Source organism: Zingiber officinale, chromosome 2B, assembly GCF_018446385.1.
Source record: "Zingiber officinale cultivar Zhangliang chromosome 2B, Zo_v1.1, whole genome shotgun sequence".
In the NCBI taxonomy this organism is placed as follows: Eukaryota; Viridiplantae; Streptophyta; class Magnoliopsida; order Zingiberales; family Zingiberaceae; genus Zingiber; species Zingiber officinale.
This window is the reverse complement of record NC_055989.1, coordinates 22,578,844-22,650,932: the sequence shown is the minus strand read 5'-3', so window position 1 is coordinate 22,650,932 and position 72,089 is coordinate 22,578,844. Positions and strand designations below refer to the sequence as shown.

The following is a 72,089-nucleotide window of genomic DNA, read 5'->3' as shown; positions in this document are numbered from 1 at the left end:
GAGTATGCAATGGAAAAATTGAAAATAGAACAATGCTAACACAAGTAATTTTTTACTTGGTTCGGAGCCTTCTTCGACTCCTACTCCAAGACCCGCACTCGTTGAGTGCTTTCGTTGGGTAATCCACTAGCAATTTGAAAGAGTAGTTACAGAATGAAAGTACAGGAATGCTAAAAGAAATGAAGTACCGACAATAATTAAGAAAAGAAAAAGACAACACGTTTGTCGGAGAAGCTTCAGCGTTGTAGGAGCACAGCACAGCAGAGCAAGCGTTGGAAGGCTTTGTTGTCAGTTGATTCTTTTCTCCAGGGCGCATCCTCCTTATATAGGAGGCTCCGGGCGCCCGGATCCCTTCCGAGCGCCTGGAGTGTGACGTAACCTAGCCAATCATGAAGCTCCACGTGGTGACGCGACGAGGGGATAAAGTTTGCATTCCGGGCGCCCGAACTCCTTCTGGGCACCCGGTGTAACACCCGCCCTCCCACTACTTAAGGAGGGATGGGGTTACTTACTTACATACGTACATACATATAAAATCATGACAGCGAAAACAGTTATTTAATTTTTTTTTTTCTACACTAATCATCATGCTTATCATACTGAACATGTGGACATACTAGTATTCATGCATACAACTTAATTAATACCAACTACTTGAAACGTGATTCATGATATCATAAGCATAATAGCATGAAACATGAAGAACATAAGTGCATAACTACCCATACTAGTTAAAGTACTATCAAAGTATAAAGACAACACATGGTTCATATGCAAACTTAGAACATAAAAACATATAGCAGTTTTCTTCCACCGTGCCACTGCCACACACACTCTTGCCCTTCCTGCTGCTCCTCTTAGTTTAGTGTAACGACCACCCTTCTTACTACTACTACACTCTAAGGATGACCGTTACTTGACTACTAACTCTACTTAACCGGTATGATAAAAAATCACATGGAAACCCTACCGAAAAATTTCGGCAGAGTCTCCCCTGTACCGGTGACCATATCCGTAAATACATACAGAGTATACTCAGCCACAGGCGGCTGGAACATATATTTTCACAACCACGCAGTTTAATAAATCAAAACATGCAGGTAATGAAAAGCGGAAACATAACTTCTTACTACAAAATTTTCTTATCAACTTAATAAGAAATTAAACTAAACAAATTCTTAAACTAAGTGAGTTCTTTAGCTAAGTCCAAAGGATCTCCATAGTCCACACATCACACACCGTCACAGCATCTCCTTGTCGCCTTCTTCCTTATACTTTAGCTTTTCCTTTATCTGCAGTAGGAGGAAAATAGTATCTATAAGCTAAAAGCTTAGTGAGCGTTATCCTACTCACAAAAACTAGATATGCATGTATATAAATAAAAATATGCTAAAACTGAATGCTAACATGTAAATCTACTCATGCTCATAAATAGCAAAGAAATCAACTAACTGAAAAGCTAACATGTATAGCTACTCATGCTCATAAATAGCAAAGGAATCATGCTAACTGAAATACTAAACATGTATAGCTAATCATGCTCATAAATAGCAATAAAGGAATCATACTAACTGAAATACTAAACATGTACAGCTAATCATAGAACTATCATGTGTATCAATAGGAAACTGAACTGATACATAAGCTGAACTAATTAATGCTAAACTGAGTCTAACTTGTATTCACATAACTAATTTGTGAAGTTTTGAAAACTATTTACATAATAGATCAAAATAGTAATCATGCTGCTGATGGGCCCGGCAACTGTACTTGCTGTGCGCGCATCCCTAACTAAACCCGGGATTGCAAGTTCCGAGTCTAGTAGGGTTTACTAGGTTATCTAAACCTAGGGACGACTGTGGGAGCACAACCCAATAGATATCTAATCCAATACAGTGCCACTGCTGAAAATAAAATACTGATTTCATAGCTAATTTTCTTACCTTGCTTTAACTAGGTTATCTGAACCTAGAACTAGGTTATCTGAACCTAGAGGCGACTGTGGGAGCCCACCCATTGGACCGTAGTCCCATATAAGCTGAAGCAAGACTAAATAAGTTATTTTAAATGCTTCTGCTATATTAACTGAGCTATTAAAATGCCTACCGTAGCATTATATTGAGCTAAGCATTTTATCAAGCACTTGGTGTGCACTAGAACACACCCTACGTGCTGAAAATCTGTATACAAAGCTTAACATAAATCTGCATGCAAAGCTTAACAAAAATCTGCATATTAAGCCTATCAAAATCTGCATACTTTACTTATAAAAATCTGCATGCTATAAAAAATAGAATTGCTCATGTTATTCCAATAGCAAATAGGAAACTAGAACAACTTAAGCATGCTGTAAAATAGGGCAAAAGAATGCAACTTAAAACTAGGAAATCTGTTCATGTTCATCTATTGCTACACAAACAAAAATGCAAATAAAGAAAGGTTGTTCTAGGCCCTAAAGGAAATTGTTCTTGCTTGCGAATATGCGATAAAAGAGAAACTGTTCTAAGCTCTAAACAGAGCTGTTCATGCTTGCAGAAATGCAATTAAAACTAGTATGCTAAGACTGAGATGCTAATTAAGGTAACAAAGAAGTCTAAGATTGATATGCTTAATTTCAAAGCTGTTCTTTTATCGCAGCAAGGAGAAAACCCAACAAGAGCTATAACTCTACAGCATTTCCTGCTCTAACAATTCAATAAAAGGTCTATAGCTAATATGGACCCAAAACATGTTTGTTCTTCTTGTTATGTTCCCCCGGCACAAACCAACCAGAAAGTACTGCTGTAACTAAAATCTTTGCAAACATGTTCACAACATAAAGCAGCAGAATTCTTTAAGTTTACTTCAAAACAACCCGGAACCATAGTCCAATTCCCTGTTTAGTGCCACGGTAGGAACCAATAAGAGTAAAACACCCCACTTACTTAATCCATAGATTAGCATGCTTAATATGTATGCTACAGAAATGAAAGGGAAACCCTAGCTTATAATTCTGTTCAACAGCAACCCAATCTTACTCCAAAGGAAAACCCTAGCATAGAAATCCGAAACCTATTGCCCTAACATGGCAAATTCGGCCTAGCACCCTTAGGACAGCAATTTAGCACAGAAAAATCGAAAACAAGGAACGAAAATCCCGTAGCTATCCTACTGCAGGTGAGTAGCAACTCACCTTCGTTTTCTTGGACTTACAACCGAGAAAGAGAGGTGCTAGGGTTTCGGGTGAGCTCCAAATCCGGCGTTTCCTCGCGTCCGCGTGCTCCCCTCAACAAGATGGCCACGAACGTGTGAGGATCTTGCGGGAACACCCCTTGGCCGGCGCCGGAGAAAGGAAACTTAGCTCCGCCGCCTCTTTCGCCCGAGCAGAAATCGCTTGGAGAAGGAACTCGGCGCCGTCGCGAGAGGAGAAGGAAATTTAGAGAGAAATTTTAGGTTTTCCGGAAAATAAAAAAACCTAATTTCTTTTCTTATACTCGGTTATAATCATAACTATGCTTTAAATCAATTGATTCCCATATCTGATTAACAAATCGAGCGCAGCTCAGTTGGTTGGGTCGGTTTTCCTTGGGTCCGGGGTCTTGGGTTCAAAACCCGGCTTCAACATATATATTTTTTTTATTATTTTTTTAAACTTCTTCCTCTTGGTAAAAATACCAAACGAACTCCAAAAATAACATATAAATACTCTAAAAAATTCTAAAAATCTCTAGAATTTTTCTAAATCATTTCTAGATTTTTATAAGGACTTTTAGAACTCTAAATCATGAAATTTGGGGTGTTACAATTCTCCCTCCCTTATAAAAAGTTCGTCCTCGAACTTAGAATAATTCTGGATATTTCTATCTCATACTATCCTCTCGCTCCTAAGTAACTTCCTCATGCTTCTGGTTCTAAATGACTTCCACTAATGACACTTCTTTGTTTCTTAGTCTCTTGTCTGCTCTGTCCACTATCTGTGTCTGCTCTTATAGCTAAGATCCTCTTGGATCTGCACTGTCTGAGGCTGAATCACTTGGCTAAGGTCGTGAATACACTTCTTTAGCATGGAGACATGAAACACATTGTGTATTGCTGACATATCTTGAGGTAAGTCTAGCTTGTAAGCTACCTTCCCAATTCTCTCTGTGATTGGGGTAGGGTCCTACATATCGAGGACTTAACTTGCTCTTTTTCTCTTGGGTTCTCCGATGTACTCAAACTGTGCTTTTGCTTCAGGTTGGAATACGACTTTCTGTTTACGGCACTCTATGGAGGCACCGTATCTGATCAGGAAGTTTATTCCAAATATGACATCGTAGTCAGTCATGTCTAGCACTATCAGATCACAAAAGAGTTCTCTGTCTGCTATCATGACTGGCACTGTTCTGAACCAGTGCGTGGATGCCATAACTTCTTCCGAAGATAATGTTGTCAGAAACTGACTACTGAGTACCTCTGGGGATATTGCTAACTTTTCGGCGAATGCCCTGGCTATATAAGAATGGGTTGCCCCAGTATCAAATAGAACAGTAGCACTATACTGAAAAATACTAATCTGACCTGTGACAACTGTCGAGGCGTTGGCTACGTCCTCTCTGGTGAGTGAGTAGATCCTCGCATTCGCCATAGCTGGAGGGACTTCTAATCTGCCCTGGCTGATAAGTGGACCTTCTAGAGCGGACTGCATCTGATATAACTGAGCTGGCTGGCCTGCATACTGAATCTGCTGTGGCTGAGGAAGACCGGTCTTGTTCGGGCACTACTTGGCCATGTGCCCTTCTTGTCCACATTCAAAGCATCCTCGTGTGCCCTTGCAACAAACCTGGGAATTTCCCAAATTTACTTTAGGATAATTCTATGATTCTTCTGGGTAATTCTCTGGTTTGCGCTTGTTGCCGGAGTTCCCTTTCCAGTTAGAGCTGTGGCCTTGAGATTTCGAGTATCCGAACTTCCTTGGCCTTTGGAATCTGAGGAGGTTTGCTTCTGCTGCTTGCTGGTAGTGCTCGGTGATCGAGCACTACTCACTAGTTCTTCCGTGGTTTGTGGCCTATGGATGCCACCGCCACATTCATCGCTATTTTCGGCCTCAACATTCGAGCATCACCGAACTCGTTTCTGTGCGACTAATTCGGGACATAGACGAGCCATCTGTGAATTTCTTCACGGCTTCCTCAACCGCTAGGTTGCCCTGACGAAACTCCGTGAACTCGTCAGAGTGGCGGTTTGTGACCCGCATGTAAAGAACTCAAGAATTCTTTCTCAAGTCGCCCCATGTCATCTGGTTCACCGGGCTTGCTCCTAACTCTCTCCCACCACATACGCGGCTCGTCAGGCATAAGGAGGCACACTTCACCTTCTCTCGTTCCGCCAGTCCAGAAGCTCCATGTTGGTTTGAACCAGGCTTGAGCATCCCATGGTTCGCCGGTGCCCGAGAAGTTCTCGCTTGATTCACGCCACCGGATCGTAAGTCTCTCTCTTGCTTCCTGGAGCTACTCGTGCTGTTGGATGGTGGAACTCTATAAATGCCGGGGTCAGGTTAGGTTCCGGGTGACTGTGGGAGTATTCTCAGATTAGCTTTTAAGGTGGCTATCTCCTGTCGCTCAGCCTGCAGAATCGAGCCACTAATGTAGAGAGGGGAGGCACCGAACCGCCCGCCTCTTGGGGCTCGAGTGGTGCTCGCTTATCAGGCGCCTCGTGCCATTTCTAAAGACATGAGGATGTACATAACTAATCTAATCACGTTTAACTAGCTACTATAAACATGTTAGAGGCTATCACACATAAGCATGCTATAATTATTCCTAAACATGAAAGCAAGAAACATAAATAGAGTAGAGGTATTCTTACTTGGAACACGGCAAGGCTGATGCTGATGTGTGTGATGCTGGAGAATGGGAACTGCTCTGATACCAACTGTAACGACCACCCTTCTTACTAGGAAAACTCTACCGAAAAATTTCGACAAAGTCTCCCCTGTACCGGTGACCATATCCATAATACATCATAATATACTCAGCCACAGGCGGTTGGAAATATATTTTAATCAACCACGCAGTTTAATAAAAAATGAAAACTAACCACAACCACGCAGTTTAATAAATCAAAACATACAGGTAATGAAAAGCGGAAACATAACTTCTTACTACAAAATTTTCTTATCAACTTAATAAGAAATTAAACTAAACAAATTCTTAAACTAAGTGAGTTCTTTAGCTAAGTCCAAAGGATCTCCATAGTCCACACATCACACACCGTCACAACATCTCCTTGTCGCCTTCTTCCTTATACTTTAGCTTTTCCTTTATCTGCAGTAGGAGGAAAATAGTATCTATAAGCTAAAAGCTTAGTGAGCGCTATCCTACTCACAAAAACTCGATATGCATGTATATAAATAAAAACATGCTAAAACTGAATGCTAACATGTAAATCTACTCATGCTCATAAATAGCAAAGAAATCAACTAACTGAAAAGCTAACATGTATAGCTACTCATGCTCATAAATAGCAAAGGAATCATGCTAACTGAAATACTAAACATGTATAGCTAATCATGCTCATAAATATCAATAAAGGAATCATACTAACTGAAATACTAAATATGTATAGCTAATTATGCTCATAAATAGCAATAAAGGAATCATACTAACTGAAATACTAAACATGTACAGCTAATCATAGAACTATCATGTGTATCAATAGGAAACTGAACTGATACATAAGCTGAACTAATTAATGCTAAACTGAGTCTAACTTGTATTCACATAACTAATTTGTGAAGTTTTGAAAACTATTTACATAATAGATCAAAATAGTAATCATGCTGCTGATGGGCCCAGCAACTGTACTTGCTGTGCGCGCATCCCTAACTAAACCCGGGATTGCAAGTTCCGAGTCTAGTAGGGTTTACTAGGTTATCTAAACCTAGGGACGACTGTGGGAGCCCAACCCAATGGATATCTAATCCAGTACAGTGCCACTGCTGAAAATAAAATACTGATTTCATAGCTAATTTTCTTACCTTGCTTTAACTAGGTTATCTGAACCTAGAACTAGGTTATCTGAACCTAGAGGCGACTGTGGGAGCCCACCCATTGGACCGTAGTCCCATATAAGCTGAAGCAAGACTAAATAAGTTATTTTAAATGCTTCTGCTATATTAACTGAGCTATTAAAATGCCTACCGTAGCATTATATTGAGCTAAGCATTTTATCAAGCACTTGGTGTGCACTAGAACACACCCTACGTGCTGAAAATCTGTATACAAAGCTTAACATAAATCTGCATGCAAAGCTTAACAAAAATCTGCATATTAAGCCTATCAAAATCTGCATACTTTACTTATAAAAATCTGCATGCTATAAAAAATAGAATTGCTCATGTTATTCCAATAGCAAATAGGAAACTAGAACAACTTAAGCATGCTGTAAAATAGGGCAAAAGAATGCAACTTAAAACTAGGAAATCTGTTCATGTTCATCTATTGCTACACAAACAAAAATGCAAATAAAGAAAGGTTGTTCTAGGCCCTAAAGGAAATTGTTCTTGCTTGCGAATATGCGATAAAAGAGAAACTGTTCTAAGCTCTAAACAGAGCTGTTCATGCTTGCAGAAATGCAATTAAAACTAGTATGCTAAGACTGAGATGCTAATTAAGGTAACAAAGAAGTCTAAGATTGATATGCTTAATTTCAAAGCTGTTCTTTTATCGCAGCAAGGAGAAAACCCAACAAGAGCTATAACTCTACAACATTTCCTGCTCTAACAATTCAATAAAAGGTCTATAGCTAATATGGACCCAAAACATGCTTGTTCTTCTTGTTATGTTCCCCCGGCACAAACCAACCAGAAAGTACTGCTGTAACTAAAATCTTTGCAAACATGTTCACAACATAAAGCAGCAGAATTCTTTAAGTTTACTTCAAAACAACCCGGAACCATAGTCCAATTCCCTGTTTAGTGCCACGGTAGGAACCAATAAGAGTAAAACACCCCACTTACTTAATCCATAGATTAGCATGCTTAATATGTATGCTACAGAAATGAAAGGGAAACCCTAGCTTATAATTCTGTTCAACAGCAACCCAATCTTACTCCAAAGGAAAACCCTAGCATAGAAATCCGAAACCTATTGCCCTAACATGGCAAATTCAGCCTAGCACCCTTAGGACAGCAATTTAGCACAGAAAAATCGAAAACAAGGAACGAAAATCCCGTAGCTATCCTACTGCAGGTGAGTAGCAACTCACCTTCGTTTTCTTGGACTTACAACCGAGAAAGAGAGGTGCTAGGGTTTCGGGTGAGCTCCAAATCCGGCGTTTCCTCGCGTCCGCGTGCTCCCCTCAACGAGATGGCCACGAACGTGTGAGGATCTTGCGAGAACACCCCTTGGCCGGCGCCGGAGAAAGGAAACTTAGCTCCGCCGCCTCTTTCGCCCGAGCAGAAATCGCTTGGAGAAGGAACTCGGCGCCGTCGCGAGAGGAGAAGGAAATTTAGAAAGAAATTTTAGGTTTTCCGGAAAATAAAAAAAACCTAATTTCTTTTCTTATACTCGGTTATAATCATAACTATGCTTTAAATCAATTGATTCCCATATCTGATTAACAAATCGAGCGCAACTCGGTTGGTTGGGCCGATTTTCCTTGGGTCCGGGGTCTTGGGTTCAAAACCCGGCTTCAACATATATATTTTTTTTAATTTTTTTTTAAACTTCTTCCTCTTGGTAAAAATACCAAACAGACTCCAAAAATAACATAAAAATACTTTAAAAATTTCTAAAAATCTCTAGAATTTTTCTAAAGCATTTCTAGATTTTTATAAGGACTTTTAGAACTCTAAATCATGAAATTTGGGGTGTTACATTTAGTCATTCCTTTCCTTTTTCTGCAGTACAAGGAAACATAAAAACTATAAGTCATAGGCTTAGTAAGTCCCTTTCCTACTCACAAAAACCATGATTCATGCACGAACATAAAGTGATAACATGTTTGATCCTGTCCGAATCGCCGAACCAAAGGACGCTGGGAACGTGTCGCTCTCCTAATCGATGGCGTAGGCCTCCAAAGCTCCGACGAACCTTCGGCGAAGTGTGAGGACCCTTATATAGGGCTACGGGAGCTTGGTGCATACAAACCGAGGTGCACACGTGTCCTATACCATACCGCAGCATGGGCTTGTCAGAAGAGCATGTCTAACGCCATACTGCTACAGTCTGAGCGTCTCTTTGATGGGACAGCCGAATCCTTTGTCGTACGATACGGAGTATGGCCTAGTCCTCGAACATGCCTATTGTCAGCAACAGGAGTTACTAAGATGACGTCCCTACTGTCCCATGCCTTTTGACTTCCTCTTCCCGGATCAACCATCAAGCCGCTCAGCCAGAACATTCGCCTTTGATCTGGCGTAGGTGTTCGCCCATCCGGGAAGGTTCAGGGTCGTCGCGTGCTTGGCTCTCATAGCCTGACATCCTGGCCGAGCGGGCAAACTGCTCAGCATGCTTCCGTTCGGCCGTTCGGCTCAGCATGCTTCCGTTCGGCTCGGCATGCTTCCGTCCGGCTCGGCATGCTTCCGTTCGGCTCAGCATGCTTCCGTTCGGCCCTGCATGCTTCCGTTCGGCTCGGCATGCTTCCGTTCGGCTCAGCATGCTTCCGTTCGGCTCGGCATGCTTCCGTCCGGCTCGACATGCTTCCGTTCGGCTCAGCATGCTTCCGTTCAGCTCGGCATGCTTCCGTCCGGCTCGGCATGCTTCCGTTCGGCTCAGCATGCTTCCGTTCGGCTCAGCAAGCTTCCATTCGGCCCGGCATGCTTCCGTTCGGCTCGGCATGCTTCCGTTCGGCTCAGCCGGCCCGGCATGCTTCCGTTCGGCTCAGCATGCTTCTGTTCGGCGCGAACTTGGGGTTGAACTTCACGTGCCTTTGACCCTCCGCCCATGAGGGTCCCCCGTCCTTACCACCGGATCAATGTTCATTTGGTAAATCATAACATAACATGTGAGAGCATAACATAAAGTCATATCATATCATGTGAGGGCATAAACAATAAGTCATATCATATCATGTGAGAGCATAAAATCATATCATAACATGTGAGAGCATAACATAAAGTCATATCATATCATGTGAGAGCATAAACAATAAGTCATATCATATCATGTGAGAGCATAAACAATAAGTCATATCATATCATGTGAGAGCATAAAATCATATCATAACATGTAAGAGCATAACATGATCATATAAGCATCATAGACATATTTCAAGAGCATCTTAAAGAAGCATAAAGGAAACCATATAACATGAACTTGTAGATGCAAGATGTTCTTTTGAAAACATGTATCATGAAATGAGTATATGCAAGATGTCCTTTTGAAAAACATATATCATATACATACTTAAACATAATCTCAACATGAGGGTCCGGCTTATACCACATACATACATAAATGCGCGCATCCTAAATAGATCCAAGGTAGCTAATCTTAAACCTACTAGGAACTAGGCCCGTTTCATAGACCATCGACCTAGGGACAACTTAGGAGTCCATCCCTTTTACTAGGCCCGTTTCATAGACCATCGACCTAGGGGCGCTTGTGGAGCCCACCCTTGGTACAAGCCATACAAAGTAAAATAGCATGTCATATCATGTCATATCATAACATATCATGTTCTTGTCATATCATAACATTTCATGTTCTTGTCATATCATGAAGAGTGCTCTTGATCCCGACTTAAGGGAAGCATCTCTTAGGCTTTTCATCTTACATAAGCCTTGCATAAACATAACATGATGGCACCAAGTGCACATAACATATAGCATATCATAAAAACATAACATGATAACATGAAGTGCACATATCAATTAACATGGTGACATAAAAATTCATATCATATCATAAGAGTCAACATCATGCATAATTAAGGTTTTTGAAACTTCTTACAAGCCCTAAATCATGCTTGGCCGAAACATATAAACATACATCATAGATTTTCAAACAACATGGAGACATGAAATCAACTACCTAAGTCCTCATAATCATTAATCATAACATGTAAGACCTTAGGAACCCTAGGTAGCTTCTTAACCTCATTCTTCTTATCTTGGCCGAAACATGAAGGCATGTTTTAAATTTTTCCTTTAATCAATTTAAAACATGAAACTTTTGCAACCTACATAGCATAGCAAGTGAGTCCTTTGGTAACCATAAGTGAGGTTCTAACTCTAATATTCAACCTTGGCCGAAACCTCAAGGTGGTATTTCTAGGTTTTTCATGCAACATAAGCCATGGAAATTTAACCTAACATTGCATAGGAAATCATACATCATGAGGAAGCATAAAACAAGTATAGTTTAGGTCTACAACTTTCTCTAAGCCTCTAATTCAACCTTGGCCAAAACCTAAAGGTAAGGTTTCTAGGTTTTTTTTTCATGCAACTTAAGACATGGAAATTCAATCTAACATTATATAGAAAATCATACATCATGAGGAAACATAAAACAAGTATAGTTTAGGTCCACAACTTTCTCTAAGCCTCTAATTCAACCTTGGCCAAAACCTAAAGGTAAGGTTTCTAGGTTTTTCATGCAACTTAAGACATGGAAATTCAATCTAACATTGTATAGAAAATCATACATCGTGAGGAAGCATAAAACACGTATAGTTTAGGTCTTCAACTTTCTCTAAGCTTCTAATTCAATCTTGGCCGAAACCTAAAGGTAAGGTTTCTAGGTTTTTCATGCAACTTAAGACATGGAAATTCAATCTAACATTGTATAGAAAATCATACATCATGAGGAAGCATAAAACAAGTATAGTTTAGGTCTTCAACTTTCTCTAAGCTTCTAATTCAATCTTGGTCGAAACCTAAAGGTAAGGTTTCTAGGTTTTTCATGCAACTTAAGACATGGAAATTCAATCTAACATTGTTTAGAAAATCATACATCATGAGGAAGCATAAACAAGCATGGTTAGATCTCAAAACCTTGCCCTAGACCTTGTGTTCATCCTTGGCCGAAACCTATGGTAAGACTCTAGGTTTTGTTTATACATCATGTAGCATGAAAACTTAACTAACAACATGTAATAGATCATGTGTCATGAAGGAGCATAAACAAGCATGTTTAGATTTCAAAACCTTGCTCTAAACCTTATGTTCATCCTTGGCCGAAACCTAAGGTAAGGTTCTAGGTTTTGTTTACACAACATGTAGCATGAAAACTTAACTAACAACATGTAATAGATCATGTATCATGAAGGAGCATAAACAAGCATGTTTAGATTTCAAAATCTTGCTCTAAACCTTATGTTCATCCTTGGCCGAAACCTAAGGTAAGGTTCTAGGTTTTGTTTACACAACATGTAGCATGAAAACTTAACTAACAACATGTAGTAGATCATGTATCATGAAGGAGCATAAACAAGCATGTTTAGATTTCAAAATTTTACTCTAAGCCTTGTATTCCATCTTGGTCGAAACCTCAAGAGTGAGGTTCTAGACTTTTTGTTACAACATGAAGCATAAATTGTAAACTTGACAACCATAAGCGACCACAACTCCTTATCTTGGCCGAAACTTGCAAAGAAATCCCTAAGTTTTTCAAACAACTTTTAAACAATAAGCGTACGAGAACTATTGTACTGCAGGTGAGGGAATACTTACATCTCTCGCTTAATTCTCTAAGAGAAGTAACCTTGGTTGTGAAGCTTTTCCTAGAGAGAAAACCTTTTTGCTTGGTTCGGCAATGGTGAGGAAGAAGGAGCTTGGTTTCGGTGGAGAGGAGGAGGGAGGAGGAAGAGAAGAAAATGAAATTTTCTCTTTCCTTTTCTCCTTTTATTCCAAATGCAAGGAAGAAGGAAAAATGAACTTTTCCTTCCCTTTTCTTTTACTCATCCTAAATGAAGGGAGGAAGTAAAACTTTCTTTTCATCGTAAGAAGAGGAAGAAAACTTGGACTTCTCCTTCTTAGTGAAGAGAGCCTTCACTTTCCTTACCTTTAACCATAATTTCCCTCTTTTCATATCAGCACACCCCTGCTGGGGCTACTAGTTATAACATGGAACCACTTACTAAGAGGTCCAAGGTTCAATCCTTGGGAATGCCTCTTTTTGGTTCTTTTTATTATATATATTTTTTAAAGAAGAATCCACATAAAACCTATTTAATCATGCATAAATTCATGTAAAATTTCTAGGGATCCTATGAGTGTTACACCCGGATCCCTTCTAGGCGCCCGAACCCTTTCCGAGTGCCCGGACCTCTGTTTTCCAACAACCTACAAGAAAATGTTAGTCCGAGGTAAAATGCAAAACTACCCTGCAAAACAAAGTGTTAGCATAGTACAGTTATAATAATAATAAAAAACAATAATTAGATTCTGTCTCACCGAGACCGGAATGTAGTCAAGATCTCAACTTAGAGTTCCGAAATGGTTCTAAGTTGGATCGGCGCCTAAGTTGCCTTCCCGGGAACGCATCCTCATAGTCACTCCCCTCCAGTGACTTACCTTAACTTACCTGCCAGACGTCCGATCAGCTCTTTGACCCATCTGGACTTCGTGTCAAACATCCGGTCAGCCCTTCGACCAGTCTGGACTTCGGACAGCTATCCGGTGGGCCCGTCGACCTAGCTAGGCTTCATGCCAGACATTCGGTCAGCCTGTCAACCTGTTTGGACTTTGTACCAGCTATCCGGTAAGCCCGTCAACATAGCTGGTATAGTGCCCGACCTTCCTCATTACTCAAACCTAAGTCACGGGAGTTACACTTTTCATACCTTCTAAAGACTTCGTTATATGCACACTGCTCAGTTCAAAGATCTACTCTGAACTTGGTTCTACTATTGAGTCATGGTTTGGAGACATGCAGAGCTGAGATGAAGTCTAGAGCTGCTAGAGGGTCTGGGTCGTGTGACCCTGACCGTCCGTGTAGCCTCACCCGAGAAGGAGATAGTCATGGTCGTGTGGTGATAACCGACCGTGTGACCTTACCCTGCCCGAGTCTGGGCACGGCCGTGTGTGCCACACGACCGTGTAAGGCCTTCACTGCTGGAGTAGGGCACGACCGTGTGAAGCCACACGGCCGTGTCACTCTGGCCGACAGGAAGAGGTGCACGACCGTGTGAAACCACACGGCCGTGCCACCTTAGCCGAGAGCAGGAGGTGCACGACCATGTAAATTCACACGGCCGTGCCACCTTGGCCGAAAGGGAGAGGACAGTGGTTGTGTGAATCCACACGGCCGTGTCATAGGTCGTGTGGGGGTCACACCCAGCCCTACAAAAGGAGTTGTTCTCCCCTTTGTACTCCTCTTTGGACTACCCTTCTATCCCTTTACTTGAGGAAGAGTCTTTGACACACTAATTGCTAGCAAACTGTAAATTCATCATAAACAACTCTTAACGGTATTTCATGCATAACCAAAAAGTAGGAAATTACACTACACCCAGTTTTAACACATTCCCTGCACTAGTAAGTTCCAGGATCCTTTCCACGGTTCCGTCACACACACACCCACCAAGCACTGCTCCTGCTTCCTCCTCTTACTCGTGCTTTCCTTTACCTTTTATCTGCAGTATAAAGAAATACAAATCTATAAGCAAATGCTTAGTAAGTATCATCTACTCACAAAATGATACATTAAAAGAGGACATGCTTTTTAGAACTACTTGGGAAAACGCAAAACATGCACTTGACTGTAATTCACGCTAAAACCATACTTCAAAAATATGTACATGACATGTATTTTTAAACCAGTTTATCATGTAAACCATCAACTTAAAAACCTTGCTAGTAATGTAAGGAACACAGGAATTTTGGGATTTTATAGTGTTCATCAAGGCTACCCAATATGACTCAAATTCTCTACTTAGGAAACTTCCACTAAAACAAACCATGAAGTTTGAAAACTTTATATTACATAATTAGTGAAAATAATAATCAACTTGCTTTGGGCCCGACATTGTACCACTTTGCGCGCATCCTTAATAAGATCCAAGGTAGCTAATCCCGAACCTATCAAGGTACTACTAGGCGATCTAGGGGCCTAGGGGCGATCTAGGAGCCCACCCATGGACCTTGTGTCCAGTACATGCCTTTCTAAAGTAAAATACTTTCTTTTAAATATTATTTTCTTATACTTGCACTTACTTGTCATTTTAACAAGCACCTTATGTGCGCTTAGTCTCTCACACTTATAGGGAAGCACTTTAGGACACTTGATTATGCTTCTTAGTCCCAAAACTTAATGGGAAGCAAATCAAGATACTCTAACATTGCTCTTAATCCCAAACTTGGAGGGCATCTTATATATCATAGCATCTATCTTTTCTTAACATGCAATAAACATCTCATAACATGCATCTTCCTTTACATGCATAAAACGTATCAATATATGTAACATCGAAGCAACTTATACTATAGGTGAGAGATACTTACTTCCTTTCGCTATTTCTTACAATTATACCACTAGAGTTTTGGGAAAATAAGCCTCCCTTGTATGCTTGGCCTCCGGATTTCTCTTCACCCGCATACTAATCCCCAAAAGAAAACCCTCCTCTTAGATTCTCCTCTTGAAAAGTTTCAAAGGATGGAACCCTAAGGTTCTTGGCCGAAATTTGAAGGGAGGAGGAAGAAATTTCGACTAAAGGAGAAGAGGAAATGAAAAGATTTTAGGTTTTGGTCTCTTCCATTCTCTTTTATACTAAGTGGAAGTTAAAGTATCTCTTCCCATATACCTACATATAAGGAATTGTTTCCTATTGCTAATGTGATGCTTTACCACCACCTAATGGCTACTTAAACAAATCTCAAGTAAGAGGTCTAGGGTTTAATCTTAGCCCGGGCCATTTATGAATATATTTTTATTTCTTTTCTCTTCTTCTATTTCTTTTTGCTCTTTTATAATAGAAAATTTATGGGTGTTACAATCCCCATAGCTTATAAAAAGTTCATCCTCGAACTTAAAACAAGTGTGCATACTTCTGTCTCATATCATCCTCGTGTTGCCATGTTGCCTCTTCATATCGTTGACTTTGCCACAACACTTTTACTAACGGTATCTCCTTGTTCCTCTACTTCTTAGCTTCTCGATCTATTATCTGAATAGGTCGACTTTCATAACTGAGATCCTCTTGAACTTGTACCTTCTATGGCTCAATCACTTGGTTTACTTCGCGAACATGCTTCTTCAACATTGAGACATGGAATACATTATGGATAACTGACATTTCCTGAGGTAGTTCCAACTCATAAGCTACCTTGCCCACCCTTCTGGTGATCAGGTATGGTACCACATAACATGGACTCAACTTTTCTTTCTTTCCAAACCACGTTACTCCTTTCATAGGAGCTACTTTGAGGAACACTGAGTTCCCAACTTCAAATTCCAGCGATCTTCAGCGCACATCTGCATAGCTCTTCTGCCGACTCTGAGCAGTTTCTATTCTCTGGCGAATGTTCTGAATGGCTTTGGTGGTGTCCTCGATAAGGTCTGTCTGGAATCTCATTTCTTTCTTTTCACCACCTTCATACCAACAGATAGGAGATCTATATCTCCTCCCATATGAAGCCTCGTAGGGTGTCATTCCAATAGTAGCTTGATAAATGTTGTTGTATGCGAATTCTGCTAAGCATAGGTATCGACACCAGCTCCCTTTGAAATCTAAGGCACAAGCTCATAACATATCCTCTAAAACTTAGTTCACTCGTTCTATTTGCCCGTCAGTTTGAGGATGAAATGCAGTGCTAAACCGCAGCTTAGTGCCAAGAGCTCTCTGAACACACTCCCAGAAATGTGAAGTAAAACGACCATCTCTATAAGAAATTATGGTTTTGGGAACTCCATGCAATCTGATTACCTCTTTAACGTACAATTGCGCTAGCTGTTCAATAGAGTAGGATATTCTGATAGTTAGAAAATGAGCAAGACTTAGTCAATCTGTCCACTATTACCCAGATAGTGTCATAACCATTCATGGTTCTGGGTAACCCTACTATAAAATCCATAGATATATCCTCCCACTTCCACTCTGGGATCTGGATATGTTATCTACAATATAAATTAATTGAACAACTATACTTAACATATAAATATAGACATTTGACCAATGTGATTCTTTATTTCAAAATAAATGTTTACTAAAAGCTAGGATTTTAGTATACACTCTAACAATCTCCCACTTATACTAAAAAACTATGCTGCCATAAATGCTGCCATGTATCTGATTCCTATTCCTTCATCATGTCCATCAAAAGCTCTTGCCTTAAGGGTCTTAGTGAAAGGATCTTTCAGTTATCATCTGATACAATCTAGGCGACAACAACTTCTCCTCGTTATACGATGTCTCGTATTGGGTGGTACTTGCGCTCTATGTGTTTACTTGTCTTATGGGCTCTGTTGGTGCAATATCCCTAGGTCAAGGTTGACCTGGTTGACTGAGCTTGAATTGAGTCAAGCTCAAGTCTTGATGTTTGACTTTCGATGTTTGATAATACATATAGACAACACATGAAGATTGTAGGTGTAATGGTTCATATGGGAAGATTATGAAGGAGAGTCAAGTAGGTCAAGGTTGACTGGATACTTGACTGGGAAATCCTGGTGAGTAAAGCCAGGTGAAAGTCCTAGTGAGTGAAGCTAGGCAAAAAGGAAGTCCTAGTGAGTGAAACTAGGCAGAAGGGAAGTCCTGGTGAGTGAAGCCAGGCACAGGAAATCCAGATGGATCAAGGCTGATCGGACATCTGGTAATTGAGAAGTCTAAGTAGGTCAAAGGAATTGACTGGATACCTGGCACGAGAAAATCCAGATGGGTCAAGGTTGACCAGACATCTGGTGGAAGTCCAAGTGGGTCAAAGGGATTGACCGAACACTTGGTAAGGGAGTCCTAGCAGGTCAAGGGTGACCGGATGCTAGGTTTTACGTACCAACAAGTCATGGTTGACTGGATGTTGGTTTAGGGGGCTTTGGACTTGATTTTGGGCAAAATCATGAGCTGGATCGATCAGTCGATCGATTGGTTCATGCCCAATCGATCAGCTGATCGATCGGGCGAGTTTTCGCGACAAGCCTCCTCCCAATCGATCAGTGGATCAATTGGGACAAGTATGCGATCGCACAGAACAGCGCTGGATCGATCGGTCGATCGATCCAGAGCCCCCAATTGATCAGTGGATCGATTGGGAGCTGCGATTTCACGCGATAAGCCCTGGATCGATCGGTCGATCGATCCAGGCAATTCCCGAGAGTACAGAGGCGCTCTGGATCGATCAACCGATCGATCCAAAGCCTCCCCGATCAATTGGGAGCAATTCAATCGATCGGGATTCGATCGTTGGCATCATATTTAGTTGCAGGCGTTCGATTCCTTCGGTAGGACTCTTGGCTTTCATCTCAAATCTTCACAGCATCTCCACAGCTTCTCCACAAAGTTCAGATCGCCAGTTCTTGAAGGTTTTCCAAGTCAAGAGGCGGATCTACAGCTGAAGAAGAAAGCTAGGGTTAGGGTTTTCTTGTAAGCTTATATTATATTTTGTTCCCTTTCCTTTCTTCTTGTAGTGTGAACTTGTAGGGCTTCTCCGCCTTTGGTAGTTACCATAAAGGAGTGTTTTTCATAGTGGAAGGTGCGTGAGTGTGTGGATCCTTGGATTAGTCACCTTTCCTTGAGGTGGATACCAAGTAAATCCTTAGTGTTAGCGTTGTGTTTGTTTTCTTTGTATTTTTCGCTGCATATCTTTGAAGAAACAAGCAACGAAGAGCACGACGAGCTCACCGAGCTATTCACCCCCCCTCTAGTTACATAATCGGTCCCAACAAGTGGTATCAGAGCAAGGTTGCTCTTCACCGGAATCATCACTGGAAAGGGAAAAGAGCTAAAGGGCAAAGAAGTAAGAGCAAAATTCTTCAAGTCAAAGATTTTATCAAGCTCAACTTCGATGGAATTCCAAGACGGACTTGGATTCGATACAAGGGTGCCTCCATCATTTACTTCAACAAGCTTCGATCTTTGGAAATCAAAGATCGAGAATTTCTTGATGATGGAGATAGAGCAATGGTTTGCTCTCATGGAAGGTTTTGAAGCTCCAACAAACTCCAAGGGCAAGCCTCTCAAGAAAAGCAAATGAAGTCAAGAGCAGGTTCAAAGGAGCAAGGCAAATGATAAAGTGACCAAGCTTTTGGTCAATTTATTGTCAAGTAATATTTTGGCTCAAGTTGGAGAATTCAAGGATGCCAAGGAGCTATGGGGCAAGTTGGCAAAGATTCATGAGATCCCCTCCACTGTACCAATTCAAGAAGAATCCAAAGAGGGTGACTCATTGGATCAAGACCAAGAGGAGGAGAATTCCGAAGTTGAGAGATGCTCAACTTCCGAAGAAGAAGAAGAAGAAGAACAAGAAGCATCATCTTCAAAGGAATGCAATGAAGAGGGCAAGGAGAGGGCATACTCCTTGTTCCATGTACAAGATGAAGATGAAGAAGTCTCCACCTCTAGGATTGAGGGGGAGCGACCTTCGGTGACACCGGATCAAGAAGAAGGAGAAGTCTCCACATCCGGGTCAAGAGAAGAAGAAGATGAAGAAGCTTCCACCTCCACAAGTCGAGTCGAATATATTGGAGGAGCATCATTATCAGATCAAGAGGAAGCCTCTACCTCCGGATCAAAAGGAGAAAATGTCATCCCTACACAGGAAGGTATAAATGTTTCAAATAAAAATAAAAATCATATCATATGTTTTGAGTGTAGGGAACATGGGCACTACAAGATCAAGTGCCCCAAATTGGCCAAGAAAAAGGGTCAAGTGGCACTAAAGGGCAAGGTGAAGCCCAAGGAGACCGTTCCCGCAACAAAGAAGAGCAAGGAGCACATTGTGTGCTTCTCTTGCAATCAAAAGAGACATTATAGGAGTCAATGTCCCAAGGGGAAGAAAGCGGTCAAGGCTCATGGAGAGAGCACAACTCAAGGGGGAGCCTCCAAGGTAAAAAGAGAGGTATCATTTATTGAGCCTACTCCCTTGAATAATGGTAAAAAGCATGCTAGTTCTAATTTTTTATCATTTTAATGCTATTTACCATAAGAATAGAAAGCATGAGAGCTTTAGAGAAAAACATGTGGCTCTACATGCTAAAACTACCACACCTAGGTTTAGAAAGGTAGGTAAAAATCTAGACAAGGAAACTAAGAATTTTAGTTATAGGTCTAGAAATAAATTTGCTCATGGATTCATTGAAAAACCAAAACCTAAGGATTTAATGATAGAAAATCAAGTCTTGAGGTCAAGGCTTAATAAAATGAAAAAGACCCTAAAAAGGATGGAAAATATCCTAAAAGGGCAAAATGAGCAAAATCTAGATTTAGGACAACAAGGGTCATCCAAGGATAATAGAGGTTTGGGATACAAACCTAAAATCAAAAAGGATGTGCCTTCTTACCATAGGGTTCCATATAGCTATGGAACTAACCCTAGGCCTAGTGGTCAAGTAAAAAATACTAGGAAGGTTATTCCTAAAAGTATTTTTGCAACAAAAGTGACTAAGACTTCTAAGAAGTCCAAGAAAGTCACTAACAAGGTCACTAGGAAGGTATCTAGAGAAGTTATCCCTAATGAATACCTAGAGCATCCAAGGAGCACCAATAGGTGTTGGGCTCCTAGGAGCATTTTCTCTACCCCCATAGATGGGTTAGAGAGTGTCAACTCTGATTAGAAGGGTAGTTAACCCAACTTTGATGAAGTTGACACTCGGGGAGTATTTTCAAGGTTATTGTTAACCTTTGAAAATGAAAAGAATTTTTATTTACTCTTATAAGAGTAAAATGTGTCACAATTTGATAAATTGGATGATATTTTAAGTGACACAAATTTGGAAAATCATAAGAACTACCAAGTTGGGATTTTGGTATGTTCTTAGGAAATTAAAGGCAATGTATGCCTTAATTCAAGTGGTTACTCTTAAAGAAGAGTAGACTGTGCCAAAATTTGAGGAATATAGTTAATTTCAATCGGCACAAATTAGGAAAAGCAAAAGAAATGTCAAAATTAGATTATTGGCATTTTCTTGGGAAATAGTGGGCAATTTAGGTTTTAAATCCTAATTTAGCTAAGGTCTTAAGATACTTAGATAGGTAATCTAGGTATATTTTATTTATGCTAAAACTTGTCATACTTTGTTTGCCCATCATATGCCATGACATCATATTTGTTTTTGCATTCATGCTTTATTATGAAAAACACAAAAATACCATGTCATGCTATACATACATCATGTAGTTATAGAAATTTTCTTTTGAAAATTATTTCTTGTTGATGTATGTCATAACATGATCATGCATTATTTTATTTCCTTGTAAATTAAGGACTAATGATATTTATTAACAAGTAACATTCTTGGTGGATGTTTACAACTCAAAATGCCTAGATAGATATGCATGATCCCTAGATTAGGGCAAAACCAAAGTTTCCATCTCACTAAAGAACTATAAGGTGACTTGTATGTGTTTTAGTACACATTAGATACAAGTGAGATGTTAGAATGATGAACAAAATTCAAGATGTTGATTTAGTGCATTCTTTTGAGTTTTAGGTTCATCAAAACACATAGTTATGTATTTTCCAATCATTGGGAAAGCTAATGTACAAGTCATGTGCATTAAGCCCAAGGAACATGGTTGGATATGGGTTTTGAAACACATTTTAAAATATTTTTGGAAAACCTTGGCGAAGGCTATCTCTTAATAGTAATCATCATTGAATAGTTGAGCACAAACTTGAAGAAAATACTAAAGTTTTTACAAGTTTTCAAGTTTGTGTCAATCTTTGAAAATATGAAGTATTTTCTTAGAAAACTATTTTTCCATGATACTATATGCCCTAAATAATGTCTCGATCTTGATTTTTTTTCACTGTCTTTGAGTTTTAGATTCGAGGGAGCTTTGAGATTTGAGTCTTCTATCTAAGTGAGCACATAGTTGTGTTGGTACTGAGCGATGGATAGGATTCCAGGGCCCGCCCACATCGAGCACTACACACAAAGGGCCACCGATGGCGATTTCCTCATCACGGAAGGTGCACCACCGCCACCGTCGATCTTTTGGAGTTAGCGATTTCTACCTCCAAACTCGAACCGAATAATTTGAAATAATCAATTTATTTTTAAAAAATTAAAATTTTAAAATAACCTAACAAAATTTTTTAATTCAATCCATTTATTTAATTCAATTAAACTTTTGATTCACCTCCTCTACATCCCTTAAAACTTGATATGCACTCCGGTTATAGTGCAACGGTAGAACATTTAGAATATCATCATCTCTATCTATGATAAATTTATAGAAATTTTTCCTCTAAATGTGACACACAATCAAAAGATGCTGACTTCTTAATCGTCGTTGCGAGCACTTACTGATTGATGTGCAACTAAAAGATGTTAGACATCTTGATCACCCATCATGAGTATTTCGATCAATAGGAAAATTTTATAGTACAAGATTGATCATCCTTGGTTGAGTTTATCATATTTTTTTTTTTCTTGGAACTTGATATGCGAATCTTACACTATTATTCTGTCGTAGACACCCGATTGAATAATAATTTTCAATAACTTTTTATATTATTATTATTATTTTATTTATTTATTATTATTATTATTATTATTATTATTATTATTATTATTATTATTATTTCGGAGTTTTGCTTGTTATTTCTTCCCACCGTCAATTTCTTGCAGAAAATGAGGAGAGGAATGGAGGAGATGTATCGGCTTCTCTTCCTCTTGGGCATATGAATGCATTTGCACGGGCAATCGGGGCTAGTTTTTGCAGGGGCGGGAGAAGGCAATGGCGGTGTTGGAAACTTTGGACGCGTTCTTGGCCTCGGCGAGCAGGGCATGCTGTAGCCCCCTTGCCGTTTTCATCCAGATCCAGGTAAGCGCATTCCAACTGTTCTCGATGCCAGTTCCTCCATTTTTTTTTTTTTTTTTTTTTGCACTGCGCTTCTCAGCGTGCGATTCTGGAGACCGCTAACGCCTTAACTTCGGTCGGAATTACGATGCTTTGTTCTTCTTCGATGTCCTTCCGATGTAGGCTGGTAGAGTGGAAGGAAGCATAGCCTAAAAGGAAGTGTTTTCTTTTCTTGAAAGAGTTCTGATTTCAATGTCCATTCAGTGCCCGGATCGGGTGATTGAACAAGATGTTTTTTTTCCCCTTACAAGTTATCCTCTTATATCTCGCTTTTGGTCTCTTTGAGATAAAGAGGTTTCTATTTGATCAAAAGGTTGTGAGTTTACGATGTAAAGATTTCACTTTCCATCAAAAACAAATGGGATAAGCACCAGTTCAAACTTCAAAGTCTATATAAGCGGCAGGAATATTATGACTTAAGCAGATTAGCAAAAGAATCAAGAACTTTTGGGTTAAGTCATCGACATTGAGGCATAACGCACTTGTTGATGCAACAATAGGAGAATTAACTAGATGACCTTTAGCTTTTCCTTTTAAATGATATATCCTCTTTATTTTGGCATTTGGGATGAATGATGGCAAAATATGTAGGATAATACTAAGAGACAACAAGTTTAGTTATGTGATCCATTTCTATTCTCTGCAACTAAAAGCTAGCTCAAGTAGTTTGCAGCTTAAAATTTTAATTTTGTTCCTAACTTCAAGCCTGGAAAATGTAGATCATAGCTATGTGGAATTGTAGATTTATCTAAGATGTGAAAGTGAATATCAAAACTAACTATTCCTTCGTAAGAACTAAATTGAAAGAAGAACCAATATTAACTGGTTCTGCTAATTTGTTTCTTTGTTTTTTCCACTTCTTAAACTGTCATTTAATCAGATGTTATCTACAATGTGGCTTAAATTTAATCACTGAAAATTATTGCCTTTAATTGTAATCTTACACCTTGTAAAATTATTTTTTAAAATATATAATTATTTTTATGTTTTCTCATATAGTTTTTTCAAATGATATGACCCATTTATGACACAATTAATACGACATACATGACATGTATTTCCACCCCTATGTCAATGGAGTTATACAATCTGAAGTTTCAACCTTACTCTTTTTACAGGTTCCACAAAACTAATTATCACCCTTATATGTCTCAGAAAAATTAGCAACAATATCAACTTGTTATTTTTTTCAAAGGAGATATCCAATGACAAGTTATGGTTATTGCCTTTCCTTTTCAACTCGCTAAAGGATTAAATTATGATATAAAAGTTTTTTAAAAAAAATGAATTATCTTCATAAAGGGCTCAATTCATGTCAAACTCATATATATTTTAAGGTTATTTCTTGTTTGTGTTTCTGGTTCGGTTGAGCACTGATCTAACCTTTATCCAAGTCTTCAGTCTGTGATCAACAAATTGGCAATGAGGGCAAGTGAAGATTCTATAAACGTAATGATTGTTTCTAGTTATCCTTTATAATATAACATGTACTTTCTAAGCTCCAACTTTGTTTCTGCATTCTCAATGACCAAATAAAGACAGCTTGTTACTTCATTAAAAGCACACTAAATTATTTTATGTATTTCTATATGAGTCATGCCTATTGATGTTAGTGTTTCCATGGTGAGAATCCTTCAACCAATTCTTCAAATCCTTGAGCAATATCTATAACATTTTGAGATTATCTTTGAAAATGAGTGATACTGGTTGGTAAGATTGGAGCACTGATTCAAGTAGAGGATACTTAGTGTGGTTTGTCTCCATGAAGCAATTATATGAGTGCCAATACTTTATGCACAACCTATTCTTCTCTGATATCATTTCCACCTTTAGTTCCAAGACCAACTATACACGCTACTTGACCCTTGCTCCCTAATAGAGGAATGAGTTACTCAACTCCTCCACATTGCGAGATGAGGGGCCCCACCACACACTATAACATCCTCATGACAATCAATCCACTTTCTTTTGTCCAGATTCCCTTACTAACTCCATCCTACAATGTAGTAAGCAAACCTCCTCTTTATCATAGGACCTCTGAGTCATTTTCCTTGCATATACATGTACGTACTTGCTCTGTTGGTCTCAACAGGGTGATTAACAATGTCAATCTTCCATTTCAAAGTCACTTGCTGATTACTCGTAAATCTCTTCACTGAGTCACTACAAAGGTTGAGCTTCTTGCTTACCTTGAGTTGAGAGGCAATCAACTATGGGTTATTATCATGGAGATTGTGGGTCTAGTACCCATCTTGATTGCACTTGTAAGCAAGTAACCTCCAACATGATGATCTTCATTTCCCTTCCACATTCCTTCCCTAGTACTCAAAACCAGTCTTGTTCTTTCTACTGGGCTTGATGGGCATTCATACATTTCTGGACTAATTTAATTTGGAACATATAATGATTTTATAGTGGCAATACTATAAAATACAAAACAAATAATTGATGTTCTCTTGCTAGTGCTTGAAAGGCAAGGGGAGTGATGTTATGTACCCTTGTTCAAGCTTAACCACCATCTTGATTGCACATGTAAGCAAGCAACCTCCAACATGATGATCTTCATTTCCCTTCCACATTCCTTCGCTAGTACTCAAAACCAGTCTTGTTCTTTCTACTGGGCTCGATGGACATTCATACATTTCTGGACTAATTTAATTTGGAACATATAATGATTTTATAGTGGCAATACTATAAAATGCAAAACAAATAATTGATGTTCTCTTGCTAGTGCTTGAAAGGCAAGGGGAGTGATGTTATGTACAGTTGTTCAAGCTTAACCACCTTCAAGTTATGAAATCCTTGCTTTGGTTTCAAGTAATTGCTTGGGGTTTATATTCAAATGAGTGTGCTTGTTTCAATCAAGGTTGTTATGGATGTCATAAATAAACAAATCTCATATATTTTTGATAACAAGGATGCATATTATGTTTCATAAAAATTTCATATTATTAAGCAATAATAAATAATAAACTATAGAATTTATGTAACTTGATTAATAGTAGGTAATATAATATCATAATATCACAGTATTGTGTTGATGTTGATATTTTATTGTTATTATTGTTGTTACTATTTTTATTACCATCATAATCATCATTATCAGAGTTATAAAATCACATCATTGTTACTATTTGTTAAAATTATATTTTTGAAATATTAAATTAAATTAGATTATTAAAATACATGTTACATGTATTAGACTACTAATAAATAGTAAATATATTTAAGTAAAGATTAATAAATAATAAAAAATGATTATGCTAAAAATAGAATCAGATTTTTTAATACAAATAAGCTAAATTATAAAAGACTACTAATATTATTTAATAAAATTAGATCAAATTCTTTAATGTTTAATATATAATTTAGTTGTGACTCAATCAAATGTAAATCATATTTATATGAATGGGGGGTTTTTGCTCATGTTGTTTAAGAGAGGTCATGCATTCCATGCATTGAAATACCGAGTCTTCGGGTCCATCTCTAGCCCGATGACAATCCGTGAGTTCGAAACTCCACATGACTTCATGCTTGATACATTAAGTTCATTATCTAAGCTTGATAATCTCAATCTTCAAAATCACATGAGAAATCATGCACCCTTAGGTAGATATATAAATTCCCAACTTAAAATGCATTGCCAAACCATAAAAAAGTGGGAAGACCTAACTATAATAGAGGAACCAATGTTTCAATACTACCCTCCTCAACATTCGTGCCTTTAGCACTTGTCTTGGCATTCCAATACAACAGTGAGACAATATTTCTTTGGTAAGGTATTGATTCAAAATGAGATTTTTATACCTTGGTTAAGAACTTAAGATAGTGTCTGAAGATAACAAGTATGTTTTATGACCAAGTGAATTGGTTGAAGCTTGAAGATACAAACAGAGACTAAAGAAAGGTTAGTTAAAGTGATTAAAACTAATTTAAGATATATTAGTAATACTAGTAATATAGCCTTACATCAAGTTCAATCAAAGAATAAAATTCGTGCCGTCGACTCAAATACTTGGGACTAACAATGGCTTGATGATGATGATCATGACATCTGGTGAACTATCTAGCTGCTTGATTTTTCCAAATTTGAGATGCATATTGTAGGGGCTTTTTTGTTGTCCATGTAGACTATTCCATTTCACTTTTGAATAATTCTATGCCCTTATTATAGAAATTTATATATATATATATAATCTGATCCTCTGAAGGAAACAGCTAAAAACTTTTTTTTTTATTTGATTGTAGGGTTGTGTAATATGTTTAACTCTTGCTATTGGATGGGCCCTTGCTGCTTATGTCAGGTATTATGATTATTTCTTAGCAATAAATGCAGCTAGAGATACTTCTTATTTATTGTTGATTGTAATTGAAGCATATGAACATAGTAAATATACCGTTTTCTTCTATCAGGAGTAGGACTATACATCATATAAAGTGTAATATCAGAAAAGGCAACAGTTTTGCATTTATCTGTGGAGATATTAATGATCTTGAGCACTCTGCTCAGATGAATTTGCCTGGAGTGTCAGTTATAATGCCTTTGAAAGGATTTGGGGAACACAACTTGCAAAATTGGAGAACCCAAGTGAGTTATCTGCATTTAAATTGTATTGGTAGAACTGTTGATATAATTAGAGGAAATAAGTCTACCAACTTGTTCTTCTTAAAAGGAAAAAGACCCGTCAACTTTGGTGCTATTTGCAACTTATATAAACCTTTGAATGGATTCCTTGATAGAAGTTGAATCCAACACAATAGATTATTTTTTGACATCTTGCTAGTGCAGATCACTTCTCTTTATGGAGGACCTCTTGAGTTTCTTTTTGTAGTTGAGAGTTCTGATGATCCAGCATACACCGCAGTCTCCTCACTCATTTCAGAGTTTCAGGTAAAATTTTACATTAAAATTTTTATTTCTTTCACCTGAGTGCTATCTCATTGTTTGAAGTAGCTGAGAGCAGTTATTTAATTAATTTAATTTTAATCATGTTTTGACCATATATTTAGCTTTTGAAAATACTGAGGATCTTAGTATCTACTGGCAAGCATGATCATTTATTGGAAGTAAGGATGAGTAGCCACTCAAAGTTGATGTGTTCAAGGTTCTCACACAAAGAGCACACAAAGATAGAAATAACATTATGTTGTTGCACCTATGCAATCGTAAGTGTTTAATTGTCACAAAAAAGTGTGTAAGCATAAAACTTCACATACATAACTGTGGAACTTTATAGGTGTCTAGACTGGCCTAATTTTCTCTCACATTTCCTTATTTCATCTTCAAAGAATCAAAGTTAGAGGACATAAATTGTAATACCCTAATTTAGTTCAACATGTTTAGGTATGAGCTAATAGAGGGGTTTTGTATGAGTTAAGAACTATTAATTTGAGTTTAAGCATTTTGGGTTAGTGGTCAAGTTTAATAAGTTATTGGCTATCTCTTATCTAAGTGAATCGTAATAATTAATATGGTACTTAATCCAAGGCATGGTGAATTGGTGGAAAGGGTTGTTTGCATAATGGTGGAGCCATTGGTTCTCACATACTGATCAGGATAATTCTAGATTATGAGTTGAGAGTTTAAGTCTCGGTGTGGCGTTAAGCCTTAAGTGGGTAAGGGATTGTAATACCCTGATTAGTCTCACATGGTGAATTGTGGGCTTATAAAGGGAACTTTATAACCTTAGATGAGTTAGATATTATTAATATGTGTTTAAGTATTTTGTGTTAGTGGTTGGGTCTCATAAATTAATAAATCACTTTTCTCATCTAAGTGGGGTTGTGGCATAAATTGTAACTAGTTGTCTTCTTTTCTCTCCTCTATCAGCAGTACTTCTTTCTACCAACCTCCATTAATAAATAAGGATACCATCATAATGTTTAATTGGCATGCTATCATAAACAATAGCACTAGAGCAATAAGCCCTATAAGAATAGCTTTGATTCAACATAATTCTAATTCAAATCTAAACATAATCATGTTAAACTTATGCCTAAATTTAGTTCAACATGTTTAGGTATGAGCTAATAGAGGGGTTTTGTATGAGTCAAGAACTATTAATTTGAGTTTAAGCATGTTGGGTTAGTGGTCGAGTTTAATAAGTTATTGGCTATCTCTTATCTAAGTGAATCGTAATAATTAATATGGTACTTAATCCAAGGCATGGTGAATTGGTCGAAAGGGTTGTTTGCGTAATGGTGGAGCCATTGGGTCTCACATACTGATCAGGATGATTCTAGATTATGAGTTGAGAGTTTAAGTCTTGATGTGACGTTAAGCCTTAGGTGGGTAAGAGATTGTAATACCCTGATTTAGTCTCACATGGTGAATTGTGGGCTTATATAGGGAACTTTATAACCTTAGATGAGTTAGATACTATTAATATGTGTTTAAGCATTTTGTGTTAGTAGTTGGGTCTCATAAATTAATATAAATCACTTTTCTCATCTAAGTGGGGTTGTGGCATATATTGTAACTAGTTGTCTTCTTTTCTCTCCTCTATCAGCATTACTTCTTTCTACCAACCTCCATCAATAAATAAGGATACCATCATAATGTTTAATTGGCATGCTATCATAAACAATAGTACTAGAGCAATAAGCCCTATAAGAATAACTTTGATTCAACATAATTCTAATTCAAATCTAAACATAATCATGTTAAACTTATGCCTAAATTCAAGCGAATAAAAAATTGAATTGGCAAACTATTACTCTTTAAATATTTGCATTTTTTTTCTTCTTAAATGTTAGTCCTCCTTTTTACCTAACTTCTAGCTTCTTAGTGTATATGCCATTTTTTTAGTTGCTTCCCCTACACTTTTTAACATTTGCTTTTAATATCTTTTATTGTGATGATGTTCCATGTTCTTAGCCCTAGCTCCTAGAAGTATGTAAAGTGCATTAACTTGATTTAAGTATGAGCAGCTGCCTCTTGTATGGATTTCAATGTCAATCCATGCCACCTTAAACAGGCAGTTTTTATTATTCCATCTTGCGACTGGTATGGATACTCTACCGGCATGGATGTGCCAATAGCCATGCAAAAATCCTATATCGACCATCCTTGCATGCTTGCTGTTGACACGAACACGTCATGAGATATGAGAGAGCACAAGTAAGGTCGAACATCAATAGAAAGACAAAGGTTGTAAAATGCTTGAGAACTTACCAAGTAGTAACAAGCATCGATCGACGAGAGAGAATAGTAGTTGTGAGGGCAGCAACTCTTCAGTTTGGAGTGATGCACATAGATAAGGTTTATGCGATATAGTTGAAGGAGAGGAGAGATTAGATATGGTTGATTGATCTCAGACGAACCAATTGCTGATAGTCATTGGCCAAATCGTGAGGCCCAACTAAATTTGGACCACGGTGACCTGTAGAGGGAGAAATTGCGAAGGAAATCACGATAAGAGGGATTTGGTCAGAAAAAGATTTTAATATATATATGGCTTAGGTTTTAGAGATAAGATTTTGCCCTAATATAGTTTTCAATTCTCAAATAAAGGAAGTGAGCTTTTTTTTAAAAAAAAAATTCAGTAGCAGCACATAGATGGGTAAGTAGGGTAACAAGACTCTCTCTATATATATATATATAGAGAGAGAGAAATGTTATGTTGCCCGACTTCTCGTGTGTGCCTTCGTGCATGACACAGAATTCTTCTGGGCACCTCGCACTCATTGAACACATGAGTCAGACACGTCAATCGGGCATCATATCATTTCCTTATATATATATATATATTTATTTATTACATATTATATAAAAAATATATATATAAATATAAACTATAACCAAATAAGTAAATATATTATAAATTAATAATTAATTAAACTGATAATTGATTAATATAATTATAATTTATAAATTTATATTTTTGTTATTATTTTTTTGACACCAATTTATTAATGATAAGAAAAGTCAAATAAGTTAAAATAAAAATATTTGAAATCAATCTTAGGTAGTTGATTTATGATAATTTTCAAGCAATTCAATTTTATCTAAATTTTAATCATAATTGATCAAACTTAAAATTAATTTTAATTTTTTTAATAAGTTGAGAATTTTTAAAAGTATATAATTTTAATTGTCTTAAATAAATTCCAAAATATAATTTTAAATGTCTTAGATAAATTATGAAATTATAAACTTTTAAATATATTTTAAAAACTTCAAATAACTTTAAAATATTATGAATAATTTTTAAAATTATCCTTGGTTTTTAGAAATTTTTTAGAATTATATTTTAACACTTAGTTTTATTCATCTCTATATTTATAAGCTTATCAAATTTGAGATGAATAATTATTATGTGTGTCAATTTAATAGTTCAAAAATTTTAAATAATATTTCTCTATAAAGATATTTATTTAGTATTTTTGTTAAAATTAGATATTTTTGTGATTTTTTTATCAATTGGATAATTTTTCTTATGTTAATTTTGTCAATGTTATAATTATGAATGTGTTGTGAATTATTTTATCTTTTTAATAATATATGCATAGACAACTAACACCAATAAGTAGTTTTATGATCCAACTTAGAGACACACACATCAATTAGAGAATCAATTTCATAGACAATCTTTGCATTACAATATAATTGGACATAGTGGTGGGGTTACATGCCTACAATAACACTTCGCTAGTGGATACTCAATTGTTTCTAAGTGTCCAAAAGTTCCTCAAAAATTCATCGGATAAACTTGATGACAATAAATAATTGAAGTGTAAAGTACAAACAACAACAATGTGAAATTTTTGATATATGTGCCTATGGAGAACTTATCTATCATGAACTTGAAGGTCTTCCAAATGATGAAGAATTTTTAACAGCCTTTAGGGCCTCTCAAGCTAAATATGAGTATGGGAAACATATGTGATATAGTGGTGATACAGTTGGCGCCAATGGAAGTGGCTCAACTACTGCATCAAAATTGGGAAGCAGTGCAAGTGTTCGTGTTACCTTAACATGAGGTGGTATTGGTCATTTCTTTCCTTCCATAGGACGAAGGTGTGCAGTTGATATTATTGATATTGATTCGTTGGCATTCCCCGACCAAGCTAGTAAATAGACTAGGATTGATGATACCTATACAAGGGAAAAACATAAATTGATCAACCAAAGTATTGCTAAATGTTTTTCATTTCAATTGAATTCCTCTCTAATGCAACAACCAATACATACTACCATAACATAGTATCCAACATCAAAAAATATTGTCCTGTTATCCAACCTCTAGCCATATATGAAATTGATTGTCCTTATTTAGACAACCAAGTGGGGGAGTATGGGTTATGTTGACGTGCGATAGTTGTACATGACCTATATAGACGAGCATTATTAACTTTCTACTATACTATAGAAGAAAGGTGATATTTCATAAATCTATTGATGCAACTGCAAAATGTCATAATGCATCTTACATATATCACTTGATGGATAATGTGTTCAAGAGATAGATGTAGTGCAGGCGATCAATGACAATAGTGTCAACTTCAAAAGGGTTGGAGAGCTATCGGAGCAAGAGCATCCAACATTGTTTTGGATACCATGCATAGCACATTGTATTGATTTGATGATGGTGAATATTGGTAAACTCGATATAGTGAAGAAGGTGGTGAAAAGTGTTCAATCGTTAATAAAATTACTCTATAATTATCATTGGGTTAATGAGAAAATTTGTTGATGGGGAAATTTATGGCTAGGAGCAACTAGGTTTGCGACTTTCTTTCTTCTATTAAAGTTGTTTCAGAAAAAAGACGGATTAAAGACCATGTTCACTTCTGAGGATTGAGAAGTCTTGCAATGCTCTAACACCATTGAAGGTAGGGGCGCGCAAAATAATGCTAATATGGATGCAAGTAAATATAGCATAATTTATTACTAATCATTGTCTAACATGTATGAAATATTTTAATTTTTTTCTTATTTGTCTTCCAACTAAGTGGTGGTTACTCTGTTGAGTATCAACTTTGAATTTGAAAAAGGTTATAGTAGTGATTCTCTCACAAATGACGTGTTCGTGTTCAAGTGGTTCCTAAAAAAATTAGTCAACTTTCTTCCTCATTCATACAAAAGTGTGAAATTGTTGTTTGGAGAAGATGGTCTATTGTTCATTATCACATGCATCTTCAACTAAGAGTCATAACAGAAGAGAAGGAAGATCAAGTGCCTAGCGAGGATGATCTAATAATGCATTGGTGGAGCATTCTCGAGGATCGCTCTTGAGGCTGAGAATATGCTACTTATTGAAGCAGGAGATCCACCACGACCATCTCAATTTCTTACCTAGCAGATTGAAAAATGCAAGTTAGAGGAGATGTTGGTGAGGAAGATGATGACGACAAAGCTTTTGACCAAGAATTTTGATTTTTTGGATCTTAGTCCAAACATTCTTAGATATACTAACCCCAAACTCAAAAATAGTTTCTAGATAAAAGTAAAGGTAGAGCTCCTACAATTTCCACAAAAGTGAAAGGAAAAGCAAAAACAGAACTCCTGCTTTAAAGGGAAGGGGTTAATTGACGATTGGTGAAAATCCACACGGTCTGATTTATGAGCAAGGATATCATGAGAGTGATTAAACATACACCTTCTAACACTACAGTTCGACCAGAAATTCAAAATGGTAATAGTGATGTCAACAATAGTGCAAATACTCATGGAGATCTAGTCCATATAGCACATTGATGTTCTCAACGTAGTAAACATGCTGAGGTCAACATTAGGATTAGATTTAGTTGTGATATGATGTTACAAATAGACCAGGCAAATTTGTAGGAAAATTAGACAATCTTATTGCAAAATCTGCAACAAACAATGAGTCTGAGAATTGCCAATACTGGTGGTCTAATAGGAGATCAGTGAGGAGCATACATAGCTTTGTTTGCACATAAATTAAGCTAAATCTTTAGTCTGTTGGTTGAAATAAAACTATAAAGCATATTGAATGGTTAGTTACTCTAGCTTTCTCAAACTTTGAAATGTAACAACCTTCTAGTCAAATCCGAGAGAATAACATAGACGACTTGCCAAAAAGGCCATCAAATCTAACTCATGATACTCATCCAAACCATTCATCTCCAGAATAAAAGTTCTTGAGTGGGATTGGCTTTCCGCATAAAACACCTAACGCATGATGCAAATTATTCTATTGATTGCAATGCCACACTTCCTAATTGTATTATTGCGACCCCTTAGTTTTTCCTGCACCATCCCAGTCCTTAAAGTCCTTGTCCAAGATGTTAATGCGAGTTTCGTTTTCTGTACCTGTATTTCAGAGGCTTGGTTGAAATAATTGGGCCTTTAGAACCTCTATAAGGGCCAAAAGAAATAATTGATATTTCCATTACAGTAAATGTTGAAACTTGTGCATCAATTTTAGGACTCTCCTCAAAATGGTCTAGGGCGATACTGTTGTGCAATATTGGCAATGCATTAAAAGTTCACCAAGACATCACTCACTGAACCAAGAACAGGTGTCTCAATTTGTTGGTTATTGTTTGAGTTCAGCCTCACTTGTTATGTAGAGCTAGACTGACTTCACCTTGGTAACTGTTTTTGTACTTCCAGTCCCATGTTTTTTTTCAACAATCCAAGATACATTTATTGTTCTTATGTCATTGAGTCCCTGATACAGAGCATATAAGAAAGTTTTCCTACTCTTGCGAATTTAGTATGCAACAACCATTGTTTACAGTTTATAGATCAAATCTATACATGTCACAGTTTGTTGGCAATTTACAGAAATCAATCAATGCCCTATCAGTTTAGAAAAGGATTGAAGTTAAACCTTATTAGGTGGCTTTATACTTGAACTTATTTGCAATATCTATTTATATAATTATAAAATGTTTATTGAAAGTTTCTGATCAAATGAATGTGTAAATAATTTCAGGACAACATTGATGCAAAGATAGTTGTAGCTGGATTGACTACAACATGCAGTCAAAAGATTCATAATCAATTAGTATGTGATTTAGATTATGTCATTCCATACTATGTTTTAAGCATCACTTCACTTTGTTGTCTTTGATTTCAATTTTTTTGTAATTCTCCATTCATATCAAGGCCTGAAATTTTTCACAAGGGACATGGTTCAGTATTTCCTTAACAAGCTTTGTTCTATACTCATTCATGTGAAAGGAAAATTTTGTGTCACAGTAGATTTCCCTCAACTTAGCTGCAACTGGGGAGAAAGAACAATCAAAATTATGTCAGTGGACATCTGTTTGTTTAAAATGTTCTAAAATTTGACTGCACATCTTTTAACTTTTCTAAACCAGAATCTTTCTGATATCAAATCTCTGGAATAACAGGTAATAGTTCCGAAACTAAGCAGCAAAATTACCAAGTCCTGGAATGATTAGTTATTTAATTTACAGAGTGCAAAACAATCTTGATACCTTTTACATTTTAGTTGTTATGAGTTATCCATCACCCTCCATCTTTGGTTCAGTTTAAAACACTATGCTGGGTATCATCCTCAGCAATCTTTTCACCTCAAATGACAATATTATAGAAAAATGGCTCTATTCCAGATTGGTGTGCAAAGAATGCATAAAGATAGCAAGTATGTTTTGTTCCTGGATGATGATATAAGGCTCCATCCTGGATCAATCGGTGCACTTACAGCAGAAATGGAGAAAAATCCTGAGGTGTTAAATTTATTACTATATTTGCTAGTTTTTCATTCATACAAAGTGAAATGGTGTTGCTTTTGTGCAGATTTTTATTCAAACAGGTTATCCTCTAGATTTGCCATCAGGAAGCTTGGGAAGCTACTGCATATATGAATATCACATGGTACTGAATATCCATAAATTTTGTTGTATCTATAAAATTTCAGCATATCTTTATATAGTGATGAGTTGCTAATGGAGTCATAAACTACCATGTTCTGTATGGCCTACAATGGTTTCAATGTAAAAGGTGTATTAATAATTCACCTATGTTTGGTAAAAAGAATAATCTTCCCCTTTTTCCTTTCCCATGTTACATACCTTGGAACAGCTGTAGGAATATTTAAACTGTGTGACAAGGAAAAACAATTTTCCTAAATTTCCTGGATCACTCCTAGAATGAATATTGTGGCCATTAGCCACAAGGAGAACATAGATTTGGAGGAGAACATAGATTTGGATATTTCTTCTCTTATTCCTCAACCTATGTTTTTTTTTTTCAGAAAAGGCCACTTGCTAACACCCCTAAGAATGGTTCAACAACAGCTTGTTCAGTTGTCTTCCTTAAAACTGAACAAGTGGAGCCTTGTATAAGACTTAGTTTTTAGATCCATTTCGCCTAGCTTAAAATATTGGCAGCTTGTTATATTAAAATAAATGATTAATTTATTATGTGGTTCTAAAGAGTCTTATTTATTGTGTAAATAAATAATTAATTTACATAACTATTAGTAGTCTCATCTATGATTTGAAATCTCGATCCAAGTTGGGGTTTCAATCCTACGGTTATGTGCCCTCCATACATAGTGTATCATTGATGACAAGGCCAAGTGATGTCCTTTTGTCAACGTCCTGCTCCCACGGTAGTGTTGGCCAAAACTCTTAAGCGTCCAACAATATGAAGGCATCTCTGGGCACATATGGAACCAACCTCGAATCCTTCACTATAGTTTCTGCAATTGGGGGGCACAGGAAGAACAAATGCTCCTGTGTCTCAAGCGCCTGTCTTGCCTATCTCTGGTGGGAAGTCTATGCAGTGCCAACATCCTGAAAGTGATTACATGACTTGGTTGCAGATAAGTCTTCCACACCATTCGGGCCCACGACATCCTAGGACTATGTCGTTTGAAGAAGTTATACGCCCGGGCTACCCCTCCATCATGTGCAAACCAATCTGCCTGTCCACGTGGTAGTCTCACCTACAACCTCTAGAATAAGATCTCGTATCTGCAGCAAACGCTTGATTAGAGGAGAATCTAAATGGGTTGTCTGCTAGGTCCAAAGATCTCCATGACTCAAGTAGGTGTGATGAACCTACTTGATCCAGAGTACGTCCTCCTTCTCCTGAATCTGCCATAGAACCTTGACCAAAGTTCCATGCCCGCAAGTCCCTGAATCCCAGGCCTCCCTCGTCCTTCAACCGATACATATTTGCCCAATACACCAGTGGTGCTTGGGTCTCCATATGAAAGATTGACAAATACTGTAAATGTGATTTGTTGATAGTTGTAGTGGTCGTTAACCTAAGGTGGAGGAGGAGAGGAGGAAGAGGAGTAAAGTGCAAATCAGAAGTCTCATGGCACATCATGAACAAGTTTGATTCATAGAAGTCATTGTCTCATGTCATCAAAGTCATCATCTCGTGTTGTGGAAGCCTTCGTCTCATAGGAATCACATCACAAAAGTTCTCTTAGGCATTTTTTGTTCGTCTAGTGTTGTCACTCGGCTTGAGCGCCAACCCTTGGTAGAGGATGGCAAAACAAGATGTTTGCCACAAGGTGACAAGTTTGCTTCATTATTTCTGTTGAATACTTTCGAAGATTCCCTTGATTGTAGGGATTATGATTGATTTAGATTCCCTTAATTATTGGGATTGAGATTGATCTTGATTGTATTCCCTTAACTATAGGGATTGAGATTGATTTTTCTTTTCTCTTCTTATGTGTATAAATACCTACATGTAAACATATTAATGATAACATAGAGAGATTTTTCTCTTTTCTATATGGTATCAGAGCAAGGTTGAAAGACAAACTCTATTTTTTTTTCTGTGTCGTCATTCCTTGCTCCGCAGCATCACGCACGCCTCTTCGCACGCATATCGTAGCCCCCTCTTTGACAACCGTCAGACGCTGCCACCCTCCTCTCCTCTTTGCAAACTTACGTCGGTGTTTTCCTGCGTCGTGAGCACACCGTCTTTCGTCCTCTCCTGTAATCCGGCGACAGAGAGAGGCTCGGGAGATCAGTAGTTTGGCGACGGCAGAGATTATTCTTCTTGCAGTTCTATCGTCCGCACCTATCTTCTTGCATCACTTGAGCCTTTCTTCGTCGTGCGCCCTCTTTCACCGAGCTGATCAATGGCTTTCTCCGACACTCCAAAGTCAAATATTTCAATCTTTACCAACCACATCATGCACCACTCTCTTCTGAGCAGTTGGATGGTAAGAACTACTCTTCTTGGGCCTCTCACATTGAACTTTGGCTTGTTGGATAAGGTTATGAGACACATCTCACTCACACCAAAGAGAATATCCAAGTCGCCGATTGTCTTCTATGGAAAAAGGTTGACGCCCAGTTGTGTTGCATTATCTGAGCCACCATCCATCCATCTCTTAGGGATGTCATCCACACTCACAAAACCTGTAACTTTGTTTGGACACAGGCTCAACAACTCTTTACAAACACCTCTCAGCGACTCTATTAGGTTTGTGAAGATCTCATGACCATCCTCTGTGCTCATCAGGTTAAGGATTACTACCTATCTAGGTTCAATCTCTAGTTTTCTTTGTAACTTCAATGAACTACTTCCACCTGCGGCCACTCCTTTTATAGAGCTTGAAAATCGGAAGAAATTTTTTATGTCTCTGGCTTTATATGATCTGCCCACATATTATTTTCATGTTCACGATCAGATCTTGGGCAGCCCCAAGCTACCATGGACAGTACCTGGGCAACTCTCTTCTGTGTCCTTGCCAAAGTCTTGACGTTGCCTCCTTCCATTCATGTTGACTCGTCAATTTTGGTCTCTCGAAACAACAACAAACCTCCACCTCGTAAGGGTGGCAGAAGACGTCACTACCACCGACGGGGACACACGATTGAAAAGTGTTGGAGTCTCCATGGCCGACCTTCTCGCGCTGCTCAGATCGCTCAGAGTTCTGTCACTTCTTCAACTTCCGCTACACAATTGTCATCGAATCTGACTCCACTGCCTTCCTATGATGACTTTCTGAAATGGTATGAGGATCATCAGGCTTCAGATTCCACTGCTACCATCGCACATGCTGATAATTCCTTTGCTGACATATCTCGCTCTTCAGGTCCTTGGGTTCTTGACTCTAGGGCCACTGATCATATCACTGGTAATAAATCTCTTTTTTCTTCTATCTCTACTTCCGATTATTTACCCTTTGTCACTATGGCCAATGGTTCCCAAACTCAGTCCCAAGTGTTGGTATTGTTCATCCTTTCTAGTCTCTTTCTATTTATAATTGTTTTTTATGTCCCTGAAGCTCCCTTTAATTTATTGTCCATAAGCCAACTTATTCGGGCCTATGATTGTGTTATTTCTTTTACTAAAACTTCTGCTTCTTTACATGACTGGAGTACGGGAAGGATGATTGGCTTCGAATGTGAGTCTCATGGCCTATACAGGTTTCAACAGTCCTCTCTTGTTGGTTCGGCGATGACATCTCCACTTCTTATTCATGCTCAGTTGGGGCATCCATGTCTAGATAAGTTGAAACAATTATGTTCTAGTCTTTCTCACTTAGAGTGTTTGTCTTGTGAGTCGTGTCAATTAGGAAAGCATGTTCGCAGTTCTTTTTCTCCTCGTACTGTGAGTCGGGTTACGTTCTCTTTTTCTTTGGTTCATTCTAATGTTTGGGGTCTGAGTCCTATTTCTTCTACATTGGGATCATGATATTTTGTTACTTTTATAGAAGATTTTTCCCTTTATACTTGGTTATATCTGATGAAGGATCGTTTAGAATTGTTTCCTATTTTCAATCTTTTTTCCATGAAATCAAAACTTAATTTAGTATTTCTCTTCGAACTTTGCAAAGTGATAATGCACACGAGTATCTATCTACTTAGTGTCGTACCTTCTTAGCATCTCATAGTGTATTGCATCGCACGTCCTGCCCTCATATCCCTCAACAGAATGGGGTTGCAGAACGTAAGAATCATCATCTCCTCGAGACCACCCGGACTCTTCTTCTCCACTCTCACGTTCCTCATCAGTTTTGGGGCGACGTTGTACTTAGTATTATCTCATCAATTGCATGTCTTCCTCAACTCTCCAGGTAAAATACCTCATAATGTAATTTATCCTCATCAGTCTCTTTATCCTTTACCACCTAGAGTCTTTGGTTCTATATATTTTACTCATGCTCTTGATACTGGCATTGACAAACTCTCTTCCCGGCCTCATAAGTGTGTCTTCCTTGGATACCACCGGTCTCAGAAAAGGTATAAGTGTTATTCCCCTACTCTCTGTTGATACTTTATCTCTGCTAATGTCACGTTCTTTGATTCGGTTCCCTTTTTTGGGCCTCACGCATCTCCATCCGAGTTCTCTCCTTCTCTTCCTGCACCAGTGATAGTCTTTTATCCTCCGGGGGCATCTCTATCACCTCCAGCCCAATCTCCTCCTTTGCAGGTTTATCGGCATCGCCCTCGCCCTCGCCCTGCTTTGCCGCCGCCCATCACTGATATTGCCATAGACACATCTTTGGAGCCGAGTCCTTCGCCTCTTGCTCTAGTCCCGTCCCCTAAGTCTGATATTCCCATTGCACTTCAGAAAGGTATGAGTTCCACTCGGAATCCTTCTTCTCATTATATTTCCTTGAGTTATCATCGTCTTTCTCCTTCCTACTTTTCTTGTCTTTCTTCCTTGTCGTCTGTCTCTTTTCCAAAGACTGCAATTGATGCCTTTGCCCATCCAGGATGGAAACGGGCTATGCTCGATGAAATGTGTGCCTTGCAGCATAGTGGGACTTGGGACCTCGTTCCTCTATCACCTAGGAAGTCAGTTGTTGGTTGTCGATGGGTGTATACAGTGAAAGATGGTTCAGACGACACAGTTGACCGACCTAAGGCTCGCCTCGTCGCTAACGCTATACTCAGATCTTCGGATTGGATTATGGGGACACTTTTTCTCCTGTTACCAAGATGTCTTCTGTGCGCCTTTTCCTGTCCATTGCTGCGATTCGACATTGGCCTCTTTATCAGTTGGACAATAAAAATGCATTCTTACATGGTGACCTGCTCGAGGAGGTCTACATGAAGCAACCTCCATGTTTTGTTGCTAGGGGGAGTCTCCGTGTCTTGTATGTTGTTGTGGAAATCTTTATATGGCCTCAAGCAGTCACCCAAGGCATGGTTCGGTAGATGTAGTACTGTAATTCAACAATTTGGCATGACTCGGAGTGAGGCTGATCATTCTGTCTTTTATCACCACTCATTTACTAGTTGCATCTACTTAGTAGTTTATGTTGATGATATCGTCATCACATGTAGTGATCATCTCGAGATTTCACAAGTAAGACAACATCTTTTTAAACATTTTCAGACAAAGGATCTTGGCAAACTCAAATATTTCTTGGGGATAGAAGTAGTACGGTTTAAAGATAGGATCATCATATCCTAAAGGAACTATGCAATGGATATTCTGGAAGAAACGTGAATGTTAAACTCAAAGACAGTCAACAACCCCATGGATCCTAATGTCAAGCTCCTGCCAAATCAGGGAGTCTCTTCTAGATCCTGAATGGTACAGACGATTGGTAGGGAAACTAAGCTACCTTACTGTTACTCGTCTGGATATCTCATTTGCAGTTAAGTGTAGTAAGTCAGTTTCTCAACTCTCCATGCAATGAACATTGGGATGTTGTAACTCGCATTATTCGATATATAAGAGGCGCACCAGGAAAGAGTCTTTTGTATGAAGACAAAGGACATACTCGAGTTGTAGGATATTTTGATGCAGATTGGGCAGGATCTCCCACTGATAGAAAATCCACTTCTGGATTTTGTATATTTGTCAGAGATAAACTTGTTTCTTGGAAAAGCAAAAAGCAGAATGTTGTGGCAAGCAGAGGTAGAATATTGAGCTATGGCCATAGCTGGTCAAGAGCTTATATGGCTAAAATAGTTGCTTCAAGAATTAAGGTTTGGAGAGGTTACACAAGTATCACTTATATGTGATAACCAGACCGCCATGCGAACACAGTTTTTCATAAAAGGACAAAGCATATTGAGGTTGACTGTCACTTTGTTAGAGAGAAAATCATATCTGGAGAAATATCTACTAGTTTTGTCAATTCACATGATTAACTAGCAGATATATTCACTAAGTCACTAAGAGGTCCCCGAATTGGCTACATATGTAACAAGCTTGGTGCATATGATCTATATTCTCCAGCTTGAGGGAGAATGTTGAATACTTCCGAAGATTCCTTTGATTATAGGGATTATGATTGATTTGGATTCCCTTTATTATTGGAATAGAGATTGATCTTGATTGTATTCCCTTGACTGAGATTGATTTTTCTTTTCTCTCTTTATGTATATAAATACCTACATGTAAACATATTAATGATAACATAGAGAGATTTTTCTCTTTTCCACTTCATTCGTCTTAGAGAGTTCCATATGTATCATCTTGGATTGAGGATTATATTTTGTGATAGTAAGTTTGACATTCTATTGACTTATCCGTGGAAAAAGTCCATTTTATTTGTTTCAAGATTGAGCTTCGTTCTCACTTAAAATTAAGAACCTTGGATGAGTTTCTGAGTTCAAGCTTCTGATGAGCTCCCTTCTAAATAGGAATGGAATCTAAACCAAGGTTAAAATCTTGAATCGTGCTAAGTTACAATCATTAACTATATCGTGCCGATGTTTCAATGCATGGTGCCGATAATGGATTGGAGTTGTTGAAGAAGGAGATGAAGCATAGGAAGATACACTGTTTATGTCAAGCATGGTTTTAAATCTTTTGTCATACTGGATGATACGGTCAAAACATATCATTTTGCTAAATTACCAAAACTCGATACCTCTCAACATTGACAATGTCTCCTTCTTTTCCTTCATCTTTTCCTTTCTTCAACCTCTAATCTATCTCCGACACAATGCATCAGAGCATTGATGTGATACTGGAACAATATCTTTTTAGTCAAAGACCAAAACTACAACACAGCTTGAGATTTTGAACCTTGGTGCTAAGTGGTATTGAGTTGCAGTGATTTACCAGGACGATACCTTTCAACCGTTTCACTCAACACGGTACTAGATTTCAAACCATGATTTAAACAGCCCAAACTTTAGCTTGACAATTGGTGTTCGAGCAGAGCCTCACTGCTTGGCTAGTTGGCAGCCATAGGCTTGCCAATTCTCTATGCCATTGATTAGTACAAGATTGTTTTTGAGTTATTCAGCCTTGTTAAGATGACATAATTAATGGCTTCACATCGTGGTAGGTCTGTTGTAGTTCCCTATGATTAAACACATTGTTTAATCAATTTAGTCATTGAAAACCATGTAAATTCCATTAGCAAGTTGACTTACATTAATTTAGGATCTGAGAAGAGGGAGAATCAAGTTCAAGTATTTTCTACAACTGTGAAAAGCTTGACCAGAAGAAAGCTGTTAATCTTTGAGTTCAATATCATGATATGATTCTTTTCATTTACTCAAGGTCATTGTCACCATCAGCAAGTTATGATTGTTTGAACTAGCATGGTCAGCTAATGAATTTTATCTTTTCTTTAGCTCTATGCAATGCTATTTCACTACTAATATCTTAATCAATTAAGTCATATTTGTTACATTGCCTAATCTTTTTGTTCCTCTACCCTTCTTCTGCTCTAATAGATTCAGATCTAAAGACTGAATCTATCAGTCTTAGAATGTCATCTCAATCAATTTTCTTTCATTTGATACCTATTTGTTTTTGGATCTTAGTATTTGTTTTGTCTTATCCTTTATAATAACTTCCCACATTCATAAGTTAGCTATATTATGAATACATATCTTTTATCAAATCGATATAATTACTAAATATCCTTTTCTTCTACAATATCCACTAAAATCATTGTCTCGGAGCTCTATCATAAGTTTTTTTTTTCATGTCAATAAAAGTTATATACACATGATAAAGTCCCTAGATAACTATTATTATGGTGGCTATTAGAGAAAAGGAATGTCTAGTAAGATTAAGCTAAAAAGGAAATGTATGATATTATAGTTTAGCAGAGTTAAAGTTACTAAAAGTTTGACAAATGAAATTATTTAGCCATTAACTTGACATGCCAAGAGCAAATTGTTCCAGCTTTTTTAGTTATCTCTATCTTATAACTTATCTTTTGTTTTTTAAATAAAATATTTTTTATTCCTGTGGACATTGGTAAGTCAATGACAATAGCTGATACACCAATTGACTATCATAATCAAATAGCCAACTACTTAAGCATCTGTCATTGAATATTTCTTGAGGTTCTAACCTGCAAACAAAAAAAATTCTTGCCTAATATGATCATAGTTAATGCTGACAACACAGTACATTGGATTAACTTAATGCTTTTTTATTATGAATCTATTTAGTATTTAGTAGGTTGTCTGCTTTACTATTAACTAATTTTACATTGCCTATTATATGCACTCTTAGATGTGAATATCTGCTTGTATTTGAACATAGTATTCTTTAATGAGATGAAGCAACCTATAGATATTCATCCATGATCCGGGCTACTAACAAAACTGCCTTGATTCATTCTATCGTGTCTTCTTTTCCTACTAGCTGCAAACTTCCATGAATGATAGTATCATGTGCATGCTGGAATATGCTGATGTTGTTTACCATATTATAAGCATTTCCTGTAATTATTATTAATAACTAAAAACATAAAACTGCCATGTGCTAACTTCATTTGAATTCTAAGATAATAAAAGAAAAAAGGTAAATAATTAGCTAATTTAGCTTGATCACTAAATTCCTTATAACAAGATCCTTGTTACATTTACATACCACATGTATTTTTTCTAAAAAAAAAAGCTGAACTTGTGATCTATACTACATGGATGTTTGTTAGAAAGGAAATCCCATTTAAGCAATCTGTCTTTTGTAATATGCTTGGTGTTGACAGACAAATTTGGTAAGCATTACTTCAAATAAACTTCTATTAAAGTATTGCCCTTCATATGTGCTGCCAATCTCAACCTCTAATTTATTTTTTCACGTAAAAGAGGTGAATCTAAGTCTTTTCCTTACTGTTGCTCTTAAAGTTCAACCTGCTTAGACCTCACTGTTTTAACTTGATTTTTAGTTCATGGGTTTTAATTTATCAAATTATATCAACATTGAGCCATTTGTTTTTCTTTAGTTTTGACAGTACAAGTTAATTTAATATTGAAGAATTGTTTTGATTATTTTTGCACTCTATTGTTTACCTGTAACTTTAGCCTTGCTCTATGGGATTCGCAACTGGTGGAAAAACTTTCTTTTTGTGGGGAGGCTGCATGATGGTAAATTTGGCATCTCATCTCACAATCAAGTGGAAATTAACATGCTTTCATATTCAAGTCTTATATTTTGTGTAAATCCTAGATGCATGCAGAAGATTTTAGGAAAGACTTATATGGTGTTGTTAGTGGGCTTAGTGATGGTGGATACTCAGATGACATGACCCTTGCAGCAATCGCTGGTAATTGCTATGAGATCCTTCTAGTAATAGATCATCTGAAACAAGTTTTTTATTTTATTTTAATGAAGTGGATCTATGGCACTGCATGATTTTTGCAATTATCTTGAAACATTAAGTGAGACATAATACATACCTTATCATTCTTATTTGTTTCTATCATCCTTATAGTAGGATGATGCCTGTAATTCTAGCCTCTTTACTACCAAATAATAGTATTTGACCTCTAGCTATCACTATTCAAGGGGCAAGGAGAAAACTAACACCCTCTAGCTGCAATAATTTTCTCCTAGGATTGAACTACACATCATCAAATAGACTGAACAATGCGTAAAAACCAAATAAAAAACCACATTCAACTTGGAAATGCAAAATCATCAAACCAACATCATGAACTATCCATAACTCAAAGCGAACACATTCAAATCAACATAATGATAAGAATACAAGTTATAAAATGAGGGATAAGATAAACATCCAATTCTTTACAACAAATGAAGTGAATGTCTCCCTAGGAAAAATTTATTAAAAAACCTTTTAGAAATGAAACCTAGGTAAATAAAATTGTTGAACAAAATCTCCACCTCAACTATGCTACACGAAGTGAACCTTGTGGCCAACAAAATGGGAATGAGCAAAAGTATGTCCTACATATCAATAAGGAATATTTATAGATTATGGCCTAGACTTGACCTCGGGTCGGACCCTTAATTGGGTTAATGGGCCAGTTACCTATTGACCCGGTTATCGAGCCTAAACCGTAATCGAACCGGTTCCCAGCTGGGTTGGTTACGGTTCAATGGCCGATTGGTTATGGTTTAATGGTCAAATTAACCGAAACTGTCGGTTAACCGACGGTTTCAGTTGATTTTTTTTATTATTTGTTTTTTTAATGAAAATTTGTTAAAAATATGATGTTTGCCGGGATTTGAACCCATATCTCCTGGTTGAGGACCAAGAATACTTAACAATTAGAGTACAACAAATTAATATTCATATATGATAGTTAACTAATCATTAATTTTCTTTTGATACCTAGAAAGATATTTCTTTTAAGTATGATTTAAAAGTGTAAAGCAATTCTCAATGTTAGATTGATGGTTCTAACTATTAAGGGGAAGGGGGAGGATTTTTTTTTTAACGATTTAAATTATTTGATAGTTTTTTTATCAATAATTATGATTTAGTCCTTATACCCTAAGGGATATATATAGACAACTTAAATAAGTACAAGTTTTTTTTAACCATTTTAATTTTTTTAATATAATAATCTTGAATCGTGCGCGAACCATGAACCGGCGGTTCTGAACTATGAACCATCACCGTTTTGAACAGTTAAGGTTAAGGGTCGGAACCATCGAAAATCGGAATCAAGTCTATGATGACCAAGTAAAAAATCACTATAAATTTATCAGCATAGTGTCACCATTAATTTTGTCAAAATGAAATATATTACCATTAGTTATCACCATAAAGTTATCGCCATTAATTATCTCCGTGAGTTATCATCATAAAATTATTATCATGAATTACTATAACCATAAATTTTTTATCATGAATTATCATCATCAATTTATCTATAGGCTTTAACATTTTAGCCACACCTTTATGTTTTTTATGTTCCTTTGCTTTCAGATATAGCCGTGCTTCCAATTGATTACTTTAAGATCCTCAATTTTATTAATATGGGCTAAAAGTTCCACCTTTATCAATAATCCAGTAGTCACATTCCTTATAGTTTGAGCATCCACCCAAAGTATACTTCATCATACAAAGAAAGATCTCCTTTATCTTTTATTGTTATCCATCCATCAAACTATTCATATTATACCCATTGTATTCTTATTTATACAAGTTGAAGAAAGTAAATAACATGAAAATCTAGATTACAAGGATAACCAATTCTACTAAGGTTATGATTCAAAGAAAAATCACCAAATGCATTTGGAATCCAACAAGAAATCATATTATGAAGTTTTATCCCGTATTGCTATAAATTGGTTCATGTTTAACTGCTTTTATAATCCAGATTTAGATAAATCAAGATATCAATATCTCTTCATATTTCAAAAAGAACTAGCAGGAAAATATCCACTTCAAGATGATCATATCAGGAAGAATACTCTCAAGATCCAGGAAATTCTTTTTTATATCACACTCACATCATGAGTATCTACTTGTTAAAACATGATTTTATGAAATTTAAACACAAATTGCAGGAAGGAGAGTTCTCTGAATCATGAGGAAATTAAATTGATCTCCAATTGTCCTTAACTAACAGTTTTGACGGCTTGCACTAAAGTTTTCCCTGTGCTTAATGTGCAAAAATTCACTTGAATCCTATATCAATAATAACCACAAGAAAAACACTTGTCTACAACGTATTATAACCCTTAATACACAAATTTGTTGGAAATTCTCTGCAGCTTCTGCCCTTGAACAAAGAGAGCTGCGAGAAGGTTAATTCTTTGGGAACAATGCTCCCAATTCATTCCAAATCAAAAGAAAAATCATTATTACTCACCAGAGTGTTGAAAGGACTTGAAAGAAGGTGAAACCTTGCTCATTATAGCTTCAAATATGCAAGATGCACATGTCAAAAACTCTGCCCTGTTGCTTCCCTTGAACAAAGAAGGCTACAAGAATGCCAAATTTCAGGGAAAATGCTCCAACTTTCTCCAAATGAGAGTCAAAACTATAACTACTCACTGGAGGGTTGAAAGGAGTCCACTGTTTTGGGCTCTAAATAAAACAACAGTGGTGTTCTCGTGGGTGCAGAAGGTGGCAATAATGTTTTAACAAAGGATGGTGATTTTTCAGAAAGGAGATGTGACAAGGTTGGAGGATTGGACGGAGAAGAGGGTTGCGAGGAAACCAAGGGGACATCAACCCTTTCGAATGTTCAAGAAGAATTGCATGGAATCCTCAATCTCATGGTTGGGGGTGCCTACTCCTTCCTCTCCCACTTTTTATCCTATACCAGTCACTAAAGCTAACTTTATACTATCAAACTTGAACTTGAACCCCTTGAAGCCTAACTGAATGTAACCTATTAAGGCCCAAACAACCCTAGTTCAAATCTGAACAAACCCAACTCCATCCAAGGATCAAATCCTTATATTAAGGGAGGTTTTAACCTCAATTTAATATCCCAAAAATAATAATGAAGAGAAACTCAAACAACACCAAGTATCACTAAATAAACCAAAGTTAATTTAATTGCAACAAAAGAATTTATAATTTATAAGGAAATTCTAGATCATAACACTAGTGGTCATTAGCTCTCTTGAAGTTAGCATCATTCTAAGTGATCATCTACTATGTACTCTGCAACAGTTTCTTGCACTCCACTATTGTTCAAAATCATATTGTATTGCATATCTTGATATTATATTGATGCACTGACATCTGGCTTATGAAACATTATCCTTTTTGTTGGAGTAAATGAGTTCATGATACTTGTCCTTGTTGGTCTTGTCTAGCATCAAACATGAATGACACTGCAAATCTCATTGAGGATCAAATTTTGATCTCTGTCACCTTCTCATCTAGTATCTAAAATGAATGAAACTTGTCCCCTCGGGACGGTGCGGTGGTTGAGGCATGGGATGTTGGCACATGAGGTCTTGGGTCGAAACTCGGCGCGTCTGAGCATGCCCTCCCCTATGCCTTGGCCACTTGCACTAATGGCTAGTAGCCACCCATTATTTACTTCCTCTGTGTTGGCCTAGGGACGGGTTGGCGGGGGTGCTGGGGCGAGCGAATTGCCTTTTGCCACATAAAATGAATGAAACTTATAGAAATCCCATTGCTTCTTGAACAAGATGATCAAATCTTGATCTCTTTCACTCCCTCATCAAGATACTTGCTGACAAAGACCAATATGTCGAATGTAGACACATGCTCAGATAGTAGCCAGAGGAGAAGGCTAGTTAGGAAATTTAGAGATGGGAGAATGGGTCCAAAAAGTGACCTAGTTGTCAACCAGTGACCACAAGCCATTGGAAATTTGGGATCCTTGAACCTTGCAGTGAAGGACAGTACAAGATTATTATAGCTCAACATGGGCAACATGAGCACAGTCTGCCATCGTGCAGCACAAGATAAGCCATAAATTTTCATTCAGGATTAGCTAGTATAATTAGTCAATACTGGCAGGCAGGAACTCAGGTACCGTACTGTTATAAACCAAGTTGGATAAAACAAGTGGATAGCTAGCTGAATAGTGATTTTGCACCTTGAACAACTATACCTCCTTCCTCTGGCTCCTCTAGCGCATGGTAACTTAGCCCTAAATAACACTCTGTAGTTCTACAAGTCTATCCTAGGAACACAGGAAATTACTTACTTGCAGGTAGTGTTTGAGAGTGAAACTATGATAAACATGCATATCAAACGAGGAAGAGGAAGATCAAAAAAGACTTGGTTAGCAACAATAAAACAAGATAAAATTTATTTAAATATAGATGATGATATAATAAGAGATAGAGCTCAATGACGTAAAAGGATTCATACACCCGACCCCACCTAGTGGGAAAATGCTTGGTTGTTGTTGTTGTTGTTGTTGCAGGTAGTGTTTGAGAGTTTACATGCTTCCCAACTCAAGTTTTCACAAAAGGGAGCTTGGGCCAATTTGCTCTTGATCTGTGGCCAGACCAGTATGACACCTACAAAATATATATCCAAACTTCAAACTGAATCTTTATTCATGACTACCATTCTGGTCAGGGGGCCAACCCTACAAGTCATACTGAAGTTTAGATAATCCCACTTCAACATGTTTAGGGGTGAAGAAAACATCAAACTTCGTAGTTCTAAGTGACAATTACAAAGACCTCGGGTCTGGAGTTCACTATCAGTAGTTCATAAATAATAGCAAAAGATTTTCCTAAGTGCTTCCTTCGTGACTCCTTTGTACTCTAGACTATCAGATACTTGTCAAAGTGGTGATTAACTTGGTGAAGCAATAATAAAAAAGGCACCCTAAACCCTAATCAAACCACTTAAATCAATGATGCCATGACATATACATATCTTGTTTCTGTTACTTTTCTTTTACATTTCCGTTTTTCATGGAAAAACATTAGAATTTTTGGCTAAAGACATTTCTTTCTTTTTCTCATGTCACTTTGTAATAGATACCAGATACACTTCAGTGTGATATAAAGATCCAAATAGTGACATTGTATTCCAAATTGAATGTACGATCATTTGAAAATGACTTTTGTAATTCTCTCTTGAATTTTACTCCTTTTGAAATGATATTAAAAAAATCAAAGATTTTGAATTTGCGCATGGTTCATTTTTCCTGAGCGCGTGGTTCATTGTAGGTAGTTTTTGTTTTAACACCTCTTACCAATACTATATATCTTACTGATACTATATAGTTATGGATGGACTAAAATGACCTTTATATAATTTGTTTTTTGCAGGACAACATAAGAGACTTATTTGGTCACCACCTGTTGCTATCTTCCCCCATCCCCTTGCAAGTGACCTTAGCTTTCCAAGGTTTGTAGCCTCATCTTGCTGGAAAATTTTCAAGACCTTTCCAGGATCAGCTCACCCTTTGTATCTCTTGAACGTAGATACTGGAATTACCTAAGAAAGCAAACATTTGTTCTCGAATCCTATATATCAGAGGTTAACTGGATGATGAACCGTGCATTGTTTTCTACACATTGCTATCTATCTTGGGGATTTGTGTTGCCATATTTTATGGCACTCATACATGTTGCAGCATTCTTACGAGCACCAAATACTGGTTCTTTATCTAAGGAATCCTCTTCCTCGTACACCGGTGAGCTATCTTTTTCTTGATGTAATCAACCAGCGACTTCCGAACCAAAAGGGACCTTGCTATCCATCCTATAGAGGATGGCTGTAATAGGTTCTTGAGCCACTAGAAAATTAATTCACTAAATTTGAAACTTTTGAACTATAAATTTTTTTGTCATCTTTTAGGTAATTTACATAAAATATTGTTCTTTTGAACAATTACTTATTATGTAATAACTAATGAACAATGTTATGTCTTGCATATGTTCAGGATTATTGCTAGTTATCGGCTTGCTTATATCAACTGTTATAGAGCTTCTTTCAATGTGGAGTTTAACTAAGGTGGAGGTTCAACTATGCAACATGTTATCCCCAGAAGGGGCAACTCTTTCACTTGATTCGTACAAATGGGGATTTGTAAGAACTTCTAGCATTTTAATCCAATTAATTCTGTCTATAAACAATAGTAAGGTTTTGGAAGTTAAAGTGACTAACTTCTACTTGTGTATATGGTTGTTGTGCAGGTGTTTCTAGCAATGTTAGTTGATAATTTCTGGTATCCAATCTCCGCAATTCGTTCACATTTTTCAAAATCTATAAATTGGTCTGGTATCCGGTATCACTTGAAAGATGGAAAAATAAGCAAGGTACTTGACTAAATATCTACAACTGATTATCTTTCCAACAATAAAGCTGTTACATGTAACTTTCTTTTATTCAGTACAAATCAAACATATCTATCCTCTACTTAGCCAACTAATTGATTAATACTAGATAATTCTATAAGAAATTGTAAAATGTGTTATTTTTGTGACACGCCATTTGCTAAACTTGCACCACACAGGATACTATCATAAATAATACCTTAAAGGGAAACATTAGTCATAATGACCTTAAGTTACTCAGATTCAACAGTCTGCATAAGTTATTGAGCGAGCTAATTTTACTACAATATTATCTTGAGTCTATTGACAAATGAGTAGAAGTGCCTGTTATAGCTGAGACATGTTCACTTCCTGATTGACTGTTCTTGATGCCGTCTAGTTATCTTCCTTAGAATAATGGCATTGTTGATTCATTATTAGATACTCTAGATATGAATACATACTAACTCCCACCCACAAAAGAGGAAGTGGAATAGGACAGTGAATGAGCAAAAGGGAAGGAACACAATGAGGAGAGGTGGGAGCAGAATTGGGAAACGGTGGGAGTGTAGAAAAGGAAAAATATCCAACACACATTGCCATTATTAGATGCTTCTCTGGGTTTGAAGTCATTAATCCTGTGTGCTTCTACAACAATTTTGGATGCTGAGAGAGGTGTGGAGGTTTGGTGATTCTTATGTCTGTGATTCCCATCCACAAAGACAAAGTTTTATTTTATATATATATATATAAAAGGGCAGCCCAGTGCACGAAGCTCCCGCCATGCGGGGCCCCGGGGAAGGATTCATTGTACGCAACCTCACCTTGTTTTTTGTAAGAGGTTGTTTCTAGGATTCGAATCCGTGACCTTTTAGTCACATGACAACAACTTTACCGTTGCGGCATATATATATATATATAATGCATGCATGTATGTACGTTTGTATGTATACCTTGCTTTTTCTGGAATGTTTGTGGCAGATGTATTTCTTCAAATGGATTATAATATAATCCATGACAAAAGTGAGTTTAACTGTGTTTGTGGACTTAGGTGACGTTTGGTTTATGGGTTTGGGAATGAGGGAATGGATTCATTCCCAAACCTTGTGTTTGGTTGATGGGAATGGAATCAAGATTTTGGAATGAAACCCAAAAACTTGGGTATGGATGAAACTCACCCCCTCCCTTAGGTTTTGATGGAATAGGAATGCGATTTAAGTTTTAGACAAAAATACCCTTAGTATATTTGTTCAATTTTTTTTAATTTCACACTCTATTTCCTTGTTCTCTCTCATAATATTTTCTCTCTCCTTATTTTATCATCATACTTTCTCTCTCAACATACTTTCTCTCTCCTCATTCTCTCTCATCACACATTCTCTATCATTTTCTCTCTATATTCTCTCTCATCATACACTCTCTCCTCATTTTCTCTCTCTTCATTCTCTTCCATCACACTTTATCTCCCATTACACTCTTTCTCCTTATTTTTTTCATCATACTTTTTCTCTCATCGTATTCTCTCTCTCCTCAATCTCTCTTAGCATACTCTCTCCTCATTTTCTTTCATCACAGTTTCTCTCTCTTCATTCTCTCTCATCACACTCTCTCTCTTTATTTTCTCTAATCACACTTTCTCTCTCAGCAACTTTCTCTCTCCTCAGTCTCTCATTTTGTCTCATCACACTTTCTCTCTGTTCATTTTTCCCATCACTCTTTCTCTCTCAACCCACTTTCTCTCTCATCATACTTTCTCTCTCCTCACTTTTCATTTCCTCTCATAATACTTTCTCTCTCTTCATTTTTTTCATTACTCTTTCTCTCTCAGCATATTTTCTCTCTCCTCAGTCTATCATTTTCTCTCATCATACTTTCTCTCTCTTCATTTTTTCCCATCACTCTCTCTCATCCCACTTTCTCTCTCATCGTACTTTCTCTCTCCTCACTTTCTCTCTCTTCATTTTTCCCAACACATTTTCTCTCTGATCACACTTTCTCTCTCATCATTTTCTCTCATTATATGTTTCTCTCACATTCAACTTTCTCTCCCATCTATTTTTTTCTCTTATTTTCCTGTAAGGGTAAAAAAGGAAATTTAGGTTCATTCCGATTGAAAATATTTAACTAACCAAACATCATTTTTAAGAATGATATCCAAGCTCATACTCATTCCCATTCCATAATACTATGATACCCATTCCCATTCCGATTCCTAGGAGAGAACCAAACGCCCCCTTAATGAATTTGGCTCTTGCAAATATGGAGAGGTGGAGGATTAGCTGCTTCAGTAATTGTAAGAAGGATGGATGTATGACATCCACAAGCAAAGGGAGGGAGGGATGGTGTTGCTTGGAGTAGGATTGGCAATATTACACGATCCCATAACACAACATGATCCAACCCGATCCAAATATGATTAATAAATAGAAAAATCCCAGATTGATGTAACACCAACCTGAATGTATAAATGGGTAACATGAATTGACCTATTTAAAGTAAATTAATTTTAAATAACTTTGATAATTATAATGCCATATAATTAACCTAATTGTTTAGATGGTTTAAAATATTTAGTTAGCTATTTATCATTTTATAGTTTTATTTTAAGTAGAATGATGAGATTCATTTATGACACATTTGTACAGCCTTACTAAGTTGTCACCCCTAGCTTAGATATAAGGAAGAGTCATATAGGTTACTGGCACAGATGGATTTAGAGCTATAGGGAGAGAACCCACAATAAAGATGTGGTAGGGGATATATGAGATCAAAGTGAAAAGTGAGCGTGTTTTAAGAGGGATTGCTGATGACGAAGAAGTGAGGGGAGGCATCAAAGTTGTCCAGGTGACGTGGAAAAGAAATTGTTACAAATTGATAGGTCAATGATTGTTTAGTTGATTTCATTTTATTAATTGAGTATGGACTTGGATGATTCTTCAAAATTTTATATAGAAAATTTCTTAGCTACTTTATTCTTGATAAATTTGATTAATTATAAATATTGATTGCAATGCTGATAGTGTTGTTTTATTGGGCTTGGTTGTTAAAAATATCTTATCTTTGCAACTTTTAACAAATATATCCTAATGTTTTAATTTTAACATATCTATTGAAAAAAAAATTCATCTATGATTTATATCAGATTGCCATTAAATGATGACATGAAAAATTAAAGGTAGTTATAAATCTTATCCAATTCATTAGTTTTATTTCATAAAGTGTCTTTTTCCACGGTATAAAATATTGTGCCATGGCGGTCGGCATAGGCAAAATTTATTGTTTTGTCACACTAATCGACACCGACACAGAGCCATGAGGTCATGGGTTCGAGTCGCATAAACAACCTCATGTAAAATGCAAGGTAAGGCTACGTATAATAGACCCAATGTGGTCCAACCCTTTTACGAAAACTGTACTGGCCGGAGATTCGTGCACTGAGCGACCTTTGTTATATTTATATTAAAAAAAGCACCAAAACTATATCGGCAAGGCATGATATAGTACTAAAATCATATCTTTCCAGCCATAAACTAAAATTTTGACGCAACGCAAAATTTTAAACCTTAATTTCTTCTTGCCCATGACCTCCTTTGCTTAGATGATATGCCACTTTTTCCACTCTAACCTTGATGGCTAGCTTCTTCTCTTTCTTCACTTCTCCCACTTTAGGGCTTGATTTTCATGCCATACATATTGGCATTGGTGGCCTGCAATTCTTCGATTGTAGGTCAGCCTCTCTCGCGTTACTTCTTCAGTTTGTCATTTCATGACATTGGGCTAGGAGGACGAGGCAATTAGTCATCTCCTATTCCTCCACTCCTCTTCCTCCACTGTAATTGTACCTAAGATGGCCTTGGTCGAAGAGCTAAATTCATGATTGTAATCATATTTAATGCTAGTTGCTAGAGATATTGTGGGGATTATTTGCACTTGACAACAACATTGATGAATTTCTCATCCATGTTTACCCGTATGTGTCACCATGTGCCCAAAAGCAATCATGGTTTAGGAACTAGACTTACCAACACATAAATGCCATAATTTTTTTAACATAAACACTTGTCGTATTAAATTCTCCATTGGCATGCCACTAATCAAGTTTGTGCCAACTCCAGTCGTGAAGGAAATGTATAAGCTTGCAACAAGATGGGACAAGAAACCATGGAGCACTTGAGAAGACAAAATACAACCTTTTTCACTAGTTAATCAGCAATGAATTTGGAATGGACTCATTGTGAAATGGTAAGCAAACGTAGAATTATGCCTCTTCATACCACATGTGGGATGAGTCCCCGAAGTTGATCATTTGGATCTGGGATCCTTTTGGATCAAGCTTCACATGGGGAAATGGAGGCCACTAGTTTTATTTGCACAAGAATCAAACATCCGTCCAAGGAAGGTGATGAGAGCGCCAAGAAATTGTTATTCTCAATAGCCAAATTAAATTTTACAAAATAATCAGTCTCATCTCCTCAAACACCACTCTCCTTGACTCAATGTGCAATGTTCCAAATGAACTTGGCCCACATCATCATTTGTGCTTGCCCCATTCATTGAGGTGCTATAATGCAGTGATTTAGACTATGACCACGATGGTGTTAATAGATGTGGGCAAGTCTCCAGCGAACTCTTCCTTTTATTGCCATCTTTTTGCAACACACTAATGCATACTGTTATTGGCAACATTCTGCCCATGTCTTCTTTGTACCTATCTCTCATATGAGTCTAGGCTCTATATCAAAATTTTGAAGCAGACATCTAAGTCAAGGAGGTGGAGTGATTGTGGAAGGTCAGAGGTGACTCCTAAAATTTGATCCTAGATCATTTTCTATAAATTATGATAAAATGACTTTATAATAAATAGAAATAATCTACATATTTCTGTATGGATATGGGATGTGTACCTAATATATTTTTTGTTTTGAATTATTATTAGCAATTGATAATATTGACATTCAATGGGATCTTCCATTACTTTATATAGTTTAGGATGTAAAAATTATTCCAAGCAAAGAGACAAATAATCTTCTTTTTCTGAAAACTAGACCTGACAACTTGTGATGAAACATTCACAATCCTACTGAAGTTCTCTAAACGATTCATGAAAGGAATCTCAGTTTGACATCCTTGATCTAAAGTGAAAAATGATGCAACATTGAAATATAATAATTGGACTTCGTAAATTATGTTTTCTGATGAACTTGCAGATTGAAAGGTCTATGGAAAATGGTCCAAGCTACTCTGACCTTGCATGGAAGAAGTTATATGGTAAAATACAGCCCCATCCTAAAGGCTCACTTATCAACTACTTGTCAAGAAAGTATTCATTAGCACCAACCAAAGAGGTGTGAGAGCCAGCAGTCACTATGCTGTAATAGACCCCTTTTTTTCTCCCTTTAGTTGATGCATTCTACACGTCTACTGTACTATTATTCTTTTGTTGCCCTTTCTTGTTTCTAAGATATGAACCGATCACTTTAAACCCATGGTGTTCGGTCATGCCCACCATTGGAATTTTGTATTACCAGTGTATCTATACAACCCGTTTTTTGCAAGTTTTTTATATATAATATTTTCCTTTCTTTCTGCCATTAGTTGTTACTGCTTTTATAGTTTAGCATTCAAATGCTGATCATCACACTCAAATACAGTAAGTTCAGTTTTTCTTATGCCAAAGTTTATATGTGAAGCAGCAGATTTGGTTTTTTATTCGAAAAACTTATCTCTAGCTTGCAGGATCTGTTGATTTGTTTTAGTTTCAGCATGCGGTTGTATTTTCCCCTAAATATCTTGATGTAGATGAATGAATACTTTCCAGTCAAAATTGTGCTGGGAACAGAGTCCTTCATTATGCTGCTGTTAGATGAATGCTAATTTGTTAGGTGAGAATCCAAGCAGATGTATCAGCACCAACAGATTGTATACATGTTGCATCCTTTGCTGTTATAGTAAAAAACCCACAAACTTCTTGTATGGTTTTGATCTATTGGCAACACCATGGTGAGGCAAGCATGAGATTGAAACTAGATAGTCAACCGGGAGAGCCTACATAGAACAATTTGTATTAGTGACTCAAACAAGAATGAAATTTGTTCGCCATGGTATATCTCATCTTGAGTTTCTAGGACAGTCTGAGTGACCCTCCTGAATGAACCAAAGAGAATGTGATCATTCAAACCAGAAGGATTAGCCAATAAGAACAATGAGCATTTCAGTGTGAAGAAGAGAACGCGGCATCTCTGAACCAAACAGAACCAAACTTGACCAAAACCAGTCATGTAGGGAATACAAATGTGCAGTGAAAAGAACAAATATCCAAGCATTGTTAAGTTTAGTGGTACAATGCAACCCTACTTATTTAGAAGCACATAAAGCAGCAACAGAAAAGATCCCTAGGTTGGCGAATATCTCAAACTTGCATGTCCTCCGCATGACATTCAGTTTCAAAATGAACAAGCTCGATCAGTACTTATAATCCTTGACATGGAGGCTTTCTGAGACGCCTTCACCTCCAGCAGCATCACCCTTGTAGACGCCAAGAGTTGCCTCTGAGTTTGCCTTGCACCGGCCAAGGAAGGCTGTCCTTGCCTTCTCCACATTCTCTGCCTTCCCTTGCCATGCCTTGAGTGTACTTTGCTGCAGGGCACGACCAAATGAGAAAGAAAGTGACCATGGCTTCTTCCCCTTCAACTTGTTCATAGCATTCAAGTTCAAGGTAGCTTCCTCTTCACTCTGTCCTCCTGAAAGGAAAACAATGGCGGGCACAGCAGCAGGAACAGTCCTCTGGAGAGCACGCACAGTGTACTCAGCAACCACCTCAGGAGCCACCTTTTTGGATTCAGACCCAGGAGTCACCATGTTTGGTTTTAAGAGGGTTCCTTCCAGAAGCACATGGTGATCATTTAGGGCCTTGTAGCACGCAGCTAGCACCCGTTCTGTAACATAAGCACATTTTTCAATGTCATGTGACCCGTCGACAAGGATCTCTGGTTCTACAATTGGGACAAGTCCATTCTCCTGGCAGATGATAGCATAGCGTGCCAAGCCATTGGCATTTGCATCGATAGACAGTTGCGATGGCTCATTGGGGCCAATATTGAGAACAGCACGCCACTTGGCAAAACGAGCCCCTGCCTCATAATACTTCTTGCAGCGCTTGCCAAGATCATCATGCCCTTGAGTGGTGGTCTCACCATTGGTGCCAGCAAGTCCAACAGTGCCCTTGTCTACCTTGATACCTGGAAGGACTCCACCCTCCTTGAGTACATCAACGAAGGGTTTGCCGTCAGCAGTTTTCTGGTAGAGAGTCTCCTCGAAGAGGATCACACCACTGAGATACTGGAGGGCTCCAGGAGTCAAAAAGAGAAGTTCACGCAGTGCACGACGGTTCTCCTCCACATTCTCCACGTTGATGCTTGCAAGGCGCTTGCCTATAGTGCCAGTGGATTCATCAGCAGCAAGGATACCCTTGCCAGGGGTGCCAATGTAAGTAGCATTGGCAATAAGCTCATCTGCAACATCAGGGCATACAAACTTGTATTCATTCCAGAAAAGACAAAAGGAAAAATGGAAGAATGATACATGAAAGGAGGTTATACTAAGAGAGAAAATATGGTAAAGAATGCAGTAGTATTCAACAAAAGAAAAAATAAATTGCATCAACAATCATGGCAATTCACTTTCTTTCATGCAAATCTTGTGAACATTGAAGCATCTGGAAGAACCACCCTAAATTGTCACCAACATCAGTTAGAGTTCGCATAGTACTGAAAGATCGGACAACTTCTGTGTATCGTCTCAAAAGAAACTTGAGCTATCAGTTCAGAAGCAGTAAGGCAATCCCCACATGTGTCAAGCATATCAATCCAGTTAAAACTCTATTCCATTTAAAACATACAAGAACAACAATTTCATTGTCAGTCACAAAGAAATGGATTGTCAGCTCATGTTCAACTGGTCTGCCTGATCATATTATAGTCTCGGATCTAATTCAGATTTCATTGCTCCTGGAAAATGGCTACCATCTTATTTAGCTAAAGAATTATGCAAAACATGTAGAACTAGAACATATACTTTTCCCCCAATGTTGTAACCATTCTTGTCATAAAATTCAGAAATCATATTTATATTCAGGATAAAATACAACAGAGAGGGAGTAACAAAGAACATTCACTTTTTGTTTTCAGGCAAGGATAAGAAGAGGAAGCAAGAAAAAATTCAGACAACAGTAGAACAATTCAGATACAGACAGCAATAAAAAAAAAAATCACAAGACAGTATAAATCCATGAAGATCCACAAGTAAAACCGAAAAAGGTTTCCACCTTTTGCGGTTCCAGTGCCAGGACATCAGAAACGATCTCAAAACCCCTAAAGCCAAAACCTGAAGCATGCACCAGAAGCACTCGAAGTCAATAAGCACAAAAGAGGACCTTCAACCAGTCCAAAGTTCTCTATTTCAGAAGTAAACAAATTCAGATCGCTGACTAGATTGAAATCCAACGACTAAACCAACTAAAAGTTCCTCCTTTAGGAAAAACTAACACCGCCGTGCAGACAAAGATCTATAGATCCACAAGCGATCCACTGAAGAAGAAGAAAAACTTCAACTTCAACACAAAAAAAGTCGACAGGCAAAGAACGGTACCATGATATTGGCCGCAGTAGGCAGACATCTCGGGTCGAGAAAGAAAGATCAAACTAGAAGACGAGAAAATCGCGAGGAATCAGAGATAAGGAGATGGATCCGTGGTGGGTATAAATAGAAAATCAGCAAAGGATTGGATCACGATTCACGGCTTCACGTTGTGGGTGGTGGAGGAAGTGGTTTTAGGGCAAACTTGTGGGTGCCGATAGTTATACCTACACCTTACTGTTTCTCGGGAAAAGGTACCCTTTTAACGCACCACAGAGGGGTAGTGGACCCACTAGAGTGCAACCAGACAAAGGGGGCCAGGAGAGGAGTGGAGTGGGTTTGGCCAATTATGATGTGGTAGATCAGTAGGTTGAAATGTGAAGGTTAAGGAAAATCAAAAAGTTGTAGTCTTATTTCCCACTCCCCCTTACGGCGACCCGATTTGCTTACCATGGGCTCCTTGGTTTTCAGTCTCAATCTCCAAGGACGTGTTTTTTTGTTGTATATAAATCAAACGAACGCTCCATGTTTAATGAATGGACGTCCTTTTACCAGAATTATATTTGATAACTAATAAATATTAATAAATTATAAGATTAATTTTTAACAGACGTACACTATTTTATTAGATTTTTAATTATTTTTTTTATAGGTAAAGGATTCGATAGGTTAAAATAAAATATTTCTTATAATTTATGTATCTATATCTTATTACTATAATATCTTATAATTATGATAGAATTATGATAGTGAATTAGTGATACTGGATTACTTAAAGTAAATGATACCACCTTTATCTTCTAATATTTGATTACTAATAGTGTCCTTATAAGTTAGCGCACTTAGTATCTATATAAGTATTTGCTTCAATAAATCTTAAGGTCAATTTCTAATAGATATAAAATATTTTATTGAATATTTGACCTCTGCTATATGAAGGATCACAATGTCGGGACAAAATATCTCATGTGATTTTCTTGCCTGTATCTTGTCATGAGACCAGCGAAACTAGATTATTTAGGGTGAGCGATATCACATTTTATTCCAATATTTGATATTTAATATCCTTGTTAGGTGTCTGACCTTTCTCATGTAAAGGACCACTGTGCTAGGACAAATGTCCCTCATTGATTTATCTCCTTCCATATAGTATGGGGCCGCCCTAAGGGGTCGCTAAGGTGACAGGTTCATCCTTTGCTCCAATATTTGATATCTAATATGCCTTGAGGATAGGGTGTGATGGTAAATGCTAGAGTGAGTTTCTTAAGTAATGAGGGTTGGAATCTCACAAAGGGCATCTAATATCTGTGGAGTTTGTATTACTTGTGATGCTGGGTTGTCCGTCCGTCAAGACTCATCTGCACTTCTCAATTTGTCATGGTGGTCGATGAGAAACTTCCATGGGAGTGGTCGATCACCTTCAGAATTAGTTGCATCATAAGAGTTAGATACCTAGATTATAAAAAAAAAAAAAAATTAATACCCAATAATAATTCTTAAGAAAAATTATTGATAATTTTTATTACTTTTACAGCGAATTTTGCGACGAAAAATGATTTATTGCAAATTTATCGTAATGTAATGCTTTTATCGAAATTTTGTAACAAAAATTAATATTTGTCGCAATCTGCAACGAATTGAGAATTTGCCGCAATCTGCAACGAAAATTTAATTTGTTGCAAATCTGCAACGAATTCAGTTTTTTCTTAGATTTGCAACGAAATTCTAAATTCGTTGAAATTTGCAACGAATATTAAAATTCGTTGCAAATCGCGACGAATTCAGTTTTCATTGCAGATTGCGACAAATTTTGGTTTTATTGCATATTGCAACGAATTTAGAATTTTGTTGCAAAAAATAGATTTTCGGTTGAAGAGAAGTTTGCGACAAAAAAAAAATTGTCGCAAAATCAGAGACAAATTTTGCAACGAATTTTCAGTTTTTTGTCGCTAAATTTAGGGGCGACTGATTTGCAACGAATATTTTTTCGTCGCAAATTTCGTTGCAAAAGCATTTTGCAACGAATTTATTTTTGAAATTCATTGCTAAATTTGTCCCTAAATGACTAGTTTTTTGTAGTGGTAGTATGTAATTTAACTCAGTCCTAAGATTTCGCATAGGTTTCTAGGGGTGCAAGCTAAGTGAAGGAGAAAACACCAATTAGATTTAGTCAATTGAATGTGAGTTCAATCAACTAGAGAATTTTAGTCGATTGTAGAGTTGATTGTGTGCAAACATTTGATGAATAGAATGTTTATGTTCAAGCACCAATGACTAAATATGGTTTCTATTCAATTGGAGAGGAATTTTAGTTGATTAGCGATACAATAGTTGGCTTCCAACAATGACATTTGTTCGATCAATCAACTATTGTGCTTAGAGCACCCCACATCAATCTCTCTATCACTATATCTAAAATTTAAGGTAAATAACTTACTGTATTAAATTTAAACAATCACTTTTCATTACACACTTATATCAATTATCCTAAAATTTCCATTAGCCTTAATTTTTTATTATTTTATTCTCTTTTTTCTATTTTTATTATTATATTTATGGAATGAGTGGAAGAAAAGAGATTGAAAAGAATAAGTGGAAGGAAAGAGATTAAAAAGAAATATTTTTTTTTTAGGGTAGAAGTTTCATTCTCTAAATTTAGAGAAACATTATTCATCAAATTTAAATTTAAGGAATTGATAGGGTAGCTGATGCAAAGGTTTTTTAGCTGCCCTATCCAAAATTTAAAGTAAAATCTTTGGATAGGGTAGCCAATATGGATGCTCTTATTATATAAATATACGGAGTGTTTTAAGTCAACTATTGCGCTTTTTTATGTTGGGCTGGCCTATGAAGCCCTTAGGACATAATATATAGGTCTAGTCCATAGGGTCGACCCATGAGGTTCTTAGGGTATGTAACTCCTAGGCTTTGAGTTATGTAAAATAGAAGAGCATCGGATTTTCAGAGCAACTTTATTCAAAGCATTTTCAATTGTCATAAGGATTATGCTCCCGATCAGTTTCAGTCAGCACAAGGGATATGCTCCTGGTCGATCTCATTGTCAAGAATACCTTTTATAGATGCCCATATCTAATTTCAATCAACACAAGGGTTGTACCCTCGATCGGCCTTATTAGCTGGAACACCCCTCATAGAGGGAGGAGGTATTTTCGGTCAGACCGATATTAGCAATAAGCAAGTGGATAACACTAATCATATAGTATATAAGTTAAAACAAGAATATGATTATAATACTATGAGAGTAACATATAACTTAAGCAAATAATAAGCATAAATAACTCATTAAGTATATGCGCTTTAGCTCATCAAGTGTATTTTCTTTTGAAGGTTCTCCATTGCCTATGGTTTGTGTATCTGCATGAACCTCCCTCCATATCCGTGGGGCCGGCACTAGGGGGGCCGCTAAGATAACGGATCTATTTTTTTTTTATTTTTTTTTTTTTTGAAGGTTCTCCATTACTTGATAATTAAATTGGTCAAGTTAGACATAAGGTAGTTTTCAAGGAATTTTCTGACACATGGGTCACCTCTAATGGCTTATTAATTATATTTCATGATGAGCTGGTAAGCATCTATTTTTTAGGTTGTCACTTTATTAAAAGAAAAAAAGGGTTTACTTGAAGACAACAAACACTTATACTCAAAGGATGATAGGTGTGTTAAGATTATGCCACTTGACCTAATTTATTCTTGTGCCCTTTTACTTTGTAGAATCTTGATTAGTCCCAGACATTTTCTTATCTTTTTCTAAAGACCTTGAGATTGCATCATTAAGGATGCAAGAATATCACTTTGTTTATAACAAACTCTAAGCTAGTAACGTTATTAATGTGTTTAGTGGGTGGATAATGTGGTAAGTTTTATTAAGCTACAAAGTTGCTCATGGTTGTTGGAACGATAATTATCCGATTTGAGGGGATTGAATGGAAGATGCTTCGATTGCGTTAGACAATCTTTGCTTTAAGATTGTTGTCGAAGATGAATGAAAATTGATGAATCTAAAAACTTAAAATTTATCTAGTTTGTCAAGATGGACTTAACCTGCTAAACTATTTCTATTCAATGTTTAATCTATTAGTCAATCAACTAGGCAATGGACTAACATAAAGTCAGTTAAATGGTTATCTTTGGTACTCTAGTTGATTGGAGACTTTTTCCATGAATTAGAGGCAACTAAAAGGTAATAATTAAGGGCTTTGTATATAAGACTTTACAAAGTATTTTGGGCATTAAGGTCTTACAAAACCATTCCCTAATCTACCTTGCTCAAGTAGAATAAGAGTCCAAAAGGATACAAGTTCTTGGATAAGGTCGAAGGCTTCATCTTCATTAAACTCTTGGTAATCTCTCGATTACTTGGCTCTCATTTTGTCTCTGAGATGAAAGGTGAGGTTTTATTGATGAGAGAAATATTGTTTAGGATTAAGCTCATGGACAACTTTGTGATTGAATCAAGGTGTTTACCAAATTGTCTCATTTCAAGCAAGAGTGATTTATTGGACGCGACTTAAGTCGTGTAGTCGTCATGGATCTTCGAACAACGCTACATTCATTGGTAGCATCATGTAGAAAGTTGATGGTAATCTCTTATTTACTCGGCTCTCATTCTATATGATTGTTGAATTGCTCTCTAAGCACTGATCAAGTCACACATATGGTCCAAAGTACACATGGATTGGCTATTATAGATCTTATCGCTCCGGGATAGAACAAGTGAGATTAAAGAGTAGAAAGATTAAACATTTTGAAGATAAAAGGAGCATCGAATACTAATTCTATGTTAAAGAAGTAATCATGTCAGGCCAAGCAAAAGGGGAGCATAGAAATACTCTTTGCTTCACTCTCACATTTCATGCTTAAATTTTGATCCCATTCCAGTTGATAACATGGTGGTGGAATAAGCCTTGATTAGATAAATAACAAAACTGAATAAGATTATAAAGCTTTTCATCTTTCAATGAGAAGACAAAAAAAATTAGCTCATTGGTGAAATAGGGTTAATGCAACAGCTCGTTTAAACAATTTATATGTACATCAGATTATGCAATTATCGAACTTGTAAGAAGGACCATCAACTATTATATTTCTGTTAGTCTTTAATTGGCCAAGCCAATCAAATTAATCTTGAATGGGATTTTAACTTCCAACACTTCATTATTTTCCACTTTCATTACCGACCCAAGGAACACTCTCTATAACGTAGTTTGAGCAAATGGACATGCCAACACTATTAGAAAGGTATGTCTCCACACTTCTATGAACAAATGATACATTAGAAGCTTATTGAAATCCAACACAGTAGAAAACTAGAAACAAAGCTCATTTGACAAAGTAATCAGCATGTAACGAACTTAACTTTTTACATCAAGAGCTTGCCAGACTTTGTGAAAAAAAAGGAAAAGGAAAAAGAAAACAAAGCTTAAAGATCATAATGCAACTTTTATGTACAAATGTACTTGAATGCATCATAATGCAATTCAACTATACAATTGGAAGAGACTTTTCAGATCAAACTAAGCTCTTCCAAACCCAATTCAATCTACCTTGGATGGTTGACTTTAACACTGTTCATATAAAATGATTCCTGAATCCAATTGCTAGATTAGGTAATCATAATAGACTAAGAAAAGGTTATCAGGAATCATCAAGGGTAAACTATCTATATAGCAGTAGAAGCGCCTCACATTATCCTTTTCGAGAGTCATGGTATCAAGAATATCTTCATTGTTTGTAAGCACCCAGAGGTCTCTTGAGCGAACTCTTTTTAAGCTTCCCCTGCAGAAAGGGCACGACTGAGATCTCACATTCCTGTAAAATGAAGTGATGGACAGAATTAGTGAACTTTGACGACCAATTTACTGAATGAGTAGGCTTTGATTAAGCATTCACCAATCGCGGTAGCATTTTAAGCACATGGAATGGCTGCAGCTAGGCAAGACCATCTTGCTGCACACCTCCAGGCATATCCCGCATTCATCCTCCCTATCCAAATCATCATCGGAAAACTTTTCCCAGTCTTCCATCCTCTTCATCCCAACAATCTCCTTATTTCGGCCACTCTCGCTGCACGCCTCCCCATCGACCATGCTGCTTTCAAGTTGTTGAAGAGAAGGATAAATAACAGCTGCAAAAATGAATCAATATCAGCAACGAACCGAAACTAAACATTGAAATAAATACAAAGACATCAATTACAGATCGATGACCATAAAATTCCTTTAGGTTGGCACGCCTTTCAGAAGTCGATATTGATGATTCTCCATCCACATAAACCTGCACAGCATACACCAACCAACTCAACACTAAAAACAGAATAATTAGATGTCAATCGTTCAACATATGCAGCAGAGCAATAAGAGATTAGGACCTTGTAAATTATAATCTGGAAAATGCCCAAAAAACTAAGAAGACTATAAGAACAGGTACAATCCATGCACTGCATGAGGAAGATGAAGAAAGGTGCCAAATTGTTGCAAGACAACCTCATGTGGAGGCAAGCACCACCATAGGCTCTCTGAATAGTATCCGCCCTGTTATATCAACAGCCAAGCGATTACAAAAAAGGACAAGCAAAATAACATACCAAAAAACCAATTTGGGGGAAAAGCAAACAAGCTACGATAAAAAAAAAAAAAAAAAATCGAAACTCGATCACATACAGGGCATTGGCATGGCTTATGTCTGCTTCAAGAGCCTTGATCGGACCTCTCATGCTGGAGAACTGACTCTGGAGCATGGCCGGAAACCCCTCTTTGATCTTTTCCTACTGGAGAAGAAGAAAGATTCCACAAAAGAAGGATTTTTTTTTTTTTTTTTTAGGGTTTCCACCGAAGTCGCGATTAAATAAACGAAGAGAGATGATTTAAAGGCAAGTTTGGGAAGGAGTGAAGAGATTAGGGTCGATTCGGGGCTAAAATTGGAAGGTCGCAGCGCAGCAGCGGAGGCAGTACCGCCTTTGGAAAGAAAACAGTTTATAGACGACGATCAAGATGGATCGGACGGTCGACGTAACGTAACGCCGTCTGTCTCAACCAGAGATATTTTGGGGGTAACGGATCGAATTAAATCACTGAAAAGGTTCGCGATACATCCAAATCAATTTGTTTCCTTTTTTTTTTTTTTTCCTTTTATGAATCTATCCAAATTTAGTTGTGAATCAGTAGGTTTACAACTCAGCAAGTCAGTTAGGTTCACAATCAGAGATGACGATCGAGTCGGACCACTGATTTGGTGCGACCTAATAAGCGTTAAACCGTTTTCTGTCAAGGTGGCTTGGCCGGTCGGTTAAGTCGAGAATGTCTCGATTATATATGAATTAGGCTTGATACGGATTTAAATTGTCATTATGTTTTTCTTAAATTTTTTATTATTAATTTTTGTTATTGGATTTAGGTGGCCTTTAGTCAGTCATTGACATTGTTATGATCCGTGTTCTAAAAAGCATCATTATGCGTCGCTTAAGCGCGAAGCGAGGAAGAAAAGCTTCGCTCTAGGTGAAAGCGGGGAAAAAAGTGATCAAAATATGTTTGACCAAATTAATCATGATTAAGCGCGCTTAATAGCGCTTAAGTGCGATTTTTTATTTATAATTTTAATTGATTTGTAAATTTTTAAAGAACATAAAAAAAAAAATTTAGAGAAAACGAAGAGACACAGCGTCTCTCAACTCTTGAGAGAAAAGTCATAATCTGTCATAAACTAGATGCTACAAGAGATGTTTATGTCCAATTTAATACAAGATTGATGAACAAGAAGAAGGGCAAGGATAAATTAGAGACTTTACTTGCACGTGATGGTAGCAAGGCACAATCTTGGATAGTTGAGGGTTGTGATGATGAAGTTGAGGTAGAGATTGACACTTTACAGCCAACAAGAGACATTAATGCTAATATTATAGGGGAGTCCGATGAAAACGAGTTTGTATCGGATAATACAGAAGATGAGATGAATGAAGATGAGGAGATCAAATTAGAATCAGACAAGGAATTAGATAATATCTAGTTTTTTATGTTCTTTTATTGTGAAAACTGAAAATTAATGGATATTATAAACTTTGTAACTTTTGCCTTTCTAAACATGCATGTGAAAAATTCATGTTTAAGTATTATTTGATCTATTTATTTGTTTAAAATAATTAAATTTTATTTAAAAATAAAAAATACTTTTTTACGCTTAAAATTGTCCTAAGTTCGTTTAAGCTTATAGAACTTGAAGCTTGGACTCGGTGCTTCGTCGCGCTTCGCGCTTTTTAAAATATTGGTCATGTGCTGATATCAAGGCCCAAGGTGATTTATGTCAAGTTTAACTCATGATATATAGTTCGTATAAGCATGACTCAATGTGTCGTTCATATGAAAAAAGCAAGTTAATAACTTATAGCAAATGAGAATAACTAACAAATATTTTCATACAAACCACGTGCTCAAAATCTCTCTCCAAGAGCTAGCTTATATAGTCGTTAGATATCGATGACGGCATTTCCGTTAGCTCCATGCTTGCGGTATTAGAAGAAGACTGGAACAGGTAATTACGAGATTCTATAAGAAAAATCAGTGTTGTCATCTACATGCTTAACTGAAAAGGGAGGTGGTTTGGTGCTAAACAAAGATTATTATTTTCTAATTCAGATACAAGGATTATTATATTCCTTATTTCTCAAGTATAGTGGCTTTCCAGGCCCAGTAGATCCTTGAGGGAAACCTCTATTTAGACTTTGAAGGCAGCTTAGCTTAGACACATGATATCACTTTGTCAAGTAGCTTGGAAAATGCATTAAACAACAAATGGAAAGGGCACTAGGTTGTTAACAAACTTAGCTCTAACCGAACTTAATACGACATGGTTAGACCTTAATCAGATGGGCTTTGTCTGACAGAGATTAAATTAATCTAACAATATAGTTGTGGTATTTAATTTGTGGAATAACAATCCTGAGAATTCCCTCATATGTAATCTGTTCTGGAAATGTCTGCTGCTGGGTTCAATTCATTCTCACCCTCACATACTCATTGTAAATCCTAAGCAAAAAAAAAAAAGTAGGCATTATTTTAAAAAAAATATGTATTCATCATTTTTCATTCGGACTTGAAATTGATAATAATAGATTTAGAGGATCCTTTTTGGCACATAACAAAAGCACGTCATTAATATTATTATTCATGTCACGTCCATTCATGTGCGCTATTAATATTTGGAAAGGTCCTTATGTTTTATTTATTAGTTTTTTAATGAAAAAAATATGAAAATAATTTTTGATGTTTGGAGAAGGCTATATATTTTACTTTTTTCTAATGATGCTTAAATATTGTTCCTACTTTTTTTTTTAAAAAAAATTATTATTTCTGACTAGGCCTAGGAGGACTAGAGGGACTACTCTGTATTTTAGCAATGAATTGTAATTTGTACGTAACCCTCCGTTTTCTTCATGTGTTTTAAATTCTATAATTTTAAATAAATTATATTTTAAACTATGAAATTATGAAATCTGGATATTTTGGAACCGAACCTTTCTACGCCTGAGTTGTAGGAATGGATTTCGGATCTTTGCTCTGTTTCCTATCTTGAAACAATGGAATTATAATAGTTACTTGCCTTGATACGATAGAAAACCATTATCTTGAATTTTGTTTATTCATATGATTGTCGAATCAGTTTTTCTGAAGTGTTAAATTAATTAGAAAGCTTGACATTAATTAGCCCAATCTTGCAGTTTAACCATTTGTATTGGAAAGATGATCCATAAGCTGAATAGTGGTGTATTCCCCTTGATAATTCATGAACTCTAGTACACCTATGAGCCCCACTTTTTTATGTGACCTTGATACCTTCTACCAAAGCTAATAGTTTGGACACTCGCCATTATTAGACTACCCGATGTCTTGCCAATAAAAATTTAATAACTTCCTGCAATTTCCTGTTTCTTGACATCTTCATGTAATGGTTTTTTCGATAGTTTATTTGTTTTGACATTGCATTGCGAAAATCATATATGGATCAGATTTTTCCGTGGGAATTGTATATTGACTGGCATTGGATCGGTGAGATTACTGAAGACTTTGATCTTTAACTTTTTTTTTCGCTCATTGATTTTTTTTTATTTAAAATGAAAGCTAACAAGTTGAACCATTCTTCAATCACACTATTAATTGTTTTATCTTCACCTTAAAGAGAGAAAGTAGATTGTATTATAAATATTAGTTTAGTGTTTGTGAAAAAGATGTTAACGTTTCATTTTTATATCTTTTAAAAAATGGTATAATCTTAATTTTACCAAACTATTTTATTTTTTATTCTTCTTATCCAAATTTCTCTTTATTCACGTCAATCTAATTAGGCTATAAATCAAGTAGTATCTCATTCAACATGAGTCAAAGTCTCAGTCTCAATTCTATCCATTAAGGTCACCTACAGCCGACATAGAATAACAGATGTGGAATAAAAGAATCAGTTTATTAGCTGTATCTTAAAAACGTAGGGTAGACAAAGTTGGCACAATTTACTAGTTTTGTTACCATGAAGGGTTGATTAGAAGAAATACAATGAAGTTACCTTATGTTTTCAGGTCATTGACAAGAAGAAATATAGTGTGCAATTTTTTTTATACTTCTCGCGATTTTCTGGAGTTTGTGGTTAGCACATTCATCTTTATCTGCTCTGCACATGTTTGAAGTAATAACGGTGTAGATTTTTATTTATTTTTTTTTTTCTGACTCGAGTTAAAAAAGGTTATGCAGCCTCAAGGGGATGATACGGTGGTATGAGGTAAGATGCTTTCTGAAATAACAAAAGTTAAATTTGCACATAGAACACATCTACGATGTTCGGCATTTTGTAAATTTACCTTAATGATTGGAAATTTTTATATAATTAGATTGGTCATCTCCAGAATTAATTAGATCGTAAGAATTATATATTTGAATTATAAAAAATTAAAAAAAAAATAAGCAAACAAATTTAAGAATAAGGGCTTCATTCAAAAAAAGATATAGTAATAATTATAGAATTTTATATATTTTATTTTATTAATTATATTATAAATATTATTATCTACTCTCAAATTAAATCCTAACTTCGGCATAGCTTGTTGTAACATCTAAAACAATTGATAATCGGTCCTACGGTAGTTTTTCATCGGTCATCAGGGTAAATCGGGAAGCGTGTGTGACAGTCAACTCAGACATCTAACATCTTTTGATTGTGCTCCACATTTGGAGAAATTTTTTTACAAATACGTCGTAACTGGGGATCGAACCGCAGGTGCCTGGGTGATAACCTGCATGCCCTACTGCGGCACCATGCCTCGGGGACAGCTTGTTGTAACATCTAGCTACCTAATGCAATTGTTGTAATTATTATTAATATATAAAAAAAAAATCTTCTACCTTCTAGTCATTTATAGAAGTGTAAATGAGTCAAGCCGCTCATGAGCTATTCAGGTTTCGATTTGAAAAAAAAATTATTTGAGTTTGTTTGATTAAATTAATGAGCCAAGCTCGAGCATAATTTTAGACTCGAACATATTATCGAGCCGAACTTGAGCTTAATAATATTTGGTTCATGAACTTACGAGTATATTCATTTAGAGATTCGCGACGTGCTTATTAAGAACCTCGTGAACATATTCGTTAAGAGATTCATTTATCTTATTTAAATATCACATAAATAAAAAAATATAATAATATATTATTAGTTATTATAG

The 72,089-nt window shown here is 36.8% G+C and overlaps 3 protein-coding genes across 4 annotated transcripts; 1 reads left to right on the top strand and 2 right to left on the bottom strand.

The window, feature by feature from the left end:
• Positions 1-22,674: 22,674 nt before the first annotated feature.
• LOC122045489 lies at positions 22,675-57,330 on the top strand. Its single transcript, XM_042605724.1, has 14 exons — positions 22,675-22,884; positions 27,169-27,224; positions 27,334-27,508; positions 27,710-27,811; positions 34,827-34,898; positions 35,470-35,586; positions 35,657-35,734; positions 45,076-45,138; positions 45,221-45,317; positions 50,747-50,825; positions 50,903-51,114; positions 51,364-51,509; positions 51,617-51,739; positions 56,944-57,330. Exons 1-14 carry the CDS (start codon positions 22,798-22,800, stop codon positions 57,085-57,087), a joined length of 1,551 nt encoding a protein of 516 aa, XP_042461658.1. The 5' UTR covers positions 22,675-22,797; the 3' UTR covers positions 57,088-57,330.
• A 646-nt stretch (positions 57,331-57,976) lies between these two features.
• On the bottom strand, positions 57,977-60,559 carry LOC122045488 (fructose-bisphosphate aldolase 1, cytoplasmic-like). The gene is made up of 2 exons (XM_042605723.1): positions 60,383-60,559; positions 57,977-59,247 (listed from the first exon to the last, which is right to left on the bottom strand). The coding sequence occupies exons 1-2, from the start codon at positions 60,408-60,410 to the stop codon at positions 58,199-58,201; spliced, it is 1,077 nt and encodes a 358-aa protein (XP_042461657.1). The 5' UTR covers positions 60,411-60,559; the 3' UTR covers positions 57,977-58,198.
• A 5,234-nt stretch (positions 60,560-65,793) lies between these two features.
• Positions 65,794-67,323, bottom strand: LOC122049034 (E3 ubiquitin-protein ligase AIRP2-like). 2 transcript variants are annotated; one of them, XM_042610531.1, is made up of 5 exons: positions 67,051-67,323; positions 66,759-66,921; positions 66,598-66,664; positions 66,281-66,515; positions 65,794-66,199 (listed from the first exon to the last, which is right to left on the bottom strand). In XM_042610531.1, exons 1-5 carry the CDS (start codon positions 67,125-67,127, stop codon positions 65,989-65,991), a joined length of 753 nt encoding a protein of 250 aa, XP_042466465.1. In that variant the 5' UTR covers positions 67,128-67,323; the 3' UTR covers positions 65,794-65,988. The 2 variants fall into 2 exon arrangements, with proteins under 2 accessions (XP_042466465.1, XP_042466466.1); XM_042610532.1 differs by having other exon boundaries at positions 66,759-66,916.
• Positions 67,324-72,089: the final 4,766 nt, after the last annotated feature.

Excerpts from the sequence above, each read along its gene's own strand:
- LOC122045489 (XM_042605724.1), top strand. The coding sequence starts at position 22,798 with ATGGCGGTGTTGGAAACTTTGGACGCGTTCTTGGCCTCGGCGAGCAGG. Across the intron at positions 50,826-50,902 it reads AGTGACCTTAGCTTTCCAAG|ATACTGGAATTACCTAAGAA; the intron begins GTTTGTAGCCTC and ends TCTTGAACGTAG. Across the intron at positions 51,510-51,616 it reads ATTCGTACAAATGGGGATTT|GTGTTTCTAGCAATGTTAGT; the intron begins GTAAGAACTTCT and ends GTTGTTGTGCAG.
- LOC122045488 (XM_042605723.1), bottom strand. The coding sequence starts at position 60,410 with ATGTCTGCCTACTGCGGCCAATATCATG. Across the intron at positions 59,248-60,382 it reads CTACTGCGGCCAATATCATG|ATGAGCTTATTGCCAATGCT; the intron begins GTACCGTTCTTT and ends CTGATGTTGCAG.
- LOC122049034 (XM_042610531.1), bottom strand. The coding sequence starts at position 67,127 with ATGCTCCAGAGTCAGTTCTCCAGCATGAGAGGTCCGATCAAGGCTCTT. Across the intron at positions 66,922-67,050 it reads ATAAGCCATGCCAATGCCCT|GGCGGATACTATTCAGAGAG; the intron begins GTATGTGATCGA and ends TTGATATAACAG. Across the intron at positions 66,200-66,280 it reads TTAAAATGCTACCGCGATTG|GAATGTGAGATCTCAGTCGT; the intron begins GTGAATGCTTAA and ends TTCATTTTACAG.